A 72,089-nucleotide genomic window follows, 5' to 3' on the forward strand; every position below is an offset into this window, starting at 1 on the left:
AATATTAACCAAACACTTATTTTTTTTTTTAAATTACAAAAATTATTTTATGTTTACAGAATAAAAAACAGAAAACAATGTCAAATTGATCCTTAATTTCGAAAAGACAAAAGATAACCAAAATTATTTAATGATTACCATTTAATACCTACTAAAGCTTCATTCAAACCAATTTTTTGATAGAAAAATCTAATATAAAAAGCTCACTTGATCCGTGCTGAAATCGTCTTTAGAATAGTAACATTATCATTTTAAGAAACTTATTCTCCTTATTATCTCCCTTAACAATTTGGAGTTGCATTTCTAAACCAATAATCTTTCTTTTCTGCTGACAAAAACAAATAAAATAAAATAGTGATTCAGGTCCTTAATAATAGAGATTTTTTAAAAAAAAATTAAAAAATCCTCAATCCATCATCAAAATGGTACGGTGAAATTAAAAAAAAAAAAAAAAAGTGAAATTGTCTTCTTTTGATTGGTTTCGGTGAAAAATAATGAGAATGAGAAATTCCAATTATGACTCGACTGATTTTCGATCATGCTTGAGAAAAATGCAATATTTTTTTAATGATTAAAAATAAAAGGTTAAACTTTTAATAAATAAATAGTAAAAAAAAATTATATATTTGGTAGTACAAGAAAAGGACAAAAAGCCAATAAAATGGATACCCGTGTATAGGTAAAGCGCGTTCGAATTGATTAGTGCAAATATAATCAATGAGTTTCCATTATGGGGAGCAAATTATGCTTTGTTTTTATCTTGATTTCATTCCCACTTAAATATATATATAATATTATTCTAATCCATCCAATACTTTTATCAAATTTTTTTAATGATTAATAAGGTCTAAAAAAAAAATTAATTACTAAAATGTAATTCAATAAGTGTCAACAAAATGACTTTAAACTATCAAAACCTCTAATTCAACCCTAATTACACTTTTATTTTTAATGGGGAAAAATTTATAAGATCAAGAAATTTGGGCAATTACTTCATTATTAAACTTTTTGACTAGTTCAATAAAGGGAATGATGAATTATTATTACACCAAAAATAAAAGATGATTTTCAGTTGAAATAAGAACAATTTACTTTAATGAGATTTTGATTATAGAAGACCATCTCTATCATTCATACATTGCAATAATGTCATCTTGCCATTTTTATTATAGTCTCTTAATTTAAGTTGAATAGTTCAAACTTGGACCGTCCGTTACCAAAAAGACAAGTTTAAAATCAATCAAAATTGAAAATAAATCATTTTAATAATAAAAGGGCCCCTTCTTTTACTTTATTATAATTATTATTAATAATATCATGGTGTAAAGAAGGTTATAAATGAATAGTTACAGTAAGCAAGAGAGGCTTGAGTTGTACGCATGTCTGGCCAATTGTCATCAAATATCATAATAACGACACCAAACTTATAATTCTATGCAACAAATTTGGAGTACATTATGCTATACATCCAATAAAAAAACAACCACACATAGCTTAATTCAACCATATACATATACATATATACATATATATTCATTTAAAATCAAGACAGACAAATTACCCTAAAATGAGGGCCTGCATTTTTCACTTTCCACAATTCAATTTCTCTTTCTATACCATCGCAACTCATTTTTACCCTACACATCTTTACAAATTGAAAAAAAAGAAGAAGGTTACATTAGCAGATATTATATATTAAGCCACCAAAACTAACTCAGTATAATGGAATTAAATTCTTCTTTTGTTTGATTTTACATCTTAAAGTTTTGCAATATCATTCAAATGAAATTATTTTTCCATTGTTTTGATGGAATGATTATTCATTTCAAAATATAAGAGAAAATGTCATACTAATGGATAATTTTAAAAATATATTTTACTATTTTTTATTTTTTTATTTTATTTCATTATATTCTTACTCTTATTCTTATTCTCTTCTTTTCATTACTCCCAAACAACAAATCCTAAGAGTATAAGAGAATAAGAGATCGAGTAAAATGATGGAATTCAAATAAATTGTTTTATTAGTTTTGTGTTATTAATACCAAGAGCATTCTTAATTACGGCTATTGTAAAATACACCTTTTTTTTTCAAAATATAAAGAAATAATCTTATATTTTATAAATATTTTACATTTTGCTATAGTACTCCCTCTACATATTATGATAATTTTTAAAAAATTAATTTCTCTTCCTTTTCTTATTGTCCTTAATTTTTTAATACTTAAAACGAATAAAAAAGAATACAAAATATAATATTTAAATGATATAAAAATAAAATAAATTTAGTGATGTAAAATAGAAAAAGCTACAAGCTTTTAATTTCAGTTATTAGCTAGTAATATATTAGTGTATTTTTTTTTATGATATATTATAAATATATATAGGGTATAGATACAAATATAGTGGAATTTTTTGGAGTTGGGACCTGTTGGATGTATATTGTGAAAATGATTCTTCATTCTTGGAGTTGAAGAAAGAGAGTGGTGCAGTAAGGAACATACTGGTTGGGAATGCAAAAATTTGTACTAAATTGAAATACACACATGCTTGAAAATGGCATGCATGTTCCTGCAAAAACCCACCTTTGTTTTTTTTTCTTTCAAATAAAGAAGAAAACAATATCACAATGTTGCATTTCCCTTTCACTGACACATATATAGTTTTGTATACTCAACACTGAATAATCATCTAGAGAAATACATAATTTTGAAATTAGGCTGGAAATAAGCATATAAATACACACACAAATACATACATATAATTATTATTATTCATTCAAATTTTTATAATTTGTTGTATTCACATAATTATAGGAGGGTGGCACCCATTTTTTCTTCTTTTTTCATCCCTTTATAATTAGTTTATTATTATAAATTGACATAAATATTCTCAAATAAATTTAAGCGATAATTCATATTTCTTAATACAGTTCTCTCTAACACGTTAGGTATTAAAAAAAAAAAGTTATATCAATTTAGAAAACCAAATTATAAACAATAGAGTTAATGGAATAACAAAATATGGATGTGGAAGATTGTGATTCTAGTAATGATTTTAAATATTTAACGAAATATACATTTAAAACTAATTAAAAATAGATATTTATTAATTATATTGTTATAAGGTTAAATTTAAATTCAATTTTAATGATATTTTTATATTGATATAAGGTCAAATTTAAATGATATAAAATATAATTATTATAATAATATATAATACAAGACTAAATATTTAACAATTAATTATATTAATATAAATTTAAATGTTATAAAATATTATTATGATTATAATATATAATTCTAATTTTTTACTAATTATATTGATATGAATTCAAATATTATTATTATAATAATATTTAATACAAGAGTTATATTTAATACTTATATTAATATAAATTTATATTATAAAATATAGTTATAATTATAATATATAATACATAGTCTTATTTATTATTTATGTTTAAAAATGTTATCATATTATATATATTTTAAAATCATAAATAATTTTTTGGTTTAATTTTTCATTTAATATGTTTATGTCATTCTTTTATATATAATATTGTTCATTTATTTTAAATTTATATGATAATGATATAAATTAAATAAAAATAATTAATAAATTCTATCAATAAAACTAAGTAAACGTGCATTGCAACTTACTTGTATCTAGTATATATATAAATGAGAGTACCAAGGAGATGATGTGACACTCTAAAAACTCTTCAAACTACTCTATCTATTTTCTCCTTCAATCTAAGTTTTTATTCATTTTATAGATTATAATAATAATAAATATAATTTTTTATATTTAAATGAGATATTTATAAGATATTATTATTTAGATATAAATAAATTTATCTTTGTAAATCTATATATATCCACAACATTCTCTATCAATCTCATATTTTCCTTTACTTTATTTTCTTTTTCTTTTCTACTTCTCTTTTTCTCTCTAAATTCTTTCAATTTCAATTTTCAAAGAATTCCAATTCATATCTCCAAATTTGATTGATTTACATGTTAATGATAACATAATCCTCTTGAGTATTTATTCAATTATTAATAGTTGTTAATCTTTAAAGTTTGGGTATTTATTCAATTATTAATGTTTGTTAATCTTTAAAGTTTTTATTTTAAATTATTGATCTTGATATTCTAACATAATCATCTTATTTTTCTATTATGTTTTAGATGTTATTGGTGTTTATGTTGTGTGAATGATATTGAGATTGTTGGAGGTGGTTGGGAAAAAGAGACATCAAAGTTTTAACAAATTAGTAAGTATAAGTTAATCAATAAATCTTCAAATAGATTCTGTAGCATCATTAATCGAAAGATTTTCCACCATCTCCAATGGTGTGGAAGCTATTGCGAGTTCCAATATATTTATATTTTATTTAATTACTATTATTTAAAATGAATAAAAAATAGAAAAAATAATAAAATTGATATAACCATCTTATTTTTTATCTGCTTATTTGTGGTTCATTAATTTACTATTATTATTATTTTAAATTTAAATAAAATATTATTATTTTATTTATAATAATATGTTCATATCTATTTTTGTAGACTTTTTTTTTTTAAAATTGAAGATATTTTATAAAAAAATATATTTTTGTATATGAATATAAATTTAAATTTAAATAATTATTTTTTAAATTAATTAAATATTATTCTTGATGGATATTATTAAATATATTATTATTATTATTAATATTATTATATGTGAAGTTTTGGTACAATTTGAATTGAATCTTATAATTATGATACAAAAACCTATAATCTCTCTCAATATTTCTTCCTTTTTTTCAAAGGAGATACGAGTAAATAGAATGGAAAAAATATAAATTTACCATCTCATCAAAATATGCTGCTACATAGAAATTTATTGTAATATCTTTTAGTAGCAATACTGTTTAATAACTTATTACACCTGTCAACTTCTAAAATTAACAAGTATGAATAATGCCACTGATCAATAACATATTTGCACATTTAGGAAGTTACCATACAAGGTAAACAATAATCATGTCCAGAAATCCAATTCATCAAATCTAAATGAAGTAAATTGTCTCTATGCATAAAATAACTTAATAATAGAAAGCAAAAAACCCTTAAAACTTGGCTTTATAGAATTAAGCTACTCAAGTTTCATTTGTTCTTAAGCTCAAATAATCAACAAATCAAAACCTGAGACACTGCCATTGCCTTGACAATAATGTAATAAGCCAATCGAAGCAATTTTATTTGGCAAAAACATTAATAATACCTATAAAGTTCTTCGTCAGATATATTTCAAATGACAATATTAAAATTGGAAAATGTCACACATTTTTTTTTAAATAAAAGGAGAATTCAAGTCAAAATCTCTAATCTATTTATAATTTTTCTATATTTTTTATTTTATTTTATTTATGATTATTAAATAATTAAAAAATAAAATATCTAAAATCATCAATAACGGCAATGCCTCTTCCGTAACTTTTTTTCTTCATATTTATTAATATACTAATTTTCTAATAATTATTATAATAAATCAACCATATATAAATTCACATTTATCTTGAAGATTTTCCAATTCATGATAATCTTTTTTATTGTTTTATATTTTAAATTCAAAATTTAAAATATTTTAATTTATTTATAAATAACTAATTTTTTTATTAATTATAATAATAAATAATCATATATAATTGACATTTGTTGAGGCGGTTTTTCGCCAACGGTAGATTAAGAAATCTAATAGGGATATTAGTGCTAAATTGTAAACCGTAACGAAATAATAAGAACCCTCTTGTACACACACAACTTTTACATGGTTCAGTAGTTAAAATCAACCTAGTCCACGAGACAATACAATTGCTTTTCACTCAATTTCTGCAGAGTTTTAGTAATACAAACAGGCAGTCCCCTTCACTGTCCATTATCCCTAATATTTATAGGGGAATTTCCTAGACAGGTTTGGGTAACCACATGAATAAATAAAGTATACATTTATTACAGATTATTCCAATTTACATTGGGATATGATTTGATAACAAAATAAAATATACTTCTGCAATCTCGGATAATAAATAATAGATATGCAATATAGCCTAGGCATTAATGAGCGTATAATGAGCCTCCGAATCTCTTGGGATTCTTCAGTATGCGTTTTGACCTGGTTTCCACGAGCTGGTGTTTAAAGACAATCTGAACCTTAGTTCGTATTAAACTCAGCGCCCAAATGTGGGTCTGGCCACAACAAGTCTCGAATTGGATTGAGTCTTGAGCTGCTCACATCATTGTTAACCAAATATCTTACTTGGCTATTTTTTCACATATTCATCTGCCAACTGTACCTGAGCTGCGTAATTGAACTCGTGCTAATTTTAGGGTACAACGACATTTATTTCAAAATTTTCCATATGTATTTATCTTTTTATTGTTTTGACATTTCAAATTTAAAATAAAAATATTTTTATTTATATTTAAATAAAATATTTAGAAATAACTATTTTTTAATAATTATAATAATAAATGAATCATATATAAATTGACATTTATATTCAAGATTTATTGTTTTGATATTTTAAATTCAAAACAATGGTTAGATAACAATTAAAAATATCAACATGTATACATGTGATATTAATTTGATTAAGACCATTATTAATTAAATTAGTAAAAATAATTATTTAAAAAAATGAATCATTGTGCAAAAGGTCATGATTTATAAATTTTTTATCCTAAAAATATAAAAATCTTAAAAAATTTATATAATAAACAAAAAAATAACGCAAATCGTATAAAATAATACTAATATTAAATAAAATCACACGTACAACAAGTAGTTTGAATTTTATTTTTGGGACTTTATTTATTCAAAATTTATCGAAAACTTGTAGGGGGCTCGCTATATAATGAACATTATCATGAAAAAAAATTACGGTCAAGACGCCCTTACGTATCCATATAAGGAGTATGTTGTACGAATAGGGTGAAAAAGAATCTCTTACACACAATCTCCCAAAAAATATTTAAAAACATATATTTTTAACCATTACAAAAAAATTGAGCGAAATACGAGTATGTTTTTTAGTTAAATAATAATGTAGAAGGTTGAGAAAATAAAATTTTTAAAATTTTTTTAATGGATAATTTTATACTTATTAAAAATTTAAGAAGAGTGCGAAAATAAATTTTATAAAATTTAAATTTTATGAGGGTTTAATTGAGTGCAAATAGAAGCATCATTAGAGGAGAGTAATACTTTTTGACAATATTTTTAACCACAATTTTTTTTGTCCTAATAAATAGAGATAAGTTTCCGAACATTTTAATATATCTCCTAGCATGACTCAAATATAAATATCTCTTAGCATTAATGTCACAATTTAATATTTGCCTAAAAAGACATAATAACTATAGTTTTCTCCAAATATTGTTATACTTGCTCACTTCTAGTAAAGGCAGTTCAAAATTGGAAGATAATAAATGAGTTCTCTTTTTTATTTGACTATATGTATGTATATACATATAATTAAATTTGAATATTATTTGACCTTATTTTAATTTGTATATACATGGCCTTGACATTTTTTAATTAATTTTGCGACTATTCTTTTTTCAAAGCAAAATATTTGTATTCTAACACAAGTAACCCATGAACCAAAGTTTTCAAAAGTCACCAAACAGTATCTACTTTCCTCCAAACACCTATGTATTTATGTTTAAACTACAATTAATTTTGTTAATTGTCATTTTTCCCCTTTTTCTTTTTGGTGCTTTAGTTCAGATTATGAAAAGCCAAAGCTCAAGTCAAGATTAGTGAACCAACATCATATTGTCATGTAGCTAAGTGATTCATCACTGATTTTTTTTTTTTTTGTATTTATAAACTTCATTTCTTTCTCATCTTTTTCTTTTCTTTTCTTTTTTTGTGTTAGAACTTTAATGAAGCAAGGCAATTGATGTCACTTTATTGAACTTCTTTTGATGATGTCTAAAGAAATTATTGAATTTCTTTCTTTGAGACTCATCATTGTCTCTTATTAAAGCTTTAGGGAACATGGGGTTGCTATTAGCTTTTTGGAAACTGAAATACTTTAAAAAGAGAAATTAATTCACTTTCAGTAAACTTAAGGGAAAAAGTGGCATATTTCAGAATTTTATAGTTTGGTGAGATATACTTTAAGAAATATGCAACAAGTTCTAGGCCCTACTATCATAATTTCAAAGGACAATATTTTGTTCATGGTTATCTATGATGAAGATGAAGATGAAGATGAAGATGAAGATGAAGCCTTATCTCAATTAATTGTTATTATTCATATAATATATTATTTTGTACTTCAAATTTAGCTTATTCCCTAGAAACCTACCAAAGTGTCCCAACTTTTTTTTCTTTTTTTTTTCATTAGCCAAACGGTTTGTTACAAGTTCATATACAACCAAGCTCATTTAATTATATTTAGACATTTATTCTTGTAACAGACATAGAATAATAAGAAGATGTTATAACATTTTTGAAAAATTAATTTGTACAAATATTTGTATGGATATATATATATATATATATATAGGGAGCGACTACAACGTATCTATTTTTTTTGCAACACCGGTGCATCATTTTTCTATTTTGGCACCTGAATAGTTATAATCCAATTTTTTTATATGATAGTATACATTATAGCTATCTAAAACATCCTACAAATTTTCAAGAAATTATGAATAAATTATGGTACCGAAATAGGGTCTAAACTGTCTGTTGCACACGTGTCTATTTTTCTGTGTACGCGTGTAAAATTTGACAGTTTGAGCTCTGTTTTCGGCTTGGTAAACTATTCAGAATGTCTTGAAAATTTGCAGAATATTCTAAATACCTATAATGTATACTGTCATATAAAAAAATTTGGGATTATATCTATCCAGATGCCGAAATAGAAAAAGGATGCACCGGTGTTGCAAAAAAAAAAAGATGCGTTGTAGTATTCTATATATATATATATATATATATATATATTAAATACCTTATCCGTAAACACAACATTTTTTTTTATTGATGTTAAGTATAGTGTCGGATAGATTTTTTTTAAAGAAAAAAAAAAAACCTTTAAACATAAATCTTTTAGCAAAACACATCAAATAAAAGAAGAACAAAGCCCTAGTTTGATTACATGGGTCCCAACAATATTGCCATTCTAATCATTTTTATGAATAATTATGGTAAACTAAATAGGAGCCAATGTTATACCAATTTAAAACATAAAATACAAAATATAATGGATAGAATCCCCATTTTTCCCTTTGATGATCTCAATGTTTATTCAAGAGGCACATAAGGTCAAGAGGCACATAAGGTCCTTTGAAACTACAAAAAAAAAGTGTTATTAAGATCATCAATGGTGACGTATTTTCTATTATACATTTTGTTACCAAATATAAAAAGTGCCCTCACACTCACATGAGTCTCACTTTAACATGTATACAGTATATGTATGTGAAGTCACATTGGACTTGTCAAAATAATGGACAATGTTCATGGAAAGTCTCTACTCAAACATTTAATTTGAGGAATATCATTATTTATTTATCTATGATAGAAAGAAGTAATTTCAAGTTGATGGAGGAATAAAGACTTTATTTTCAGTTTCCTCTGCCAATTTCCATGCCATATGATAAAAAAAATATAAAGAAGAGAGGGGTGAAGAGTGGGGTATGAAACTAAAGTAGATGAGTGTCATTTTCCAATTTAAGTATTACAGTTGAAAGAGGTTTATGAAGTGGACCTCTCTTTATTTGTGCTTATATTTCATGGTAGATGAGAGGTCAAATCCTTGTGAACCCTACAATAATGGTACCACTAATACATACTTATTCATTTTACTCATTTTATTGTTATAATGCAGATATATAATTGCGATTTGGATAATCTATCTGTGATTGTTGTTGTGTTGTGACTATGTTTTTCCCGGTTAGATTTTTGTAAGCAATTGTTTAATTATTTTTGGAGTAGTAAAGGAACACCAAACAAAACTATTTATAACAATGATGTGTCTATGATTTTTATCCACAATTTGAAATAGCTTTTGTATGATTTTTTAGTGTCCTATTTTTCGTGAGACTAATTGTCTATACGAGTCATCAAGAATGTTTCAATATTGTGATTATTGGGCAATGTAATATTATTATTGACCTTGTAGGTATGGGCAAGGATGATATTTATTGACCATTAATGGATTTGATGTGCTAAAATATTTTGTAATATATATTTATTCCAAAGTATACATATTGGTTATGGAGAAGTTTGTTAAGATAACAAACTAAAATATCTCCTACAAATAAAAATAAGGCAATAAATCCACAGGTGAAATGAGGACAAAATAAAATTTAGAGCATTTTCTTTGCCTATAGGGCATTGTACATCTGTGACAAATGTATCAACTTTTCACCAAATCTTCATATGAAAATACAATTCTAAATTTTAGAAGTAACAATAAACATGAATAAAAGTGTTTATAGTGACTAATTCATGACTTCAAGGTAGTTTTCTAAATTGTACAAGGTCAGGTGAACATTAAATGAGAAACTATAAGAGGTTTAAGCTTATTTTAAAGTAAAGGTACATTATGGCATGTTTACATTTGTGTGGTAATGATTCTGATTCATATGTTTACTAAACTATGGAAAGAGAGAAGTTGGTTGGGTAAAAGAATGGGAATGCTTCTCCCCCAAACACCCAAGCAATCTCATTATCCTCAATGCTATCTCTTTCTTTTTATTTTATTTTTTAAAAGTTAAAACTCAAAAGATAATTTTGTCCTTCAAAAATCAATCTCACTAGAATACTACTTTAATTTTTTTTTCATCAAAATGGATAATTTAATCAATTTCAGCATTTCAATTTCATTTCCTGATTATGTAAACAAGATAATATGATTTTGTTTCCCTATCTAGTCAGTTTTAGTAAACAACATAATACAAATAATGAATTTAAATTTTTCTATATTTTATTTCCATTCATTTTATTCCGATTCTAATTATAGTTTAGTAACGTACCATACATGTAACATCCCAAATTCGCTAATAAGACTTAGTGCCTCTATTACTGTGCCAAGAGGGCATAATTAGATTTTTATGTGTTAATTGTGATTATACATGTGCGATTATGTGAATTATATAAGTTATATCATGATATGACAACTTATGCATGTTTAGGTATATTAAATGTGCTTATAGGCCCGATTCTGTTAAAAATGACATTTTCGTAATTTTTGACTCATTGAGGGTATATTTGTATATATATGCTTTTTGAGTGAGACCACAGTATTATGCGGATATATTTGAAGTGTGTGACCCGAGGCGATCCTAGTGAGTAGTTTAGCGGAAAAGTCACAACATGGTCAAATACCTGGCTCGGGGTGAGCCTAGGGGTATTCTAGTAATTTGATGAGTTACCGAGGATATTAGGGTATGAATTATAATTGGGAGGAAAATATTAGTGTTTAGAAGATTAGTGAGATTAATTGGGAATTTTAAGTGAAATTTGAGGATTAGCGAGTATCGGGATAAAATACGATTTTTTCCATGAAGGCATTAAGGAGCTAATATTTTGTGAAGGGGAGTTTTAGTTTTTTCCAAGCCCTAGGATAAGTTTAGTCAGCTGGGGAGAAGCTCTCAGAAACATCAAACACTTAGCCTCTTTCTCTCTCTCTCTCTCTCTCTCTCTCTCTCTCTCTCTCGTTATCTCTTTTCTCTCTTGAGCTAAGGTTGGGTTCTTTGAATTTTTAGAGAAGAATTCCTGGATTTGAGGGCTTGGAAGTGATCATAGAATTGGGAATTGAGGAGGTACAGCTAAAGGGTAGTCTGTCCAGCTAAGGTAATGATTTTCTTCCTCTAAACTTACTGAATTTTCATTTGTTTTTTATGTTATTGAGCTTTGAGGCTCAAAGTGATGATTTTGGAGTTTAAAAAGGGATTTGGTTGAGGTTGTGGAGTTATTGTGATGTTGAGGTATGTTAAACTAGTTTTGGGATTCAATTTTGGCCTTGGTTCACATTTGGGAACTGATTTTAGGAGTTTTGGTTAGAAGGAAATAGCTGGAAAACGTAGGAAAAATCTGGGTTCGCGGGGTCGTGTCACAGCGCTGTTCTTGGAGCTCTGCGGCCCGCATGAACTTCGGGGCTAGGGCGGTTCTCTGAATCGCCTTAGCGCCGCAGTGCTTGGTGGGTTGCCCCACGACGCATGTCTCATGAAATGAGGGCATAGGCTCTTTGACTTGAAGAGGGTTGCGACGCTTGTGATGGGCACCGCGACTCAAATGGATAATTTAGGCCAAATGAGGTTTTTAAGCTTGGGAACTCAAACCTAAAGGCTCAGGAAGGGTTCTACTACCCGGTTTGGTAGAATTCAAAGATCCCATAGGCTAGGAAATTCACCCTGAAGCTGTTAATTAATCTAGTGCTTGATGGTTGTCCATTATTTTGTTGTGACTAGGTTATACCGTTAGGGCTCGAAAGTAGGGATCGCGCTTGAAGTCGCCATATGCTATCTGCTCGGGACTCAAGGTAAGAAAACTACACCTTGGTTGTAATTGGGGCTCGGACCCTTATTAATGAATATGAATGTACTTGTGATTATCTGGTTAGGCATGCTTGTATATGCTGCATCTGATTGTGTGTTATTAAATCTATATGTTTGATTATATCTAATCTGAAAGCTCGACCTAATAGAGTCGGGGCTGGCAACAAGCGTGTGAAACGCAACTCAGCCTAAGAGTGCCAGGGTCGGCAATAAGATCTGAAAGCTCGGCCTAAGAGAGTCGGGCCTGAATGCTACCTAGTAATTAGAAGTGCAGTCTACACTTGTCTAACTTATTGGATGTTTAAATTGGACTATGTGTTGATTGAGTGAGATTATTTATTTATTTATTTTTGGTAAATCAGCAGTGAATTTCATTACTCCAATAACCTATTACAAGCAAACAGTACCCTCCAAAGAGGGACTGAAAACAAACTTCTTAGATCTATACATTGATTACACTATATTTATAATACAGTATACCATTCTAAGTCCTTTGCAGAAACTTTTTTTGGCCAGACACTTTGAATTCTATTCTTACTAGCTACTTTAATCTTCTGTACAATGCTTTTTGGATTGTCAAGGGAGGAAAGCCAAATTCTTTCGTTTCCGGCTCTCCATAAGTGATACATCAGTGCAGCAATAATAGCTGAAATAGCCATTTTCCCGAACTTTGTTGTCTTCATTCTTCCAATCAACCGCAAAATACTAGGCAGCTGACAAGAAGAAATCCCCCAGTGCATCTAGCTCTTAATCTGTTGAAGACAATCGTTAGTAAATGGACATTCAAAAAATAAGTGAGCAATTGTTTCATCTTCCACTGTACAAAACTGACATCTAGCATCAGGGAGGACATTAAACCGATACAACCTTTCTTTAGTTTTCAACCTGTCTTGGATAGCAAGCCATAGTACGAAGCTATGCTTTGGGGTATTCAATCTCCCCCAAACTTCCTTACTCCAATTGACCTGATCTTGTATAGGACATAAAAACTTGTATCCCTTTGCAATCTTATACCTTTCTTGAGTGAATAGAGCTAAGTCCACAAGTGTCTTCACTTTGTCTTTGATTGCTACAATCTTCCTCCAATACCAGCTACCATGTAACGGGGCATTGTAACCCCACCAATCTTCTTCTTTTATGTACACACTGTGCACCCATTTAACCCACAAATTATCTTCTTTAGCCGCTATAGCCCAAACATACTTAAACATGGATGCTTTGTTCCATTCAGAGATGTTCTTGAAGCCTATACCTCCTGCTGCTTTAGGCTTACATATGCTGTCCCAAGAAATTTGCCCTGCTCCAGTCATCATTTGTTGGCCTTTCCACAAGAAGGCTCTACAAATGGCATCAATTTCTTTTAGCAACTTCTTAGGCAGCAACATGATTTGGCTCCAATATGAGTGTATTGTGAGTAGAACAGAATTAATCAAAATTGCCCGACTTGCAAATGAAATATTCCTTGTACTCCAGGACCTGATCCTATTGGTCATTTTATCCACCAACAAGCTACACTCCTTAGCAGATATTCGCTTAGCATAGATTGGAATACCTAAATAGTTGAACGGGACATCATATTTTCTAAAGTCCGAAGCATCCAGAAGGCGTTGTACCTCATTATTATTCATCCCACTGCAATATATTGCAGACTTGAAAGCATTAGGCTGCAATCCTGATGTTTGCGAAAACAACTTGAGGCCCTGTAGTAAATAATAAATGCTCTTGTAGTCACCGTTGCAAAACAGTAAAACATCATCTGCGAAAATAAGATGATTCAGCTTCAGCTCTTTGCATCTGTCATGAAAAAGAAAATCAGATTTCTGGCCAACTCTTTTCATAATTCTAGTGAGGTACTCCATTCCCAGTACAAAAATAAGAGGTGACATCGGGTCCCCTTGTCGCAACCCTCTTTTGGCTTCAAAATAACCATGCAGCGAACCATTGATCATGAGTGAAAACCGTGGTGTTCTAATACAGGTCATGACCAGCTGAATAAAGTGCTCAGGAAATTGGAAACCGTACAACATTTCTTCTATAAAGCTCCATTCAATAGTATCATAAACCTTTTGTAAATCTAGCTTTATCATACAACTGGCTTTTGTTGATTTCCTCCCATAATGACGAACTAAGTCTTGGAAAATCATTATATTGTGTGCTATGAAACGACCTTGAACAAAGCCGCCTTGATTTTGAGCCACAAGACTAGGGAGGACAGTTTTGAGTCTCGAGCATATCAATTTCGTAGCTGCTTTTTAAATAACATTGCAGCAGGCTATCAGTCTATAATCCTTCACTGTATTAGGGCACTTGGTTTTGGGGACAAGTGTTAGCACAGTGGTATTTATCTCTTTAAGGAGCTGCCCTGACTGTAAGAAGGAAATAATAGCTTCAGCAACTTCATCTCCAATTAAATCCCAGTTTTCTTGGAAGAAGAAACTCCCATAACCATCTGGACCTGGTGCTTTAAGTCCAGGTATTTCAAAGAACACTTTCTTAACCTCTTCTTTTGTATAATCTGTCAAGAGCATGCCTGATTGCAGTTTTGTAACTTTAGGGCCTTGATTCACAATTCCAGCCAGCACAGGGTTTCTTTGCAGCATCTTACTACCCAGAAGTTCCTGGTAGTAGTTTAAAAAGGCTTCAATGACCTGTATGGGCTCATCTACCCGATTACCTTCTGAGATAACAATAGATAAGACTCTATTGTGCCTTCTTCTCTCACGGATGCTAATGTGAAATAGTGTTGAATTCTCATCACCATCTCTAGCCCAATTCAATTTAGCTTTCTGCTGCAAGAAAGAAATATAATCTTTGTGTACCTGAGCATACCTATTTCTAGCTTCTAACTCCATTACATGTATGTCAGGATTTAAAGGGTCAAGTTGTAGCTTATCTTGACACTCAGCTAGATGATCTCTAGCTTGAATTTCTGCACTATGTATATCAGAGTAGCCTTGAGCATTAATCTCCTTGAATACTGCCTTTAGATTCTTCAGCTTAGTAATTACTCGATACATCTTTGTCCCTGTTACTTGCTGCTACCAAATCAAATTAACCTTTTCAAAATATTTTGGATGTGTAGACCACATCTTAAAGTATTTGAAAGGCTTCCTGCCACAAGGGACGTTAGAATAATCCCTCATTAAAAAATACAGCTTCTGCATCAAGGAACAGACTCAACCAAGTTTGGTTTGCAAGCACACGGTCTATCTTAGAATAGATCCTATCTTCTCCATGTTGTTTATTACACCAAGTATAAAAGTTTCCACTATATTTGACATCTTTAAGTTGACAATTTGCAACACATTCAATGAAATCAGTGGAGGACTTGTACCTGACTCTATTGCCAATTCGCTCCTCTTTTGCTAATATGTCATTGAAGTCTCCCATTACGATCCAAGGACCCATAACAGAGAGATCCTGAAGCTCCTTCCAAAGCCTTTTCCTCCCCTCCTCATCATCAAAAGCATAGACATAAGTAACAAAAAAGGAATTCTTATTGTCAACAGTTGCAACTCCAAGATGAATCAACTGACTAGAACACTTGATAATATTGACATTAAAGCTAGAAGGATTCCAGCTTACAACAATTCGCCCTCCTGAATGCCACGCATTATTGGAGGTAAAACACCACCCAGTAAACATATTAAGATATAAGGCTCCTAGTTTCTGAGCCTTAACTCTTGTCTCGAGAAGACCAACCAAACCAACCCTATGAGAAGCAATAAATTGCTTGACTAACTGCTGTTTTTGTTGGTTGTTGATCCCTCAGACATTCCAGCTAATAATTTTATCCATTGGGAAGAGGAGGTGCTCCCCCTCCTCCTGTATTCCCACTTTGAATTCCAACTTCCAGCAGCTTTTGACTCTGTTGTTCCTTATTTTCAGCTTGCACCAGATCACTACCATTAGGTTCTGTTAGAACCTGAAAGGTATTAGCTACAGAGGTGTTAACTGGGGGGTCTTTGGCTTTAGATTTCCACACCTTCGTTTCTGGTTTGAAACCATCAGGATCAGATATAGGTTTTGTATTCAAAGAAGAAGTTGTATCCTTACTCGTTTCTGGAATTGGCTCTCCCGAACCAGCTGTCTTCTCTGTATCCTTGACAACCCATTCTGGCTTCCTTCCCTCTTTTCGTCGACAAGTACTAGTAGCATGGCCCATCCCCTTACAATGGTCACAAATTATTGGCTTCCCCTCATACGTGACAGCCACTGAAGTGTTAAAACCATGCTCATCCTCAAACCATATAAGACCTGGAAAATCTTGCTTCAAAGAAACTTCAATGAGAACTCAGGGATAACTTAACTTGTCCCTTATTTTGGTAATGGAGTCAACCATCAAAGGCTTTCCCACTTGGCTAATGATTTTGAATAATGACTTTTCTCCCCAGTATTTCAATTCAAGATCATCCAATTGTACCCAAATTGGAACCGATTGAATGTCCTCCTTCTTGAAATTGACATTAGGGTCCCAAGCCTTCATAATGACTGGCCTCTTGTTAAAGAAAATATAGCCCCCCGAAAGCACTTGATCCCTGTCCTCAAAAGAATCAAAACGAATCAGAAAAATACCATAAGACAACATTCCGACTTTGTCGATCTTGTCCTTCCATACACGACGAGCAAAACCATCTAGAATTGACAAAGGTGGATTTGCTCCCAGAACATAGCACACTATAGAGGATTTCCAGTAGGCCACTTCATCTTCAATATCTTCCATTGTGATCTTAATTTTCTGTTTCGTAGCAGAATCGACAAATTTGCTATCTAGATTTTGAATTATATTGCCAGATCGCAAGATAGGAGGTGTAACACTCTTACCTTGAGAAATCACAGATGCAGTTTGCCGGTGAGCTTCTATGAATTGCTTAGCTTCCATGAACTGAGCAAATTCCATTCGAAGTTCTTCTCTCTGTTGATGCTCCTTCATAACTGCTCTAGGTGATGACCCCTCTGTACCATTCACAGGTTGCAAATTACGTTCGACATGCTCAGCTTCAGTTTCCTCATCTGAGAAATTTATTGGTTCAATTCCAAGGACTTCATCCATGGATTTTGTCTTCCTTACATCAGAACTAGAATCAGGCCCTCGTTTTTTCTTTTTCTTAAGAGAAGATTTGGGTTTGCTCTGCGTTTTCGCCATGGCACCAGCTCAGAGAGCTGAGAGAAAGCTAGAGAGAGAAAAATCCTAATTAAAAAAAAAATCTATTATGTTTTCTTATTGAGCCTTGGCTCACAGGTGCTTTAAATCTATTGATTTAAGTTTTCTTGTTGAGCCTTGGCTCACAGGTGCTTTGTGATGCAAGTGAGGGCATTGGTAAGCTAGACTAGTCATGAGTTGGAAAGCTTCAGGGGCGATGTGTACATATGCAGCTTACTCGACTGCCACGACCGGGATTGCTTGGGAGGAACTAGGGTTGAACATTGTTTTGCCGCTTAGGATAGCTAGTGTGTATTTTATTTGTCTTTTATCAGTCTGTAACTACTTTTTGGGATCCCGTGTATAAACTAAACACTTTTAGTGAAAAATGATTACTTTGTTGACCAAAATTTTTAATACCTAACCCTGGTTTAGTTTTAATCACACATTTAAATCCAAATAACTCGCTTAACGAGTTAAACATCATTTTAAACACAAAGTGTAACGTTGTAACTAGAACATTACAATACATTTATATGAAAAAATAAAAGTTCGACACGATTAGTAATTATTTATAAATTGATAAGAAAAAATTAATAAGTGTGTTTATATTGACAACATGTGGCATAAACATGATTAATCATTATAACTATGATAAATATTTATTTGAAAAAATAATCAAATACAATTTATGTATGTTCTGGTTAATAAATGTTTAAAGTAAACGAAAAATTATTAATATAATGTATCTCTAATATAAAACTATAAATTGTTGAAAATAAAAGGATACATATATAATTTCTTTTGAAAAAAATTGATTAGTACAGGAAATAATGAAGAGTACGTCAAGTATAAAACTAGTCAGATTAGAATACAAATTAAGGTAGTATGTCTCTTATACTTACGTTTAATTTCTGCTATCGATCTTATTTGCTCATGGGAAATGCCTCTTTTATTGTGAAAATGATGCTCTAATTTCATAATTGATTTTTTTTTACTTTTCAAAAGGTAATTTTCGCAAGTCTTTGGCTCATTAACGGACATGTGTCAGTATTTTTGTCGTACCTTCATTTAGACACCTTCGAATTGCATAGAATTTTATATTTAGAAGCTTAATAAAGAGGGCAACAATTTTTGTGGTTGCAACCTTCGAGGATTCGTAGTTTTCATCTTCTAAAAAATGATCGAATTCAGTATATCAATATCGAATTTTTCCTGAAAGGGTACCGCTTTGGAAATTAGGCATGTACTAATTTTGACGTGATTTCTTCTATATGCTTTCCACACATTTTTAAATTATAAATTCATGTCATTAGCATATCCTTACACACAACAGGTTATTTCCTTTGATCAACTTGTTCACATGTTGTAGTACACAATTTTGAACCTGAATGTGTTCACTTTTTTTCACTAACTTAATCCTTGGTTTGACAGTATTAATATAATAACTTGTATGGTGAAAATAAGAGTCATGCATTCAACACAATTAAATTTCGTGCGAAGAAGTTTTGGTTTCTAATACTTAGTATATCCTTAGCAATTTCACAAAGTTAGTCATCAAGATGAGGTTGTAAGATTTGATAGAAGGATGGTATGTTATAATGTAAGATAAGTTCTTTAGAGAATTTGAGAAGGAAAGGCTACATAATAAGAATGGGGGCTTTGTTAAGACATATGTGGTTCCATATCAAATCTAATTGGCAATAAGTGGAGTAACTCATGATCTTATATGTAGGTTAATATCTTCACATCTATTTGATGTGAGACACTCTAATATATCCCCTCAAGATGGTGTCTCTTTTCGATGATCGATATTGAACCAGATTTCTCGCTGCTTTTTTTTTTTGGGGCTCAATGTTGTTTTGGATTGGGTGCTCATGAGAGCTATTGCACTATGATACCATGGCATTGTGCTCCATCAAAATTCCTTCTTGGCTCTTCACACTTTCTATGATGCTGATTGGGTAGGAAATAAATATAATTTTACTTCTACTAGGGCATATGTCCTATTTTTTTGGAGCTTAAAAAAGCAACATACTATAGCACGTTCCTCTACACAAGGCGAGTATCGTTCAGTTGTAGCTACTGCCATTGCAATTTGGTGGATATGCTCTCTTCTTATTAAACTTTGTATTTTTGTTCCTCAACAACCTGTGATTTGCTATGAAAATATTGGTACCACACACTTGTACACAAATTCCGTTTTCCATTCTCGCATGAAATATATTGCTTTAGATTATCATTTTATTCGCGAACAAGTTCAACACGGAATGCTTTGAGTGTCTCATATCTCCTCTGTTGATCAATTAGTCGATCAATGCTCTTACAAAACCATTTCCGTGCCAATAGTTTCAATCTCTAAAGATCAAGATTGGACTTTCTTCTTGACAGTCCATCTTGCGAGGGCATGATAAATATAATAAAAATATTAAATGATATAAAATGTCCCTAGATATAATTATAATTTTATTTGTAATTTAATATCTTTAGATATTATAATTATCTTTAGGTATTTCTAATTTAAATAGTTCTTCTTATTATAGTAGAATTGGAATTTCTCTTTTTTTTGTAACCTATATATGTCAATATTTAATGTGAAAGCAATGCCATAATTATCTAATTTAGAATATCATAGATTTCTAGGCTGCGACTTCCCATATATTTAAGAAGTTGAAGTGATGATTTTAATATATATAAATATCTTTATATATTATAAATGTGAACATAAATTATTGTTTTCCATTAGATTTAATGTTTTTGTTATTTTCTAATACCATCAGTTTTAAAGTTATCTAAATAAGGTAAAACAAGTCATAATAATATCTCATCACATATTTTAAAATTTTATATTAAAGTATTTAAGTTACTCTATCAATTATGCTTAAACTATAATTGAAGAATATTAATGTGCTTAAATTTCTTTTTTTCATTCATTTATTAATTATTTATTTTGTCATTTAGCGTACTTTGTTTATCCAAATATATATGTAATAGTGAAATAAAACATATTTTTACATATTTTCTTATTTTTCCGTTTAGTTTTTTTTTAATGAGAAATTAGTTATTTTAATTGCTCTACCCATTAATTAAATAATATAGATTTATATAAAACTTTTTGTTCACTTTAAAATTTTTAAAATTAAATAATTAAAATTTGATCAAATAAACTTTTTAAAGTCGTAGTTTTGATTTAGAATTTTTTAATATTTTATTATATTGAAATTCATAGATATTTTTTCTAAAAGAAAATTAGAAAAAAATACTTAATTTTAAAACTTGCTCATATCTTTATATATACAAAGTGTGTATTTAATGAATTCTTGGTTTAACCGTTTTTTATTTTTTATAAAAAAAAATAAAAATGATCATATTATTTATTTTTGGGTAAATAGTGTAATAAGTACCTAATGTTTAAATTTTATTGCGATTAAGTACCCAATAATTTTTTTGGTGGAAAAAGTATCCAAAGTCGACTTCTATTAGCATCCGTTGGTACCCACTCTAAAAGATCCATTAATTGTGTCACCTACTCATTCGGCTAACTAATAAATTTTTTAAAAAATTAATTAAATTTAAAATGATAAAAATAATTAAAAATATAAAATTATATAAATTAATTCTAATAATAAAAATTAAAAAACTAATTTAAACTTAAAAATCTAATTAAAATCTAAGTTAGAAAAAAAATCTAAATTAGAATTTTGAAACTTAAACTAAACATAATTAAAACAAAATCAACATTTAAAAAAAACGAAAAAACGAAAAAAGGAAGAAACGTTCTTCTTCTTCTTCCTTCGGTTGCAGCTCTTCCCCTCCGGCAACTAGCTCTGACGACGACGATCCAACAAATCAGAGTTAGGCATATAAAAAATGGGTGAGTTTTTTAGTCTGGGTTTGCTCTTATGGGTTTAGGTAAAAAACGAAAAAAAGGAAGAAATGAAAAAAAAAGAGGAAGAAACGTTCTTCTTCTTCTTCCTTCGGTTGCAGCTCTTCCCCTCCGGCAACTAGCTCTGACGACGACGATCCAACAAATCAGAGTTAGGCATATAAAAAATGGGTGAGTTTTTTAGTCTGGGTTTGCTCTTATGGGTTTAGGTCTAAGATTGAATTTGTGAATTTGTGCTTATTCTCTTCTGTTTATCTAGGTTTGAAACAGAAGCATGGGTGACTAGCTAGAGGTCAGGACCTGGTTTGTGGGTGGTTGACGGCGGCAGGGTTGGGATCTGGGTTCAGAATTACTTCGTGGGTAGTTGACGAAGGCAAGTATAATGCCCCAAAATCCCTAATGAGGTTTAATGGTTGGATTTGTAGGCCGAGAGGAGCATAATTGATTTATTATGCCATTAAACTATTATATGCATGTTTATGTGAATTATATTATTATATGATAAATGCATTCATGTGGGTCCACATTTCATTATAGGGGTATTTTGGTAATTTGGCCCATTGAGGGCGTAATTGTATATTTGTATGCATGTTGGTGAATTGATGAGGCCACATTATAATGTGGATTTGTTCGAGCCATTCGGCATGAGACGATATTTGAAATACAAGTTATCTGTTTGGTCATAATCAGGTTGAGTTCGAGGCTCGGGGTGTGATAGTCGGAATCTCGTGATCCGTAAGGGGAAAGACCGGGTAAGCTGTGCAATCCCACACCGCCTGGGGAAGGTCAAGTGTAATGATTCTAAGACTGTGTAGGTATGGGACTACACAGTTGAAGAGAGCTTAAATGGATTGATGGGTACTACCTATATCAACAAGATGCATCTTATTTTCGGTAGCCCATCACTTGAGAACTCCAAAGTTAAGCGTGCTTGACCTGGGGTAATCTAGGGATGGGTGACCTCTTGGGAAGTTTCCTAGGAAGCATGTGAGTGAGGACAAAGCACGCTGAAAAGACTCGTGTTGGTTTGTAGGGCCAGTCGTCAATCCAGAAAGCAACCATAGTGACGTGGGGCGTCACAAATGATATCAAAGCCTTGACCTAGCCGGAAGTGTGGTCGACAGGGACGTCGGGCCCGTAAGGGGGGGGGGGTGATTGTGACAGTCAGAATCCCGTGATTCGTAAGGCGAAAGACCAGGTAAGCTGTGCAATCCCACACCGCCTGGGGAAGGTTAAGTGTAATGATTCTAAGACTGTGTAGGTATGGGACTACACAGTTGAAGAGAGCTTAAATGGATTGATGGGTACTACCTATATCAACAAGATGCATCTTCTTTTCGGTAGTCCATCACTTGAGAACTCCAAAGTTAAGCGTGCTTGACCTGGGGTAATCTAGGGATGGGTGACCTCCTGGGAAGTTTCCTAGGAAGCACGTGAGTGAGGACAAAGCACGCTGAAAAGACTCGTGTTGGTTTGTAGGGCCAGTTGTCATTCCAGAAAGCAGCCATAGTGACGTGGGGCGTCACACGGGGTGAGTCTCGGGGTAATTTGGTGATTAGATCATTACCGGGAATTAAATGGTAATGCGTTATGATTTAATTAGTATTTGAGAATAATGAGAACTGGAGAGCGTTAATTATAATTAACGAGATAGGTGGGAAATGACAGTTTTTCCCTTGGGGGCTATTAAGAGGTGAGTTAGGATGGTTGTAGAAAAACTGAACCAAAACAAAGCCTTATTCTACCTCCTTCACGATCATCATTTCCCTTATCTTTTCCTTTGAAATCTTGAAACAAGTTTGGGGATTCAAACTTGAAGATTGAAAGCTTGAGGTCTTAGGCTAGTGTTCAGCCATTGAAGAGGATTCGATTCAAGTTTAAGGTAAGGTTTTAGTTCAAGTTTATGGTTCCTTGCTCTGTTTTTGTGTTGGTTTTGAGATTGGAGTTTTGATCATAGAAATGGGAATTTGATGAGGTTTTGATTGGTTTAAGGCTTAGGTTTTGTTGGTTATATGGTGGATAAGTTGTGGTGATAGTTGGTATCTTTTCTTTGTGATATTGGGAGTGTTTTAATGGGCTTTTGAAATGAGTTCGGAGGGGAAACACAGGGGTTTTTGGCTGAGTTTCAGGTGGGGCCGCATCTCTATTCTAGAGCGCCGTGGCCCAAGCTTGTTGAAGATGAAGGGTGCCTTGGATGGGCCATTAGGCCGCGACATGGTGGAGGAGGGCCACGACGTGTGTTGGGGGATTGGAGTGTGTCAGCTTTTGTTTGAGGAGGCGAGTCGCAGCATGGTGGTGTAGGGTCGCGGCCCTTAGTGGCATTTTTGGACATAATGATGTTTTTGGCGTGGGGATTTAAACCTTAGGCCTCGGGATCATTCCTTCTACCCGGTTTAGTAGGATTCGATGTCCTAGAGGCTAGGTCTTGGTCCGGGAACCTCTATAATTCATTTTATTGATGGAATCCCATAATTGGTTATGACCAGGTTACCGTCAAAGAACTAAAAGGCTGATCATTCTCAAGGGTTGTTCTTTTACTAATTCTCACTCGAACCAGAGGTAAGAAAACTGTACCACATATGTGACATGCATGGTTATTCATGAGGCATGTTGAGTACTTAAATGTGGACATTGATTGCATATCAAATGCTTAGCAAATTTTGCTTACTTGTGAATGGCACTGACTCACTAGTCAGAATCAACAATGGTGACACAACTGACTGTGAAGTTGTGGCTTACTAGTCAAGTTCGACAGTAGTACTGAGCACTGGTTGTATGTTATTGGCTTATGAGTCAAGAGTGGCATAAGCGTAATGAGCGCAGAGCCGAAAAGATTAGATCTAATCGACATCAGCCTTGAATGACTCATCATGATCATTAATGCCGAACCGACCCCAAGTTCGATGAAAACTAAAAGCGCTTGTCTAGTTTCATGACTAGTCACTCAGAGCCAGGGCCAGAAGGCCCAGGTGACTGCATCATCACATGGCTAAGGGTACGAAACCCGCACTAGTGACTCCATGGTCACTCATTTGGTTTACATTAGAGACTCGCACATCAGTCACTCATCTGGTTTAAGCTAGTGACTCGGTCACTCATTTGGGAAGGGTGCGGAACCCACATTAGTAACTTACACATCTGTTACTCATCTGTTTAGGGATATAAGTCCTGTATGATTATCATGATCATCATTTGATAGTATATACAAGAAATAATGAGTTTTCTTGCTGAGCCTTATCTAACGAGTGCTATGTAGTGTAGGTAAAGGGAATGAAAAACTCACCCAGCCTTGAGTGGAGAGCTTAGACGGCAATGTGTACATATGCGGCTGCTTGACCACCACGACCAATGAGTTTCTCGAAGGAACCAGGGGTTAACCCTATTTTTGCCACTTAGGTCGGCGGGTTGTAATTTTACATTGTAATGACCATTTTGGATTGTAAATAACTTGTAAACGCTTTTATGGGCCCATGAACAGTTTTATGTTTTAAATAAAATATATCCTTTCCTTTTTGATTGGTTTTTAACCTTAACCTATAATAACACCTAGATGCACGTTTTTAACTAAAGAACTCGATTAGCGAGTTAAGCACGATTCAAAGTTCACAGTAATAGTCTTGGATTCAAACCTCTACCTTGCTTCCTCCACAGCACTTTCACCAAGGCGATGGTCTTGCTACGCAAGACTTTATTCTTCTGGTCAAGAATCTGAACCGACTTCTCCTTATAAGATAAATCCTAATCCAGCTCCAAGTTCTCATAACTCAACATGTGTGAAGAATCTGACACATACTTCCGGAGCATAGACACGTGAAACACATCATGAACCCCTGATAAAGCTGGAGGCATCTCCACTCTATAAGCTACCTCTCTAACCCGCTGTAGAATCTCAAAGGGACCACTAAACCTAGGGCTCAGCTTGCCCCGAACACCAAACCGGTTCACTCCTCTCAAGGGAGAAACTCTAAGAATCACGTGATCACTGACTTGAAATTCTACCCTCCTGCGTTTCAAGTTCGAGTAACACTCCTGGCGTCTCTGGGAGGCGAGCATTCGAGCTCTAATATTTTCAATTGCCTCATTGGTTCACTGAACCATCTCAGGACCTAAGTACCTTCTCTCACCCGTCTCATCCCAATGGATAGGTGATCTACACTTCCTCCCATATAACATCTCGTACGGAGCCACTCCGATAGTTGCTTGATAACTATTGTTGTATGCAAACTCAATCAATGGGAGATACTTACTCCAAGATCCCCCAAAATCTAGCACACAGGCTCGTAGCATATCCTCTAGTTCCTGAATTGTCCTCTTAGAATGTCCATCCGTCTGATGATGATAAGCGGTACTAAACCGCAACTGCATGCCCATAGCCTTCTGCAGACTCTCCCAAAACTTGGAGGTGAAGGTGGGGTCCCTGTCGGATACAATCGACCTCAGAGCCCCATGAAGTCGAACAATTTCCTTCACATACAATTCAACATACTACTCCATAGTATAAGTCGTCCTAACAGGCAATAAGTGGGCGGACTTGGTATACCTATCCACAATCACCCACACTGAATCATGTTGTCCCACGGTTTTTGGCAAACCAACCACGAAGTCCATGGTGATATCCTCCCACTTCCACTCTGGAATCCCTAGAGGCTGCAATAACCCTGCTGGGCTTTGATGTTCAACCTTTACCTACTGACAAGTTAAGCACTTAGCCACATAGTCTACCACAACCCTCTTCATTCTCGACCACCAATACAAGGTTCTCAAATCCTGTTACATCATCGTCGAACCCGGATGCAAAGAATAGGGAGTGGTATGGGACTTATCTAGTATCTCTCACTGAATATCAGAAACCATCGGAACACAAATCTGACCCTTGTACTTCAGTAATCCCATCTCTGAAATAGAGAGGTCCTTAACCGCTCCGGCTAAGACGCTCTCTCTTTGTTCTACCAACTAGGGATCCTCCCCCTGTGCCTCCCTGATCCTTACAAGGAGTGTAGACTGAAGAGTGATGTTGGATAACTTACCAACCACCAACTCTATACCTGTTCGGGTCATCTCCTAAGCTAACTTATCAGATATCTGCCTTGAACTGGACAATTTTCCTGGGCCCTTTCGACTCAATGAATCAGCCACTACATTAGCCTTCCCAAGATGGTATAGGATATCACAATCATAACCCCTTACCAATTCCAGCCACCGCCTCTAGTGCATATTCAGATCCTTCTGAGTAAAGAAGTACTTCAAGCTCTTATGGTCGGTGTATATTTTACACTTCTCACCATACAGATAATGTCTCCAAATCTTAAGTGAAAATACCACCGCTGCCAACTCCAGATCATGCGTGGGATATCTCTGCTCATACTCTTTTAACTGTCTTGGTGCATAAGCTATCACCTTTCTGGCTTGCATCAGCACACACCCTAAACCCTGTCTGGAAACATCACAGTAAACCACAAGCTTTTCATTGTCTGACGGCAGACTCAATATTGGAGCGGTGATCAGTCGTCGCTTCAATTCCTTGAAGATGTTCTCACACCTGTCTGTCCACACATACTTAGTCTTCTTTCTTTTCAATTCAGTCAATGGTGTGGCTATCTTGGAGAACCCCTCAACGAACCACCGATAATACCCTGCCAGACCCAGGAAGCTCCTAACTTCCGGTACATTGCTTGGTATAGGCCAATCCCTCATTGCCTCAATCTTACTTGGGTCAACCAGAATCCCCTCCTTATTGACAATATGGCCCAGAAATGTGACTTGCGGTAGCCAAAACTCGCACTTGCTGAATTTAGCATATAACCTATGCTCTCTCAATCGTTGCAACACCAGGCGTAAATGTTGCTCATGCTCTGTCTCTGACTGAGAGTACACCAATATGTCATCAATGAACACAATCACAAATTTGTCCAGATAGTCCTTGAAGAACCTATTCATCATATCCATAAAAGGCTGCTGGGGCGTTGGTTAATCCAAAGGACATAACCAGGAATTCATAGTGTCCATATCTCGTGCAGAAGGCGGTCTTTGGTATGTCATCCTCTTTAATCCTTAACCGATGGTAACCTGATTGGAGATCAATCTTAGAGAACACTGTCTTCCATTGTAACCGGTCAAACAAGTCGTCGATCCTAGGTAATGGGTACTTGTTCTTAATGGTCAACTTGTTCAGCTCCCTGTAGTCAATACACATCCTTAGAGATCCATCCTTCTTCTTGACGAACAACACTGGAGCACCCCATGACGAGAAATTCAATCTGATAAACCTCAATTCCAATAATTCCTGCAACTGAATCTTCAGTTCCTTCAACTCTACCGGAGCCATTCTATAAGGTGTCCTAGATACTGGCTCCACCCTTGGCGCCAATTCGATAACAAACTCCATCTCCCGTTGTGGTGGAAACCCTAGCAAGTCTGCTGGAAATAAATCTGAAAACTCACATACCAACCTGGTTTCACTTGGTCTAGCTGACAGAACCTTAGAGGTATCCATAATGTTCGCTAGGAATCCTATGCGACCTTCCTGCATCAGGTCTCTAGCCTTCATTGTTGAAATCATGGGTACCCGCGGTCCACTAATTGTCCCCACAAATACAAAGGGTACCTCCTCTTCTGGTTCAAAATTCACCATCCGGCGCTTGCAGTCGATCGTTGCCCCATACTTCGATAACCAATCCATCCCTAGAATCATATCGAAGTCATCCATTGCCAACTCGATCAGATCCACAGACAACTCTCTACCATCTATCTCTACTGGAAATGCTCTAATCCATCTCCTAGAGACTACCAGTTCCCCAGTTGGCAACAAAGTCTAAAATCCCCTAGCATACAAATCACTAGGTCTACACAACTGATATATCACTCTAGTAGACACAAATGAATGAGTAGCTCCCGAATCAATCAATGCAGTAAAAGAAGAACCATCACTAGAAATCTGACTTGTCACAACCGAAGGGCTAGCCTCAGCCTCAGTCTTAGTCAAGGTAAATACTCTAGCAGGAGTGAGACTGTCGCTCTGCTTCAGCTCCTCTTTCCTGGCTTGTGGGTAGTCCTTCTTCAAATGGTTGAAACTCCCACAAATAAAGTAGGACCTGATCCTGCACTCTCCCTCATGTCGTCGTCTGCACTGAGGACATACTGGGAAACTCCTCCAGTTGGCACCCCCGCCCTGACGGCCACTAAAAGCACCCCGTGACCTCCTATCCAAACTAGGAGGAACAAAAGAATCTAGGGCCTTTCTCTTCTACTCACTAGGGTCGCTACCCCGACTAGATCCGGTAAAAGGAGGCACCGCCCTCCTGGCATCATGCCTAGCAACGCTCTCTCTCCAAATCTGATCCTCGGCCCCCTCAGCTGTAAGGGCCTTGTCCACTACCTGAGCATACGTAGTAGTTTTTGGATCAAAAGTAATCTTCACATTACAGACGATCAAAATATTCAACCCCTGCACAAACCTATCCCTTCTTGCCACATCAGTTGGCACCAAATCCGTTGCGAACTTCGCCAACCGGTCAAATCTCAAGGCGTACTTAGTAACTGTCATCCGGTTCTGAGTCAGGTTGGTAAACTCATCAACCTTCGCAGCTCGGACTGCGACACTGTAATATTTCTTGTTAAAGATGTTGCTGAACTCTTCCCAGGTCATAACTGCAACATTTCTTCTTTGTGTCACTACATCCCACTAGATGCGGGCGTCCTCTCTGAACATGTAGCTGGCATAGGCTACCCTCTCGTTTCTTTCCACCCTCATGAAATCCAAGATGGAGGAAATCACATTCATCCATTGCTTTGCCCGCAGTGGGTTTGGTCCACCCTCGAAGGTGGGAGGATGCTGCTTCCTGAACCTTTCATACAATGGTTCCCACCTATTCTCCATAACAGGATAAACTGGCACTGGCGTCACAACCTGCTAAACCTACAACCCAGTTCCCTGGGGAGGGGCCTGTTCCCTCAGCCATCGAAGCTTTTCTTCTGTTCGGTGCAATCTGGCTTTCATATTGACAAACATCTGTTGCCAATTCTGTGGGGCAGGTGGAGGGTTCTGACCCTGGTTGTCATCCTCGGCCTTACTGCCGCGGAGTCTGGCTGATTGACGAGGCATCTCAACAATATGCCTGTAATCAACGACGACGCTCATCAGGCATGATAACAACATCCAAAACCACCTCCCAATTCACACCAACCAACCATAAACAACAGTCCACATAACACAAATAAAATACAACACTCAAGGGGCCATGCCTTAGCATCATGCATATGTTAACACATTCATCATGCTCTATATAAAGTAAACAGGCAAATAGGGTACTCAAGCACATAATCAAGCATATAATTCAATCTTTACCAATCAACCCTGAGTCAAGCTTGTCATTGACAACGAGCGTACATGTTCGGTCAATCTCCAGGAACCATAACACTTGGCTCGCTCTAATACCAAGCTGTAACACCCTACTTCCTTAGAGCCGTTACAAAGTGAGTTTAAAATGTGCAATTAACTCTCTAAGCAAGGTTTTAGGTTAAAAGTGTAGCTAAACTGTAATAAAAGTCATATAATTTGAAAATGTATTCATTCACTGAAATTATAAAGCGTTATACATTTGGGATCCCAAAATTACTGTTTAGAAATATTTACAACTCAAAATACAATTTAAGTCGACTAAACGACAAAACTTTGATTAACACATAATGTCTCCCAAAAATACCCCTAGCTGTGGCAGCTAGGCAGGCCAAACATGTACACGTCGCTTCACGCTCTCCGTACTCATGGTTGGTCGACCTTTCCCTTGCCCTTACCGGTACCATAGAGCACCCGTGTGCCGAAGCACAACAAGAAAAATCAACACAAATAATCAACATAAACATATCCAGCAACCAACATATAACAAAGCCGCCAACAGGCTAAGCATATAATGGCCATGTCGTCCCAGGTGCTTTACCAGGCCGTGGGTTCGCGGTCTATACAGTGAGGATGACTCATGCATCCAAGAGGGGTCTCACCCTGGCGACTTGTACTCCGTGTGCTTAACACCGCTCTCGGCCCCTTGCCGTACTCGGCCTTGCACTCCTCGTGCTTAACGCCGTTCCCGGCCCTTTGCCGTACCCGGCCTTGCTGTTCTTGACCTTCATCGTTTCTGGCCTTCGACGTTCATTCACTGATAAGCATACACAACATAATATCAATAACTACTTAAACACATACCAAACATAAACAACAGGGCTACGCCTTGCAATTTAAAACACATAGGGTCGTGCCCTGCAATACAAACTATAGGGCCACGCCCTGCTCTACGGGTACAACAATTTTCTTACCTGTGTCCCGAGCTTCTTGAGCACCGAAATCCCGAGCACAATCCTCTAACTTGAGCCTCGCTGAGAACCTAGTCACAATACACAAATAGCACTCTCGTTACTAACCAATGCATAATTGTACCCCGGAACCGATCACATGCTCTCGGGACCTCCCGTTTCCCTACACAAGGTAGCAGAAGCGTCCCCCTGAGCCCCCTGAGCCAAAACCCTAAAAACACAAAATCCTTCGTCCTAAAAATGTCCTAGCGCCGCGGCACAGCCTTATAGGGGCCGCAGCGCCTAGCAGGGCTCCCTTGTCTTGATTCAACCCAGCGCCGCGGCACGGAAGAACAGGGCTGCAACGTTCATACGTGAACCCAGAAAACTGGGTTTTTCCCAACATTTTCCTCGAGCCAAAACTCATCCAAATCACCCCCAAGGTACACCCAAGTCCCAATTCCACCTAAAACTTCAAATAAATGGTATAACAACTCAAAAATACCAGCAACAAACTTAAACACTCAACCAAACTCAAAAATCACCAAGTAGTTTAAAACTTCACAAAACTTAAACCACCCTTCACAAAACTTAAACCACACCAGAATATCTACTTCAGAAATGCATGGAATTCTTACCTCAAGTAGGAATTCGACCTTGAGATGCTTTCAAATCCAGTTCCTAGCTCAAATCCACAAACTCCTAAGCTTAACTTTGCCAAAACTTCACCCCAATAATTCACAAGGCAAAACACAATTCAGTTCTCAAACCACAACACTTCTTGGCTGAGTTCAACAAAATAACAGCTTAAAATCCTTACCTCAAACGTGTAGAACAACCTCTAGCTTCCTTGGCTTGATTCCCCACTTTGATCCTACACATTCAGAGGTCCTTCCTTTGGTTTCTGGTTTTCTCTAAAGCTTCCAAAGAACCCAAATGTAATGCCAAGGTGAGAGCAATGTGTGGGACTTTTCTCAGTCAAAGTCTGTCTATTACTAAAGCCAAATGACACATTTGCCCTCCATTCTAACTTAGACTCTAACTAACCTCAAGGGCATCCTAGACTTTTCCTTATCCTCTTGCAAGAATGCTACATTCCCACTTAATTTCTCACCTATAACAACTATCCTCAAGAGTTACTTATAGTTACCCAAGTTACCAAAGTGCCATTAACTACTAATTATTTCCGCTTGTGACAATCTAGCTAAACTGCTTCCTAGGACTGTCTCGGATCGTGCATTACAGATATATCACCACTCACACGTGGTGTCAACCACAATATACATAAATATTGCATTTATGCCCTCAACGACTAAAATTACAAATATGCCCCTAGCAACCAAACAGGGCCCGCATGCATATTTAATTCACCTAAACATGTATTTCTAATCACATACTCTTCAAATTCACATATAAACATAATAAATCAATTATTTCCCTCCAGGCACGCTAATCAAGGCCCTAAGCCTTATTAGCAAATTTGGGACGCTACAATCATTGTCAGACTGCTGTGGTGATTGTTGTGGTGGCTGTTGTGGTGGAATTTCGCCCAAGATTGGAAAGTTCGCCATCATGGATTGGATCATATTAATATCCAAGTTAATAGTTTGAAATTGTGGGACAAAAATGTTTGGGTTGGAATAAATTGTTGCATTTTGAGAAATTTGTTGTTCTGGGTCATGATGGTTTGACTGAAGCGTTGAACCATTGACTGGAAAGCCTTAGCTGGTACCATTGTAGGGCCGATTGTGGCCGACATAAATGGTGATGCCTTTGATTGGGAGGAGGACCTGGTGGCCCTGGTGGCAAGAGAACTAGTGCCCTTCACCTTGCATCTAACACCTTGGTTGTGGCCACAACGTTGACTAAGTACCTTCGTGACAACTTATTTCTCATCGATATAGACACTTCCTGCTGAAGATGAGGACTGGGATTGTGTTTACGTCTGAATTTCTTACTGCAAGGCCTCCTACAATTTAGAAACAATAAAATTACTATATAATATAACACTTAATAAACATATATACAAAACTTAGAAAGTTACTTACATATGCATCCTTAGCATTTTTTTTCACCCATCCACGTGTTGAATGATTGTGCATATCATGGAATGTGGTAATCAAGCTGGGCAGTTCCTTAGTTTCAAGATTCATCTTTGGAAAACATAATATGACAAAATACTAGTTAAATACTGAAATCATTAATTAGATAACTGAAAATACTTAAAACTATATACATATTATCACTCACCTTCTTAAATCGAGCAGAAGCGTAAGAGGTCGATCCATGAAGACTTGGATACTTCTGTTTTGCTCTATTGGCAACATTTACCTTTGAGCATGCCATGTACTGTTCAGAATTGAAAAAATCAACACACTTTTGCCAACTATCATTGTCCGTCCCCTTCAATGGATTTTTCGTGGCTGTTTCGATATCATCATATCCGCCATGTTCATCAAAATATTTTGTTCTTTCGACCTTTTCTATCTTTGTAGCGGTCCTTAAACTCTCACTCAGTGTCAGTGTCTATCAATATCCACTCGGGGAGATGTCTAGGTTGAATGAAATAATCCTTAAAAAAAATTGTCAGAATTTTCAAATTATAAAAAACATTACATGTGAATATCTTTATAAATTTACCTCAATTTTAGACATTATTCTTTTCTTGTGCTCTTCTGGAACACTCTGTCATGAGTCATAACATAACGACACATGGTAACCAATAAGTCTCGTGAACAATGACCCACAAGTACTAGCTGCTTTGTAGGTTCCCTTCTTCAGATCGAATTCCAGAGTCAACAAGCCTTTATTTTCTTGCAAACAAGTTCCTCTAAATTTTTGGATCGTGACTGGCCTTTTTTTCTCGAGGGAGGTGCTGCATATTTTAAGTGAACAATAAAATTAGATTGAATAAAATAATAGCAATTTCTCATTTATTGATAAAACATAGACTAATTATATTTCCTATCTCACAGGAAGTAGGTACCCACAAAGGATCTAGAGGAGGATCACCCGCCCCATCATCGCCATGAGAGTGAGGAACAACAATAGTCATATATTTTTAGTTTATATAGTTATTACATTAAAATTAGTCATAAAATAATTGTAATGAAATTTAGGCATCCACATTAAAGTTAAATATTGATCGGAAAGTATTGAAATGAAAACATCCACATTAAAGTCAAATATTGATTGGAAATTACTGAAATAAAGTTACAATAATAATATTAAGAAGAAAGTATTATTCCTCATCAACGTTGATTTCAATATCATCTTCTCTAATTTTGTCATCTTCATCATCATTAATGAAATCATCATCCACATCCGGAATAGATCAAGACGTTTCACCAATTATGTTGGTGTGGCCGAGTCGATTTAAATCCATTACCTTAAACTCTCCCAATTCGACAGTGAGTACAAAATTTGATGAAGTCCTAACTCTCCAAATCTCCTAATTCTCCAAATGCGGTGTCTCTGGTTTGAACTCCTTTATTCCACCATATTTTTAGTTCGTCTACCATTGACCTCAAAAAAATATCCATGTCATTCCCAAGTGATTTCTGACTGGGAATCAACAAGGTTAGCATGAATGGGGGTTTTTTCGTGCATAACCAAGGAGGCATATTGTATGTGCAGAATATTACTGGCCACATATTGTAAGACAAACTCACGTTACCAAATGGATTAAAACCATCAGCAAGAAAACCCAATCGAACGTTCCAGGGTTCTTTGGCAAAATCTAAATATCTGGTATCAAATTGTTTCCAAGCTCCCCCATCAACACGATGGTGCATCACACCATCTTCTTTCGATCGTCCCGTATTATGCCAAGTCATATCCTTTGTTGTATGCATTGAACCATAAAGATGCTTCAGCCTAGGAGTTAAAGGAAAATACCGCAACACTTTATGGGCGACTTATTTCCCCTTTGTGTCTTTATCAATCCTTCTGCTCCCACCACAAATAGGACAACTCTGTTTTTGGGAATACTCATTCCAAAACAAACAACAATCTTACTTGCAAGCATGAATTGATTGATAACCTAACTCTAACTTCCTCATTTTTTTAGATTTATAGTATGAAGCCGGAATCTTATTTTCCTTCTAAAATCAGATTTCAAAATCTTCAAAAGTTCACCAAATGAACTATTTGTCCATTTATTCATTACCTTTATATGCAACATTTTTTTCCAAGAATTTCAAGAAATCATGTACAATCAGGGTATAACTCAGCTTTGACTTGTTGAAACAAGTCATCAAATTAATTCTTCGCACTATTGCCACCACCATATGAAATTCCTTCATTTACGCCTATTTTGTTAGTGTCTTGTTCACCAATAATATCATTGATGATGTCAATCATCTCAATTGTCATTAGAGCCCCGTCATCTACTGCTAGAGGAATATCAACTTCACCATGGTAAGTCCACTTTACATATCGCTGCAAATACTCATATCTGTGTATGTGAGCCTCCACCACATCCAGTTTCTGACTCAGCATATTCACATTATTCTTGGCTATTTGTATAAATGCTTGAAGACCATTCCAAAACTCATCAGAGTTACACTATCTATTGGTTATCCAACTCTTATCAATCGTCAAGACTTCTTTAAGTAAAAAATAATTATCATAGTGTCATAATAATAAAAACTATATTTATTTGGTAATAATTTTTTATCACCAAAACACTAATTTTTAAAGTAAATTATGATATCTTATTGAATTTTATGAATAAATTATAAAACTATATGAATATATATTATGCAAATTTATGAATATATTATAAAATTTTATTATATAAATAAATATTTAATTATAAATTTATTAATTCACCATTAATGATTATTATTAATTTATATAAAGTTATTATATTAATTTATACTTTTATTTTAATAAAATTTTATACTTGTAAAATTATTATTTTAATTTCCAGTTAATTTTAAGAGTAAAGTTAACTTAGTTGACTATATAGATATTTTATTATTTTATAATTTTTTTATTAATTGCTTTAAAATCTACTGAAATTTCAGCAGCACAATGATCGTAATCTAACCTATCCAAAAAATGCAAATCTGCATAAAATGTACAAAACCAGTCCCAGAACATACATATAATTGAATGAAAATATTTAAATCTCATATACACAACATAAATCATATTATAAATATTTAATTAGATTTATCTAACCTTGCATACAATTCATATTAAATTCTAATATTCACATTCACATTATATACAGATAAACATATTCACATTTATATATATATACATATACAACCCCAAAAAATTACACCATCTAATATCAACACATTTTTTTATAACATAATATTTAATTAAATTAAATTAAATTAACATAAATAAATATATTTACAATCTATCCCTTAAAATACACAAATATAGTTAAATTAACAAATATACAAATCTGAAATGAAAACAAAATTCAACACAACCTAAAATAACAAATTACACAATTAAAAAAATTAATTTAACCATTAATCAATCACAAAAAAAAAACATTGAAAAAAATTAGAAATAGTACCCAAGGCTCGGGTTGGGGCATTATCCAAGGGCAAAGGGTCGAATCCACTACAACAAATTGTAACAAAAACCAAAACAAAACAAAACAAAAAAAAATCAAAAATCCATTTCTACAAAATACAAAATACACACATATATTAAGAAAAAAATACATGTGAAAGGATATATTACAAAGAAAAATAGTTTATATTACCAAAACTTGGAAGAAATGGGAAAAAAATCGGACTAGGACACCCTTGGAATGACACCTGCGGCGGTTCCCTTAGTTTTTTCTGTCTCTGGTTTTTGAGAAACTTTCAGAAGAATGAAGAAGAAGGGACAGGCTAGGGTTATATCGACAGGTTCTATAGCAATGAAATGTCGTCTCTATATACTATAAGCAAGTCATCGCTGGACAGTGCACACATCGTTTCACTCAAAGTTTTGGGATCCTATAGTGGCGACATGTCGTCTGTGGTTTTTGAGAAACTTTCAGAAGAATGAAGAAGAAGGGTTGGGATGGAGTTATATCGACTGGTTCTATAGCGACGAAATGTCGTCTCTATATACTATAAGCAAGTCATCGCTGTACAGCGCACACACCATTTCTCTCAAAGTTTTGGGATCCTATAGTGAGACATGTCGTCGCTATAGATGACGAAAATCTGACAGCTAATTTACAGCATTCTACTTTCTCTCCATTTTTTTTGGTGTCTATTGCGACGACATGTTTTCAAGTTTTTTTGGAGGGATTTTCATTTGTCCGCCTTATGTTCCCTCTGTTTTACCTCCATTTTTTCCCCGGTACTCTACTACAATGACATGTCATCGCTGTAGAGTCAATTTTTTTTGGAGGAATTTTCATTTTCTCGCCTTATGTTCCCTCTATTTTCCTGGCACCCTACTGCAAAGAGTATCAGGAAATTTGAGGGACTAGCCATCTGTTCGTTGATCACTACAGCGATGACATGTTGTCGCTGTAGCTCTATATTTTCAATAAATTGAAAAAAAAATAATTCGGGGAATTCGCCTATATTCAGCGACATATTTTGTGTCTTCGCAATAGAAGTCATAACTGTAGAGTGCTTTTCTTGTAGTTTCTCTAGGTGATTAACAGTTGAGGTTAAGTAGCTTTATGCCCACGCTTGTTGGTATATATTCGAAGATTTGCCTCCATTCTCCTCACTTTTGCATTTCAAAACTTTTCATCTTCAGAGCTCAAGAAATCCTCGTTTCTCCAAGAACTTGTTCTTTAAAACAAGGGATTTCTTGTTGTCGATTCTGGAAGGTTGGAGGGAACCTTGGTAATTGTGGGTAAACTAGACTCAGTATTTCCACGTTTGCACCAGACTCAACACTTACCACCGTTACATATTGAGTAAGGCTTCTTCACCGATTTATGCTTTTGTATTGTGGGTTTCTGGTTTTGTGTTTAGGCTATTAGGTTAGCTTTATGATTAGAGGTCATTTTATCTATTTTTAGCTTTATTCTGGGAAATTCCCATATTCCGGTTGTGTTCTTGAGCTTCTAGTGGTGTCTCTGGGGGCCATTACGGGGCTCTGGGGACATTCCTTGTTTAAAAATAATCCTCCATTTTCTTGCCCCTGAGCAGTTGTCTTAGGGTATTCTTATGTTTTGGTCAATTTTCATTGGGTCAAAATGCAAGCTGCTTGGTTTTATTTTCGATGTTTGAGGAGCTTCACGAGCTACATAGCCACGTTTTTTACGTGTTTGATAGAGAATTAACCGCGATGGCCCGAGAAGGTGGATAACAGATGGAGGAGGCACGTGCGCTGGTTGTGAGAGAAGTTGCTCTAGTGACAGAGAAGCAGGTATCCAGCATCTGATTTATGTCAGAGGAGGACGCTAACAAAGCTACGGTACCCCACCCCACACAATGGTACGAGGCCTCAAGATTTGAGGCGAAGCAAATCCCAAGCAAGTAAAAGCATCGTGATGCTTTGTCCAACATCATCAACCATTACGTGATTGGGGTCGACCATCTCGTCTATCTATGTTAGGAGACAGAGAAATTGCACCGTAGCGTCTACGGTCTCAGGGCCTGGAGCCAGTCACACCTCTAGGCGAGAGGAACATGACCTTTTGCATCAATACTTCATTGAGTTTTTGAAGTTTGTGGGGATTGCTCCGTTCCAACTATCCCCAAATGGCTACAGGGTCCACGTGGGCATGTATGTCCTATACCGGAGGGAGAATTGGCCTGAACCTGCTCTGGCAGAGATCTAATATCTCTATAGCTTTCGGGCTTGCCCAAAGAAGAAGGGGTCTGATCTCGACGATTTTTATACCCTGATGAAGTACGCCAATGGTACGTACAAGGGTCCTCACTTCAATGAGAATCATACACGTGACTATAAGGATCACTTCTTCTTCACTAATGACTTCCCGCTCCGGACCAACCCAACTCTTATCCTAGAATTCTCTAGGGTTGGTAAGTTCGTTATAACCATTTGAGTTTTTACTCTCCAAGGTTGGTAAATTCTTTGTTACTTAGAAAATTTCCTTTTGTTAGCTCCCTTTCATCATACCCTCCTCTGTATACAGGCATTCCAAGATCGCTTGGAGGCGATGAACAAACTTCTGGACGTAGAGCTGGAGCTAAGTTAGCTGGAGATGGAGGATAATGTAGTTGTTGCGGGGCTTCTCAAGAGAGGGAAATGATTAGAAACTTAGACCTGACCAAATTCAGGAACTCCACCAAGTCCCAAGCAGTAGCTACATCCCACATCAACTATATCGATGGACTAGCCTGCAACTACTATAATCAGCGATTAATGGAGGAGGGTTTGGAGAACGCTTACACAGCACGAGCAACTCAGGAGGCACGGCTAGACCAGGAGCTCGAGGAGAAGCTTCACGCATGCATCGAATCTTCCTCCCAAGACCAAGGTAAATCCCCTATAGTAATTTATAATGTTAAGTCTGTGGGAAAAGGGGTAAGTCCTGAGCACGTTTGGGCTTCTCCATCACTCCTTAAGTGCGGACTCACCTTAGATCATCGCTAGACTCAGAAGTAGTACCATGACTACCAGGAATTGATTGATCCTTATCTCTGCCACCTAAAGAGACGGTTGCCTCCTCGGAGATTTTTGCCTTTGGATGATGTGACATCCTTCCTCGCGCAGTGGCTTTACTAGTACGAGACTAACAACACTCATGAGATGGGGAGGCTCATAAGGAAGTTTGTGCACTCGATGCTTCACTCGGGGGCATCGTCTAGTGGTGGGGCTTCTCGAGAACCTCACGTGCTCTCGACATTACTGCTATTTTTATTTTAATAACCGGTTCTCCCTTATCTTTGTAAGTGCTAACACTTATTGTTTCTCCCTATAGGTCACATGGATTTGGCGGACATTTCCTGTGCAACTAGGTTAGTTAGTGAGGGACCCAACGAATATGTGGCTGGAGGGTACCAATGACCTCGAGAGGGGGTGGAACCTTTTCCTCCCCTGAAGAGGCAGCAGACCTCATCGACTCATGGTGAGGTGTCTTGGGTGGAGGACACACCAGTCCTTGAAGTGTCCTCATCACCTTCTCCTGCTGATACTGCACAAAGAGTCTCTGGGACTGTTAAAATCTGTGAATCTATTGGAGTCCTCAAGCTGGTGGAGAGCCCAGTCGCCGAAAACACCCCCCACCTCGTGGTGTACTCGGAGAAATATGATGGGGCGCTCCTTGAGCGTTTCCAGCCGATGCTTGAGCACTTCAAGGCTTGCATGGAGGGGGTAACAAGGCCTTGCATGAGACAGATGATGCCCTCTGTCAGCTTAAACCTCCCAGGGAGAGGCTTGTGGAGCCTCCAATAGGCCTGGCTCAATTGGAGAGCCTCTTCACCGAGAAGCTTGGTGATGTCGTTGCTCCGCTGGCGGTGGAGCTTCTCCAAGGGGTCAGCTCGACCATGTGTGAGTTGACTACTTGTAGCTTCGCCCAGTTGGGAGATGACAATGAGGCCTCTCTCGTCTCCGCATGCTGGTACACCACTGTAAGGGTAAGCTCTTTCTCAATAGTCTGTCTTTGTTGTGTTGTGATTACTTATATAAACTGACTTGATTTTTATTTCCTTTCAATCGACTTTGGTGGCCCAACAGCTCGGACATATCATGACAGAGAAGTCCTACGAGCTCCGACAGTCCCAGGAGCTCCGAGAGTCCTACAATATGGCTCCGAGGTCGAGCATTTCAAATCAGGACCCCACATTTACTTCCAAGTTTTAGGGTAGCCTGCAAAAGGCGATGGGTACATAGTTGAAGTTTAGTACAACTTATCATCCTCAGACACTGTTATATTATTTTATAATATAATATAATGTAATATTATATTATTTTATTTTATAATATAATGTTTTAGATTAAATAAATGTGACAAAGAGTGTCACATATTGTAACAAATAATAGAGAGTTACAATATTTAGATATATGTGAAATATCCAAATATATAACATATTTGGTGTTACAAATTCAGTACAAATTTGTAACTTCCAAATATTGCTCATTATTGTGCAGATTTGTTGTTACACAATATTTAGATGAATTTCTTAAAGCCATATGTCAAATGGCTGTTAGAGATATGATTTTAACCCCAATAATATGTTTTGGGGGTTACAAAATCAATTGGGAGGGTGTTGGAAATGTTTGAAAAAACAACACATTTTTGTGTGCTGAAATTGGTCAGTGGCCATGGCCACAGGATGTTGGAGGCCGTGGCCTGGGGAATAGAGGCTAGTGGCCGCAGCCACAGGTGAAAAACTGACCAAGTTTTTTCAGTTTTTCCAACATTTTTGAATGGCTCCAAAAACCCAAATAACTCTCAAATCTCATTTTTTATTCCATAAACATCTAATTAATCTTTGGTAACAACCATGGGGGTTGGTGGAATTTGAAATCCAAAGGGTGTCTCTAAACTCTATAAATAGGAGCCTATCGCTCACTTGTAAGACACAACTTTTCTATCCATTAGAGCACTTGACTAGATTACACCTAGAGGCTTGATTATTCTAGAAAGCTTTTCTAAAATCTATGAGAGATCCCTTAGTGCTTGAGTTAGGAAGAAATAAGCTTTTGGACAAAGGTTTCAAACCTTGTTTAAGTTGGTGATCCCCAACACTCTTCACTTTGGTTGTGTGAGTGAGAGTTTCTTGGTTTTTGTTCTTGTTCTTATTTTTCTTCTCATTATTCTTATTCTATTTACTTGTATCTTTGTTTAGAGTTGTAATCTTTTATTTCTTTTGTTTCAAACAATTTTACTTTATTTGTATCCTTTTGCTTAAAGTTGCATTTCTCTATCCTTTTCTTCTAATTCTTCTATTGTTTATTTGTATTTTCCGTCATAGAGTTGTAACACTTTTAATCAATAATTATTTATTTGTAATATTTTGTCTAGAGTTATATTTTTCTTACCAATTTCCATTGAGGAAAATTACATTTTCCTAACAGACAGATGGTCAGTCTGAGAGGACAATTCAGATATTGGAGGACATGCTGAGAGCATGTGTTCTGGACTTTGAAGGGTCTTGGAGTAAGTATTTGCCTCTGATAGATTTTTCCTACAAAAACAACTATCAGTCGACCATTGGAGTGGCTCCTTATGAGATGATATATAGTAGGTAGTGTAGGTCGCCCATTCACTGGGATGAGATGGGTGAACAGAGATACTTAGAACCTAAAGTAGTTCAGAGGACCAATGAGCCTATCGAAAAAATTAGAGCTCAGATGCTCACATCACATAGTAGACATAAAAGTTATGTGGATCCGAAGCGCAGGAAGGAGGAGTTCCAGGTGGGAGACTATGTCTTCCTTAGAGTTTCACCACTAAAATGGGTGAAAATATTTGGGAAGAAGGGCATGTTGAGCCCTAGATTTGTAGGACCTTATGAGATCCTGGAGAGGATTGGTTAAGTGGCCTATAGATTGGCCTTACCTCCTGCATTGTTGGTCGTGCATAATGTTTTTCATATTTCGATGTTGTGGAAGTATGTATCTGATGAGGCTCATGTACTGAGTTATGAAGATCTGGAGTTGTAGGCAGACTTATCCTATGAGGAGTAGCAAGTCCAGATTTAAACAAGAAGGACAAGGTCATGAGGAATAAAACCATACCTTTGGTTAAGATATTATGGAGGAACAATAAGGTCGAGGAGGTGACCTGGGAATTGGAGTCAGATATGCGGGATCAATATCCCACATTGTTCAGGTAAAATTTCGAGGACGAAATTTCTGTAAGGAGGGGATAATTGTAACACCTCAATTTCCCTAATATGGCTTAGTGCCTTGATTAGGGGCCCGAGAGGCAATATTTGAGTTAATTATATGCTTATGTGTTATGAGCATGTTATTATGTGAATTATGTGAATTGTATTATGATATGATTATGCTTGCATGTTTAAGTGTATTAAATATGCATGTGGGCTCGTTTCTTATTAGAATGACATTTTCGTAATTTTGACCCGCTGAGGGTATAACTGTAAATATGTGTGATTTATACTTTTGACTACATTATTATGTGGATATATTTAAGTTACCCGGCACGAGGCGATCCTAGTGAGGAAGTTAGCAGAAAAGTCACAACGGGGTAAAATACCTGGCTCAGGGTGAGCTTAGGGGTATTTTGGTAATTTGGTAAATTACCGGTAATTAGTGAGTAGCAGAAATTGATTGATGAATATTTGGTTTGATAGACTTATTTGAGATTAGCGGGAATTATGCCAAATGACAATTTTGCCCTTGGGGGTAACCTTTGAGGTTAAATGGGGCAAGGGGCATTGTGGACATTTGATCGCATGGGATAGCATTAGGCTAGCAGCTGGGAACTTAGGCTCATACACGTTTTAGACATTGCTTTTGATATTTGGGAGCAGTTTTGGAAGAGCACACAAGGTACTCCAAAGTTAGGCCAAGTATTGGATTTTTGGTGAAAATTGAAGGGAATTCTTGTGAGATAGCAACTTGGATTGTGGTTAGAGGTTGCTAGGGTCATCTTCATCCCCATGGAATTTGAAATTTAGAGGTAAGACCCCTGCTTTTGGTGTTCTTGAATTTCTTTTGATTTTGAGATTTTTAAGGGTGTTTGTGATGAGTTGAGTATTGGGTTTTGTTGCCTAGGCCTAGTGTTGCGTTTTTGTGGTTAAATCCTGCTAGAAACTTCTGGTTGGGTCGAAATTGGAGTCTGATTTGCTGGAAATCGTAGGTTTGGAGAATTGGGGTAGAACACTTGTGTTCTGGGCAGATTTTGGGTTTCTGGTGACCTAGTGCGACCACGCTAGGTTGTAGCCCGACCGCGCTAGTGTCCCAAAAAGAGCGAAACTGAACTTTGATTTGGGACTCCAGTTCAAGGGCGTGACCGTGTCAGGGACTGACGCGACCTCAGCAATGCCTTGGAAACCCTAAACTTTCTGGGGGCGTGACTGGGCCAAGGGCCTTGAAATGCTAATTTGCTAAATTTTAAGGGTTAGGCCCAGGGGCTCGGGGATCTGATTTGGGAGCCTGCTTGGGGGCTCGGGGGACATTTTTAGTGTCCCGTTAACTGGGAACAATGGTTTTGAGAGTTAGAGTCCAGTTTAGAACTCGCGTTCAGGGGTTAATTCTTGATAAACATATATTTGTGTTGTGACTAGGGTTTTCGCAAGGCTCGTGTCAGGGATAACACTCGGGTCGTTTTGTAATTTGCACGTGGTTCAAGGTAAGAAAACTGCACCTGATCCGTGAGATACGTGATTAGGGCTTGGCCTAGTTGTTAAGTGTAAATACGATTATGGCTTGGCTTAGTTGTTAAATGTAAACATGATTAGGGCTTGGGCCCTTGTTAATGAGCGTGATTATAATCATGCCTGTGGATATTTGAGTAAGTATTTTGGAATGTGTTGCATTTGTTTATATGATGATTTGTAGAGTCCCATAATATTTACGTAGCTAGCTAGATAGTAGTAGTAGGAAGTTAGTAGTATGTTAGTTACCGTGGATTTTGGTTCAAACCGGGACTTAGTTGGAAACTCATAGCAACAATTGTGAATTTTATAAGTTTAACCTATAGTTTAAGAATATTAATTATAACCTAAGGTTTGATTAATATTGCTGGTCATAGATATATATTTATTATAACCTATGGTTTAGATAGAGCTAATAAGAGCGTGATACTTGTCATAATTATGATTATTAAGGAATTAAGTATTTTTGATGGATAGTTTTAATAAAAGAAAGATCTAGAAACTCTAGAACCTTTCAACAGCTGTTAGGATCGTATTACGACTCAGTCAATGCTGTTTATCCAATTCAAATTATGCTGAAAAAGTGCAAATACGTGTTTAATATATCAACGTATGCCGATATATCGCAGCATAGGGGCCGATATATCGCCTACGGGAGATACGGAAAACACGTCGACTTTGCACGAACGATCGAAAAAGCCTCAGGAATACAGGGGGAGGCGATATATCAGCTCCATGTATGTATTTTTGAAAGTTTGATTTTTGAATTTTATAATTACCCTTAACCACTTAGACCCGCCTTTGAACGATTTTGATCGAGTTCTGGGCGTCAGTTGTACGAAAATTCAAATCTTTTTCATTTTATAATCATTTATTTATTCAAATTAAAAGGGGTTAGTTTCACTCCTTGAACTCTATAAATAGGACCTAGTGCTCAGCCATTTTCTTCATTCTTCAAGCATTTGATCAGAGCCTCCAAGGTGCCAGTGTTACTATAGAGAGATACATTTGGGTTTTGGGTTAAAGCTTTATCATTCTAAGCTTTTATAAACACTTGGCAAGTGAGAAATAATGTGATTTTGGTATTGAGGTGTAGACCAACCCATAATGTCATTCAAGGTATTCCTATTCCTAAGTTCAGTTCTATATGGTTCTTTAGTTTTCTTTATTCATATCCTAACTCTTGTTTATAATTCTTGATTAGGTATTTAAGTTCTTAAAACTTAAGGTTCTTCTTGGTAAGTTTCTTCTTGAAGGTTTAGTATTCTTTTTCATCTCTTTTCTTTAGATTCTCACCATTTTACTGTTGGTTTATAGGAGTGTTCTAATCCCGTTTTTGTTCCCAAATATCCTGGCTTTTGGTAAGGAAAATGGGATATATTTTATGTGCTTATATATTATGATATGTTTATGTTATGATATGTTTATGTTATGATATGTTTATGCTGTGGTATGTATATGTATGATATGTTTTTAGTCGCTTGGGCATATGACTTGCTTAGATAGCAAGCCCCAATATTATTTATCATCATTTCATGGGTTAGAGTTATGATTTACCCTACCTCGACTAGTAGAGGACCTAGATGGGTTATCATATACTACCATGTGATCTACCTACCTCGATTAGTAGACAGAGGACCTAGATGGTTTATCACATGCCATGTTAATGAGTTAAAGGCCATCAATATTGTAGTCCTATATGATATATGTTATTTTTTATAGTCATATGTTTTCTAGTATATGTTTATGATATAGTTTTATGCTTATATGTGTTAGTAGATTTTCCTTGCTGAGCATTAGGCTCACTCCTTTATTTTTAGTGTGATGGGAACATAGATATGGGAGGCAGAATTCTTGGCAGCTTGGCTTGTGTGTTAAGGATGAATATATTCAATAGACTGTGTGTTGATTGAGGACGACGTTATTTATTTCATGTCTTTAAAATTATGTTTTGATGTAATTCCGCAGTTAGTTTTTAAGGTTATGTTTTATGTTTTATAAACAATGGGTACCCATGCCATATTACATATTACATTTTAAATTTATAATTTTATGTTATTGATACAATATTTATTTTGGAGTTTTAATAAAGTTATGATTATTTCTTATGTATGTTTTCTCAAAAATAGTAGCTATGTATAGTAGTTTTAATGGTCCAAGGTCTTAGAAATAGTTAGGTCATTACATGATTGCACTATATGTATGATTATTCTAGATTGGAAGCTCAGCTTATAAGTCGTGGTTGCCACTATGCGTGTAAAACGTAGACTGTTATGGCTAGGCTACCCTGGGAGTGTATTACGTACTTGTCTGGCTTGAATGCCACTTGAATAAATAGAAGTGCGACACACACTTGTGTGACCCTGTGGTCGCATACTTGTACAACGTGTCTGGTTGGTTTCAGTTATTACTGTTAAGCATGTTGTTATATTCTGTTGAATATATGAATCTGTTTAAATACGTTTTCTTGCTGAGCCTTGGATCATGGGTGCTATGTTGTGCAAGTAAGGGTACGGAGAAGCTTGGCTAGCCATGAGTTGGAGAACGTTAGAGGCAGTGTGTACATGCAGTCTGCCCGACTGCCACGGCCGAGATATCGCAGGGGAACTATGGTTGGACCCTGTTTTTTTGCTTAGGATGACTTATTTTCTATTCCTTAAGTTGTAAACAATTTTTAAACTTTTATTTTGGGATCCCATGTAAAGACTAATTTTTTTGATGGAGATGTTTATTCCCTTGACCAAGATTTTAATACCTGAACCATTAGTTACTTAATCACATGCTTTAGTCTAAATGACTCATTTATCGAGTCCAACACTAATTTTAACACATGTCATAACGGTCCTTGATTAGTATGGCATTACATATTGCTTCTCAGAAACTCTCACAAGCTTTGCGATACTAGGTTTACTCTAAGGTACCCCGTACAGGCTGCTCTTATTAAGTTCCTTAGGTCTTTCTTCTCGGTAACTCTCACAAGCTTCGTGACACTAGGTTTACTTTAAGGTGCCCCGTATATGCTCCTCTTATTGATTTCCCTAGGTCTTGCTTCTCAATAACTCTCGCAAGCTTATCGATACTAGGTTTACTCTAAGGTGCCTCGTATAGGCACCTTTTATTGAGTTCCCTAGGTCTTGCTACACGAACAATTATTCTCGTAGGGTGACTAGCCTATGCCCCTCATGTGATTAGAGACTGATCTTCGTTCGCTTGTCCAAGTCTACGAGTAAGTACATCCCCAGGTAGTAAAATAAAATCTAATTAAAAATACAAGAAGATTTTCTTTATTTCATTTATCATGTTTTGTATACACGATTTTCATTAAGCATCTGAAGGCTACATATGAGTTGTAAAATTATAAAATACATAAATTGCTTGCATTACCGGTAATACCGGCGAAGGTGCTCGACACTCTAGGCATGAGGAATAAACTCTCCGTTTAGTTAGGAAAACGTGTATGTCCCAAGACATATGGTGCTCTCGACTTGGCATGGACCTTCCAAATTATGGCCCAATACTCCAGCACTTGGATCTCGGCCAGGAAAACTCTTCGCAACACCAAGTCCCAGACCTCAAACTTCTTGTCCTTCACTTTAGAATAGAAATACTTGGCCACCTTTTGTTGGAAGGATGCTACTCGGAGTTGTGAAGCTTCTCGGAGCTCTTCAAGAAGGTTCATTGATTCTTGATGTAAAGTGTGATTAGCGGTCAAGTCATATGTCGTTCGTCAGTGTGTGGAGATGGCATCCTCAACTAGGAGCATGGCTTCATATCCATAGGCCATGGAAAATCGCGAATGGGCTGGTGGAGGTCCTAGTAGTGGTACGATAACTCCATAGTACTCTAGGCATCTCCTCGACTAATCGCCTTTCGCCTGTTCCAGCCTTTTCTTTAAAGTGGCCTTAAGCATTTTGTTGACCACTTCCACTTGTCAGTTTTCCTGAGGATGGGCTATGGAGGAGAAACTCTTGATGAGTCCATCCTATTCACAAAAGTCAGTGAACAAATCACTGTCGAATTGTAGGCCAGTGTCAGAGATTATCTTCCTCGGGAACCCATAGTGGAAAATGATGTTCTTGATGACGAAGTCTAGCATCTTCTTGGAGGTGATTGTAGCGAGGGGTTTGGCCTCAACTGTAATGCCCCGAATTCTCCGATGTGGTTTAATGGCGGGATTAGTAGGCCGGGAGGGCCATAATTGTTTAATTATGCCATTAAATGAGTATATGCATGTTTATGTGAATTATATTATAATATGATGTTAAATGCATGCATGTGGGTCCACATTTTAATTACAAGGGCGTGATGATAATTTGGCCCGTTGAGGGCATAATTGTATATTTGTTTGCATGTCGGTGATATGTTGTTGAGACCACATTATAATGTAGGTTTGTTCGAGCCATTCAGAATGAGACGACCATGGTGTATTAATTAGCGGTCTAGTCATAACAGGTTTAAGTTCGGGGCTCGGGATGAGTCTCGGGGTGATTTTAATGATTAGAGCGTTACCGGGAATTAAAGGGTAACGGGATATAAATTATTGATGTTTGAGATTATGGAGAATAACAGGAATTGGAGAGCGTTAATTATGATTAACGAGATAGGTTGGAAATGACGATTTTGCCCTTGGGAGCCTTTAGAAACCCTTAATTGACCTAGGGGCATAATTGTATTTTTACCCCTAGGATAGATATAAACTGTTTTAGGCTGTAGAATTCAAGAGAAAACAGAGCAAGTTATTGGAGCTTACCCGTACCTTCCTTCTCCTTCATCTCCTTTGTGGTTTTTGTGATCTTGTTGAGGATTCTAGCTTGAGAAGTAGACCTTGGGAGTTTGGGAGAGTGCTCCACCATTGAAGAGCATCACAACATGAGTTTGAGGTAAGTTTCCAGCTGTTAGTTTTCTGGTATGCTCTGTTTTGGCTTTAGTTTTCAGCTTGTGATTTCTTTGTGGATAGTTGGAATTGATGGAGGTTTTGCTTGGGGTTTAACTTGGGTTTCTGGTCCAGTTTGTGATTGTCTTCATTGATGATATTCTGGTATATTCTCAGACTGAGTCAGAGCATGAGCAGCATTTGAGGTTGGTTCTACAGAGACTGAGGGAACACAGATTGTTTGCTAAATTCAAGAAGTGTGAGTTCTAGTTGTCTCAGGTATCCTTTCTTGGACATATTGTCAGTAAGGAGGGGATTAAGGTAGATCGAGCAAAGATTGAAGTGGTCAGAGATTGGCCAAGGAAAAATAATGCTTCTGAGGTTAGAAGTTTCCTTGGATTGGCAGGTTATTATAGGCGTTTCGTGGAAGGGTTCTCAAAGATAGCTAGTGCTTTGACTGAGCTGACACGCAAGAGTCAGAGATTTGTGTGGTCAGATAAATGTGAGAACAACTTCTAGGAAATGAAGTAGAGATTGATTACAGCTCCGATTCTGAGTCTTCCGACAGATCAGGAGAAGTTTATGATTTATTGCGATGCTTCTCATCAGGGTTTGGGCTGTGTTCTGATGCAATCAGAGAAGGTAATTGCTTATGCTTCTCATCAGTTGAAGGAGTATGAAAAGAGATATTCTACACATGATTTAGAGTTGGCGGCTGTGGTTTTTGCTTTAAAGATATGGAGGCCTTATCTCTATGGAGAGAACTGTGAGATCTATATAGACCACAAGAGCCTAAAGTACTTCTTCACCCAGAAAGACTTGAATATGAGGCAAAGGCGTTGGCTGGAGTTAGTAAAATATTATGATTGTGCAATTCTGTATCATCCAGGAAAAGTTAACGTGGTAGCTGATACTTTAAGCCGAAAGGGTCCGGGACAGATTCATGGTATGAGGCTGATAGCCAGGGAGTTAGCAGATGATATGACCAGAGCTGGTATAGAGTTGCTGGTGGGCCAGTTGGCTAATATTACGCTACAGTCTACGCTTTTGGAGAGAATCAAGGAAGGTCAGCGGAATGATCCACAGCTGATCAAGATCAGAGAGGATGCTCTGGCTGGAGCGTCCAGAGACTATACAGTGTCTGAGATAGGCTTGCTAAGATACAATGGGCGGATATGCGTTCTGCTGGACACTGCTTTGAGGCGAGAGATTCTGGATGAATCTCATACTACACCTTACTCTTTGCATCTAGGCACCACGAAGATGTATCAGGATGTGAGATCGCTGTATTGGTGGCCAGGGATGAAGAAGGATGTAGTGGAATATGTGGCTAAGTGCTTGACTTGTCAACAGGTCAAGGTTGAGCATCAAAGGCCGGTAGGGTTATTGCAGCCTCTGGATATCCCAGAGTGGAAATGGGAAGACATCACAATGGATTTTGTGGTGGGCTTACCCAGGATTGTTGGTCAGCATGATTCTATTTGGGTGATGGTGGATCGCTACACCAAGTCAGCTCACTTCTTGCCAGTGAGGACTACTTATACAGTTGACCAGTATGCAAATCTCTATGTAAGAGAGAACGTGCGTCTCCATGGAGCGCCTAGGTCGATCGTGTCAGATCGGGACCCCACTTTTACTTCCAAGTTTTGGGGGAGTTTGCAGAAGGCCATGGGGACACAGCTGAAGTTCAGTACATCTTATCATCCTCAGACAGATAGGCAATCTGAGAGGACGATCCAGATTCTAGAAGACATGCTGAGAGCATGTGTGCTGGACTTTGGTGGATCTTGGAGTAAGCATCTGCCTTTGATAGAGTTCTCCTACAATAATAGTTATCAGTCTACCATTGGAGTTGCACCTTATGAGATGCTGTATGGTAGGAAGTGAAGATCTCCCATTCATTGGGATGAGACAGGTGAAAGGAGATACTTAGGTCCTGAGGTAGTTCAGAGGAACAGTGAAGCTATTGAGAAGATTAGAGCTCGGATGCTCGCTTCTCAGAGTAGACAGAAGAGCTATGCAGATCCCAAGGGCAGGAACGTGGAGTTCCAGGTAGAAGACTATGTTTTCCTTAGAGTCTCGCCATGGAAAGGGGTGAGAAGGTTTGGGAAGAAAGGAAAGCTGAGTCCTAGATTTGTAGGTCCATTTGAGATCCTGGAGAGGATTGGTTAGGTGGCTTACAGATTGGCTTTGCCTCCGGCGTTGACGGCCGTGCATAATGTATTTCATGCTCAGCTCTTCAGAGGTATGTATCTGATGTGAGCCATATTTTGAGTTATGAAGATCTGGAGCTTGAGCCAGATCTCTCCTTTGAGGAGCAGCCAGTTCAGATACTCGACAGAAAAGACAAGGTCCTAAAGAATAAGACGATACCTTTGGATAAGGTATTGTGGAGGAACAACAAGGTCGAAGAAGCGACCTGGGAGTTGGAGTCAGATATGCAGAGTCAGTATCCCGAGCTGTTCATATAAATATTGAGGACGAAATTTCTGTAAGGAGGGGATAGTTATAATGCCTCGAATTCTCCGATGTGGTTTAATGGCGGGATTAGTAGGCCGGGAGGGCCATAATTATTTAATTATGCCATTAAATGAGTATATGCATGTTTATGTGAATTATATTATAATATGATGTTAAATGCATGCATGTGGGTCCACATTTTAATTACAGGGGTGTGATGATAATTTGGCCCGTTGAGGGCATAATTTTATATTTGTATGCGTGTCGGTGATATGTTGATGAGACCACATTATAATGTGGGTTTGTTCGAGCCATTCGGAATGAGAGGACCATGGTATATTAATTAGTGGTCTAGTCATAACAGGTTTAAGTTCGGGGCTCAGGATGAGTCTCGGGGTGATTTTAATGATTAGAGCGTTACCGGGAATTAAAGGGTAATGGGATATAAATTATTGATGTTTGAGATTATGGAGAATAACAGGAATTGGAGAGCGTTAATTATGATTAATGAGATAGGTTGGAAAGGACGATTTCGCCCTTGGGAGCCTTTAGAAACCCTTAATTGACCTAGGGGTATAATGGTGTTTTTACCCCTAGGATAGATATAAACTGTTTTAGGCTGTAGAATTGAAGAGAAAATAGAGCAAGTTATTGGAGCTTACCCGTACCTTCCTTCTCCTTCATCTCCTTTGTTGTTTTTGTGATCTTGTTGAGGATTCTAGCTTGGGAAGTAGACCTTGGGAGTTTGGGAGAGTGCTCCACCATTGAATAGCATCACAACCTGAGTTTGAGGTAAGTTTTCAGCTGTTAGTTTTCTGGTATGCTCTGTTTTGGCTTTAGTTTTCAGCTTGTGATTTCTTTGTGGATAGTTGGAATTGATGGAGGTTTTAGTTGGGGTTTAACTTGGGTTTTGATAAGGGTGTGTTATAGATCAAGTTTAGGGGTTGTATTGGATGTTTGAGTGGTGTTTGAGCTTGGTTAGAAAGGTTGGTTCCATGGAAAATCGCAAGGGAGGAAAAACCAGGGTATTGGCTGAACTGGGGGTTGGGCCGCGGCATGGCCAAGGAGGACCGTGGCTCTTGAGAGGTGCTGAAGGAGGCCGCCTCTGTTTGAGGGGCGGGCCGCGGCATGGCCAAGGAGGGCCGCGACCCTTTGTGGCATTTGGCCAGAATTTGGTTTTTGTCTTGGGGATTCAAGCCTTAGTCCTTGAGATCGATCCTACTACCCGGTTTAGTAGTATTTGATTTCTCAGAGGCTAGGTTTTGGTTTGGGAACCCTTCGTTATTCATTTTATTGATGGAATCTCATAATTGGTTATGACCAGGTATCCGCTAAGAGTCAAAAAGACAAGTCGTTCTTACATTAATTCTCGCTCGAACCAGAGGTAAGAAGACTACACCCCATAAGTGACATGCATGATTATTCTTGAGGCATGTTGATTGTGTAAATGTGGACATGGATTGGTTATTGAATGCTTAGCAAATCTTGCTCACTTGTGCATGGTATTGACTAATTAGTCAGATTTGGCAAAGGTGTCAGTATCAACTGTGAAGCTGTGACTCATTAGTCAGGACGGCCTTAGCGTGTTCAACGCAAGCCAATATAGATTAGATCTAATCGACAGCTGCATTGGATGACTCAAAGAACATTAATTCCAGACCGACCTCAGGTTTGATGAATATTATAAGCGCTTGTGTGACTTACCCATCAGTCACTCATCTGTTAAGTTAGAGACTTACCCATCAGTCTCTCATCTGTTTAAGGCTAGTGGCTTACCCAGCAGCCACTCTTTTGGTTAAGTTAGTGACTTGTTTGTCAGTCCCTCAGTATGGTTTTCTAGAACCTCAAGTGATATTCACTCATCTGTTTAAGAGCTATAAGCTCTGTGTGATTATAATGATAATCATTTGATAATATTTATATGCAATACTCTGTTTTCTTGCTGGGCTTTGGCTCATGGGTGCTATGTGGTGCAGGTAAAGGGAAAGAAAAGCTCACCTAGCCTTGAGTGGAGAGCTTAGGTGGTGATGTGTACATATGCGGCCGCTTGACCACCACGGCCAAAGAGTTCTCAGAGGAACTAGGGGGTTTAACCTAATTTTTGCCGCTTAGGTCGGCTGGTTTGTAAATTTGAAATAGTAGTGACCATTTTGTGTTACAAACAACTTGTAAATGTTTTGATGAGCTCATGAACAGTTTATATATTTAATAAAATATATCCTTTCTTTTTTATTGATTTTCCACCTTAGCCTGTTAATAACACTTAGAACACATTTTTAACCAAAGAACTCGGGTAGCGGGTCAAATTTCTGGTTCACCGTAACTGTTCTGGGGTAACTAGGGCGTTACATCAACCCACCTCGTGAAGTAGTCGATGACCACAAGCATGTACTTTACTCCTCTCTTTCCTGTGGGCAAGGAACCTATTAGGTCAATGTCCTAGACTCCAAAGGGCCAGGGACGTATCACTCATTTGGAGGAGCTCGGGGGATGTTAGCGTATCGCTGACATTTGTTGCATTTCTTGACATAATCCATCTAATCACCATTCATCACAAAATCCCTCATGCAGTTCTCGAAGGATTAGGTTGGCTTCCCGCTTGGAGACACATTAGAGCAGTGGCAGGGAATATCCTTGCCTGTATAACTTGCTGTCCATGATCACATACTGAGGAGCTTGATAAAGTAGCTTCCAAGAGAATTTCTTATCCTACGATAGTGATGCGTGCCGTATATCGTATCAAATTTACTAAAGATTTTATTTTTTGTATAACTAGTTACTTAATATAATGGTAAATACAGGTCAAACTCATGAGGACTATTGATCAATTTATTATTCAAAACTGTAGTGATCCAAATTTTATTTTATTTTATTAATTATCATTGTTATTTTAATTGTTTAATTATTAGAAAATATTTGAATTATTTGTTTTGTTTGAATTAGGATTTTATTTGATTTATTTGGAATAATTGTGTAATGTTTGCATAAATTTTAGTGTTACATTTTATTAGGTGTGAAAAATTATGTGATTAGAATAAGATGCATTTTTTATTATTTTACGTGTGTGTCAAATTATGTAGAGATGTATGTATGGGATTTGTTTTATTTATTTAATTTAAATTAAGAAAATAAAGATGGAAATAAAATAAGAAAGTATGAACCTAGACCTAATATGGGTCTTGAGCATTTTCCTTTTTATTAAGAAAAGAAAAAAAATATAAAAGAAAATATTTGTTGTCATCTTTTGGGATAAAATGACTAGGCTTACCATTTTAGTTATGTTCACATTGTAGATAAGGTTTAGGTGAGGTTTAATGACAGGAAATGATGGGATTTAGCTTATTTTGTGGGATAGAATTTTAGTTTTCGCACTTGAGTTCTTTTCTTAGGGTTAGGTCACTAGGGGTTATAAATAGAAGAGAATGTGAGCCTTGGAGACCCATTTGGGTGGCTGCCTAGACTTGGAGAGAAATAGAGGGAGTAGGGCACAAAAAAGAGAAAGAAAGAGAGAAGAGGAAAGAGTTTCAAGGATCTCTAGACATGTGTTCTTATTTTTTATTTTGTTTTTTGGTTCTTGATCCTTTAAGATTAGATATCTCTTTCTCAATTATAAGAGGTTTGTGTCTCTTTTCTTTGGTGGTATTTCAAAATCCAGGTTCCTGGGGATTGATTTGCTTTGTGTTCTTGAATACCACCAAGAGGTAATGGAAATTTTGTTGTTATTTTTCTTTTCTTGATTGGTTGATTTTCATAGAAAAGCATGCTAGAATTGTGGTTTGATTAATTGGTTTTGAATGAAGGGTATGTTTTGGTTTGATACTCTTTGTTCTTAAAATAATTGAGTCAATTATTTGTTTTGGAAAAGAAAATGTGAGTTTTGATAAAATATATGTTGATATTGATATTGTTAAGCATTGGTGGTTTTGAAATGGCAATAAAGGTATGTGATCTATAGGGAGCATGTAATAGTTTTATTTGGTTTTATCTCTTGTTTTTGTGCTATGATTTTATGTGGATTAATGCAATATTTTTCATTTGGATTCATAGGGTGTTTTGCCAAGGGGTATGAAATGGGTTCTAGTTGTTTATTCTATTCTTATTGATTTTTTCTTGATATTTGAATAAAGAAGCATGATGTGGTTTTGTGGTAAACTTGGTTGTTAAGTCCTATATGTATTTCAGCCTAAGCTATATTGCATGGTGTGATATTTTTCTAAATGTGTAAATGAGATTAAGTATTATTAGGGACTTGCAAAAGATGTTAGAAAGCATGTTAGACCTATCCATGTATTGTTGGTATATTATTAAAGTTTTATTGGCCATTTTATAATTCTATGTTACTTGCTGAATTTTATTGTCAATATATTTATTTAGCAAGCATGAGTAAACTAAGAGTGATTTTGATGCCATGATTTCATGATATATGCTAAAGATGAAAAATATTAGTTTCACATATTTTGTTCTTTCATTTCATTAAGAAGATCTATGATTTTATGTGAATTTGTAAGCTTAAAAGATAAAAGCAAATAAATGAATGACTGCTTAATTTTATTTTTAAGTTTATGAGATTAGCAAGCATGTGATCTAAGGGTGATTTTTTTGCCATGATGGTATTGTATTTATAACTATGAATTTTAAGAAAATTTTGAATAATTGTGAATGCCATGATTTTATGTGATTCGGTATTCTAGAAAGAGAATTAAAAATAATTAAAATTTTATTTTTTGTAATTTAGAAAAGTTTTATTTCTTATTTTGTCGTTGGATTTGAAAGCATGCTAGAAATTGATTAGTTATTTTTGTAATATTATTTATAAAATAAATTATGAATATTAAACAAGTTTGTATATATGTTTGGATTAAAGTTTGGTATCCTTTGCCTATTGTTCTTTTAGGCCAATATTAGTTTGTGAATTTTGGTTTTGATTTTTGGGATTAAGTCTTGATGCATGATTTTAAATGGTTTTAAGATGTCAAAATGGTAGAGAGCATGCTAGGAAAATTAATGGGTAATTAATTGAGTGTTAATAATGCTTGCTGAATTTTTCCAAAGTTGTTAAGAAATAAGTGTATGATATCATAAAGTTTGGCATAGTTTTCATGAATGGTCCCACCTATGCATGTTACATGCAAAATGTAATTTTACGTGTAATTATATGCTAATTGAGTATGTCTAAGGTCCTTGCTTGAAGACCTTTATGGTTTATATGTGCATCGACATTGTTTTTCATGATGATATGTGTGACATGCAAGCATGATTTTGTGTATGAGTTATGCTAAAATCTAGAAAGTGGTGCAACTTGTTATGAGATAGATGTTACGTGTGCATGGCCCGTGCACACGTGGGATATGTTTAGACGTGTTCATGTGTGTTTTACATGATATTAAGACAAGTGTTTTGACTATTATTCTAGGCTCGCTGTGAAGTGTTCCCGCTCTTATTTTGCTTGGACCTGAGGTAAGGAAGTTTGCTAGATTTTTGTTTTGTTTCTAACTGAACTCTAGTTATGATGATATGTATGGAATTGTTTGTGTTTGCTCAACCTAGTGATGCAACATTATAAAAGGCAGACGTGCCTCAGATTTTGGCCAAAAGGGTGCCATGGAAGTGACTAAAAGGGAGTCACATGTGATCATTGGACAATAGGGAAGCCATGATCTTATGTTGTATGCTTATGATTATGTGCTTATGGTCTTACGTTGAATGTTTATGCTCATGTTGCAAATGATATTATGGTTATGATTACGATATTATGATGTACAATTATGCTTTTGTTGCAAATGGTATCATGTTTATGATTATACTTGGCTTGATAGCGATTGATGTAAGAAAAGTATGTTAAGAATGTATAAAAAAATGTCTCTTATGCTCGTATGTCTTGTTTATACTTCTTTACTGGATTTTTAGCTGACTCCCTTACTTTCCTCCCTTGCAGGTAGACACTAGATAGACTTGTTTGGCACACATGGTGAGCTGAGTCAGTTTTCCATAAGTATGTATGTATGATGCGGGGAGCTAATGAACGAAAAAAGATTCGAAACGCCATAGTGCCTCAGAGTATTTTGTTATGTTAATTTAACAGTGGGATGTACTTATTTCTTTTTAAGACTACATCAAATTCTCTTTTGTTTTGAATATTGGATCCAAACTCTGCATCTATTTTAAATAAAGATCCACTGTATTTTCACACAGATTATAATCTACGAAATTATTTATAAAAATTAGTATGTTAATAGAGATAGACAATTAGGGGCGTTATAAAAACGGAAACAAGAATTAAAAAGGGGATTGTGTTTTTGAAATTTAATAACATAAACTAAAATAATAATCAAAGAACAATTGTTAATAAAGATTTGAAAGAAGAGTTAATAATTATTCTTCACTTTCAACATTCAATCAATCAACAATGACAAACATTATTCCATATTCCCAATTAGACTTTTAACCCCGCAAATAACACTTAAGCAATCAATTATCACAATTTCCCTATTATAATTAATTAAAGCTAAGCGCTCATTAGTTAATCATTTTTATCAAGCAATAAACCCATTAAGCATACGATCTATTTAACTCAGGAAAAGCATTAAATTCAGTGGAAACAGGTTAATCTAGGCAACAAATTCATTAAGCATGCTATTAATTTAACATAGGTTTTATTCTCCATCACAATTAAAATACCCGTCACAATACTGAATTGTAATTTATCACTCTACTTAGAATCCTAGACTATTAGGCGAATAAACATCCTAGGATGACAATAGAACAATGCAATACCCTAATTAGCGGCCGTCTAAACAAGATATTACAAGATTCATAGCATTCAATTAGAAGAATAGAAACAATTTAATACAAGGAAATAGAAGGAATAAGATTCATCATTGCATTCAAGATTTCATGTCTAGGGTTTTCAAATAACCCTTAACTTAAAATAAAACTACTCCATAATCACAAACATGATCATGAATTAAAAATAAAGTTTAAGAGAAGAAGAAAAACTAGATTGAATGTTGAAAATAACGATGTCTCTTCTCCTCTGCTGCTCTAATCTCCAAAATTCGTAATCCAAAGTTATTCTAAAGTTAACCCTAAACCATTTTATAGCCCCCTTGAAAATACATTTAAAAATTAAAATTAAAGCGGAAAAATTAATCGCATGCCGCAAATATTGATGTTCCTCGCCGTAGCCATAAAACACATTTTTTTTTTCTAGAAAATCGAGTGTAGGTCGCAGCCTGGGGTATTGCTCTTCGCAGCCGTTACCCACTGTCCCCGAGGCCGCGCCCATAAGGCTATTTTTTTGTTCCTTAATTTTTCTTCAATTTCTTCAACTTTAGCCTCGAACATCAAGTTTAGGGACTTCTAACATATTTCAAACTCTTTCTAAACTTCATTTTCTTGAGTCTTATCGTCTCCCATCAATATCTAGCCATAAAATACACAAAATTCATTGATGAACTCTCATAAACTGTTTTGTGGCCTAAAAATCAAAGACTTGTGAAACAAAGCTAGAATCACATAAAAAAGCTAGAAATCAACAATATCTAAGTGAGAAAGACTACAAATATACACCCTAAGATGCCCTTATCAAGTAGTTCTTCGGAGACAAGGTACTTTGTTATTGGCTCCATCCAACCGTCCAGGGGCTAGTTTCACTTCCTGGAGAGCTACGATGCTTGGAGAAGCCAAGTAGTCAACTGGGACCACATTGAGCATCTCCCCATCCTTGGTGGTATCTAGCATGGCTAGAGCATCAGCGTTGGAGTATTGTTCACGTGGAACTTGTTGGATGGTAAATCTCTTAAACTTGTGTCACATTTATTGGGTCTTGACCAAATAAGTAGCCATCTTGGTTCCTCGAGCTTGGTACTCTTCGAGGATTTGGTTCATAACCAGCTAAGAATCATTGTATATTTCAAGTCCCTCAGCTTTAAGTTCCAAAGAAACTCGCAATCCGGCTTTAAGGGCCCCATACTCAGCTTTGTTGTTCGAGGCATCGAAACTGAGTCTCAGGGCACTGTGAACTCTAAGTCCCTCAGGGGAAACCAAGATTAATCCTGTTCTAGCCCTGTTCTCATTGAAGGACCCGTCCACATATAACTTTCATACGAGCCCAATAGGTTGGGCCTCCTTGAGCCTTTCATGCATTCCAGCACATTCCACGATGAAGTTTTCCAGTGCTTGTCCCTTTATGGTAGTCCTCGTGTGGTAAGTAACATCAAACGAACTAAGTTTGACTCCCCATTTAAGGAGTCTCACACAAGACTTTGGATTTTGGAGGACTTGCCTAAAAACTAGTTGGTCAACACTTTGATGGGATGTGCCTGGAAGTAGGGCTCGAGTTTTCGAGAAGCTATCATCAAGAAAAAAGTTAGCTTCTCCATGAGTGGATATCTAAACTCTACTCCGAGGAGTCTCTTACTCACATAGTATACGGGATGTTAAGAGTGACTCTCCTTGTGTACTAGGGCTAAATTGATGGCGTTCTAGAGGAGTAGAGGTTCTCCGTCTATGGGCTTTGATAAAATCGGAGGATTCACCATGTACGCCTTGAGCTGATGGAAAGCTTGCTCAAATTCCTCTATCCATTCAAATCTTTGACCTCCTCGAATGGTGTTGAAGAAAGGGGTTCACTAGTCAGTAGCCTTTGATACAAAGTGGTTGTGAGCTGCTATTCGACCAGTTAGACTTTGTACATCTTTGTGCTTCCTAGGGGATGACATCTCGATCAAGGCTATGATCTTCTTTTTATTTTCTTCTATTCCTAAGGCACTTACAATAAATCTGAGGAACTTCCCGGACACTACCCCAAATGTGCACTTTTGGTGATTCAATTTCATTTTGAACTTGCGGAGGACCGAGAATGCTTCTACCAAATCTCTTACATGATCTGGGGCCATCTTGGACTTCACTAGCATGTCATCCACATACACCTCCATGTTTTGACCAAGCTGGTTCTTGAACATTTTGTTCACTAACCTTTGGTAAGTGGTCCTTGCATTATGAAAACCAAAAGACATCAGTTTATAGCAATAGACACCTTTATCTATTCGAAAGCTGGTATGTAGATCTAGTTGTTCCCTGAATAGGCATCCATGGAGCCAATATGCAAGCCACCCCCACACTTTGAAGTACCCTATGTTGGGTTTTCTTCCTTTCCATAACTCATATGGAGATATAAATACCATGTGAACCTTCTCAAGAAAATAATCACTAATTTCACTTTTAGTTGTCTAAATAATCTCAAAGTCACTTAAACAATTTTTGTGCGTTTTCTAAGAGTCTCTTTGAGATTCTTTTGAAAACATCATTTTGACATCCATTGATTTTCTCATCAAAATCAATTTGAGGATGTCAATTTTAAACACTTAAATCAAAGAAAATAAACCCTCAATGATTTATTTAAACACTTTGATTTCTAATGCTTTAGTTTAACATTATCTCCTCATTGAGATTAATTTAAAACATATCACCATCTTTAACAAGAATGAATAAAATTGTCTTCAACCTTATTCACTATTGGTATAAAGATTCAAAATTGCTTCTCCAATTTTGTAATGTTACCTCATTGAGATGTTGAATATTTGAGAATTGTTGTCACTAAATAATTCTCAAATGTTTTCTCTTTTGACCACACTTTTAGACTCCAAGCCTATAGGTCAATATGTCATCCCAAAATTTTGGATCCCCTTAATCCATTTTCTTGCAATAGCAAGACACGTATCAAAAGATGTGACCCCCTTAGGTTCATCTTTTCTTATCTCATAAGTTGAGATGATCAACACTTAAATGAGAAATTTTAATTTCTCAAATAATTCTATTTATTTAACAAATAAATGGTAACTCATCACATTGCAATAATAGAGGATAAAACATATTTATATTATTATCACCTTAACAATCATATTATATGGCACACCATAATAGTCATGATAATTCTCATGTATATATCAAAATACTTTTATATATTAACATAATTATGTCTCAAAGAAATTTCACATAATTTGTCAACATATATCTATCATATTAGCATGCATTTTGAATCTCATAATTATATTGTAAGTATATCACAAATATCATACAATAATTCACATATCCACATATTGATATTTACTATTGATTCATAAAAGCAATATATAGACATGTCAAAAACTACCTAATTATCATGCTTTATAAATTCTCAAAACATAATTTTCATGTCAAATGTATGTACTACTATCTCACATATAGCATACACATAAGATTAACAATCCCTACATTATGTAGAGCTCGTCAAAAGTTCACTTCTAAGAATTACACATTAACTTTCACAAATAGATTTGTCAACTATGTTACAATGTATCTCATATTGTATTAACATGTTAACATCTACACAATTATTCATATATCAACATTTCAAAACATGCTAATACATGAAATAAATTTCATCACTATTATATAAAATACTGTATACAATTACACTTACCCTTTTCTTACCACCTAGTTCAATCGGATCCATCAAACCTATCCAACCTCACTAGGTCTTGATTCATGATCTTAATAGTCTCACCTTCCATTGAAACAAACAAAGGGATAAGCTTTTGAATGTTAGGAAAATTTAATTTGTCTCAATGGAAATTGGCAAGAAAAATACAACTCTTGACAAAATATTACAAATAAATATTGATTGATTAAATGAAGTTACAACTCTATGCACAATTACAAGTAAATATAGAGAAAGAAGTAAAAGAAGATAGAATATAGAAAATACAACTCTTTAACAAAAAGATACAAATAAACTTGAGATAGTAAAATGAAAGATGTAGATGAGATTACAACTCTAAAACAAAAAATGTAAATAAAAGAGAAAAGAAGAATAATACGAGAAATGAAAAGCAAAAGAATAAGAAGAAGAACAATTAACAAAGAACTCTCACTCACACAACCAAAGTGAAGAGTGTTGGGGATCACCAACTTATACAAGGTTTGAAACCTTTGTCGAAGAGTTTATTTCCCCCTAACTCAAGCACTACAGGATCTCTCACAGATTTTGGAAATGCTTTCTGGAATAATCAAGCCTCTAGGTGTTTTCTAGCCAAGTGCTCTAGTGGATAGAAAAGTTGTCTTTCAAGTGAGCAATAGGCTCCTATTTATAGAGTTTTGAGACACCCTTTGAATTTCAAATTCCACCAACCCCCATGGCCATTACCAATGATTAATTGGATGTTTATGGAATTAAAATAGAGATTTCGGAGTTACTTGGCTGTTGGAAACGTTCAAAATTGGATAAAATCGAAGTTTGGAAAATGCTGTCAGCCGCTCAGGCCGCGGCCAGAAAAACAATGGCCACGACCCACGATGTTTTTCTGCCTCTTGGGTCGCGGCCTGAAAAACACTGGTCGTGGCCCAAGACGTTTTTTTTAGTAACCAATTTTCCAAATTTGCCATAACATTCCAAATTCATTCCCACTTGATTTTGTAACTTCCATACACATTATGGGAGTTAAACTCACATCTCTAACATCCATTTCACATATGGCTTTAAGAAATTCATCCTAATATTGTGTAACAAATAATCTACACAATAATGGATAATATTTGGAAGTTACAAATTTGTGATTGAATTTGTAACACAAAATATGTTACATATTTGGATATTTCACATATATCTAAATAATGTAACTCTCTATTATATGTTACAATATGTGACACTCTTTGTCACATTTATTTAATCTAAAACATTATATTATAAAATAATATAATATTACATTATATTATAAAATAATATAACAGTCCACCCCCACGAAAGTGCAATACTTGAAGGCCTGTTGAGGCACCTCTCAAAGTGTCATTGGCAGCTTGATTTGTCCCATAGGAATCAATCCTTCACCCAAGAAATCGTATAGTGTTGAGGTGGACGGGGAGATATCGCTTGTTGTCAGCCTGATCTTCTCGAAAGATAGCCAGAACAGGATTTTCACCGAACTTCCGTTTCTATTAGGATCCATGCCACCATTTTGTCAGAGATTTGACTCTTGATTACTGATGGATCGTGGTGGGGGAAATGCACTCTCCGAGCATCATCTTTGAAAAAATTAATTATTTGGTCCATCATCTGGAGCATCTATTAAGGGCTCGTACATACTTGTTCTACGAGGTCATCGATGTGCCCCCCAGGTGGGGTCCTCCTTAAATGGTCCCCACTCGTCCGTTGACCGGAGGAGGTCTTTGGGCCATGGGCTTCGGGGCAACTGACACTTGGCCTTGAACTTGTGGAGGCGCCACATGTAGGGTTGGGGGTTGAGCTCCCGCACAAGCTTGCAATGGGCGTGCTCTGTGTTGGTATTAAATAAGAAAGATAAGAATATGCATCAGAATAGGATCTTTTAAAAATTTATTTATACAACCCAAGATCATACATATATAGATATATTAAATAACATATAAAAGGAATAGAGATTACCTCTCGTAGCCTATCAAGTGTCCTTGAATCTTTTCGTATAAATCAACGGTCTTCATATCCTTTTCTGAAAGCTCACACCTTAGCTGTAACTTTCTCATAATCCAGGACTGTTACATTGTGTAATTAAAATAATGCTTAACTCGCTAAACGAGTCATCCAAAAGCTGACCTAAGTAGAAAAATCAAGGCCCAAAATTTAGACTAAAACGTGTAATTGAAACTATTAGGTACTAAATTTTTTTGTCAAAGTCAAACATTCCATTAAAAGAGTTTGAGTTCGATACATGAGATCCCAACAAAGTTTAAAACTATCACAGATTCAAAATTAATACAAAGCCGAAATAAGCGGAAAAATCAAGGTCCAACCCTAGTTCAAACCAATACCCTCAGCTGTGGCAGTCGAGCAGGCTGCATATGTACACCCTGCCTTTGAAGCTCTCCAACTCATGCCTCATCCAAATTTTCTTTCCCTTTACCTGCACTATTTAGCACCTGTGAGCCGAGGCTTAGCAAGAAAGCATAGTCATGCTCATAAATAGTAAATCATCATATCACAGAATCATAATTAGCATGCCTAGCAGTAATAACCCTACTCATGCATGCATCCAATCCAGATATGTGACTATAGAGCCACACTAGAGCCCATTGCCCTATTCTCCATATAAGTGACTATAGAGCCCCACCAGGCCCATTGCACTGTTCCCTATATAACCAGCATTAGGGCTGGCCAAGCGTACTTGGCGCTTTATATTTGAGGTGACCATATGGTCGTTCAAGCGTATGTCATGTTTCTGGGTTAGCTTAACCACATCGGCCTACGTTCAACACGCTATTTCCGCCCTTTCCTCATAAGTTGAGCCTTTAATCCTTCGACTTATAAGCCGAGTCTTTTTAACCCTTGACTTATAAGCCACGCCTTTCTATCAGATATAACATATTGCCCTTGAATCATAAGCCGAGCTTTTAAATCAGACATAACAGATAAGCAGTCATTACTTAACACAGGTATGAACAACACACTCAAAAATGTTTAATAAAACACACTAAGCATGGTTATAACCATGTTCAATAATCGGGCCAAGCCTTAATCACAGATCTGGTGCAGTTTTCTTACCTCAAGTCTTTAATGAGACAAGTATAGTGACCCCGAGCGTGGTCCTTTCCTTCCGAGCATGACTATATACCTTAGTCACAACCAAAACAAGATACAACTATCAAGAAATGAATCTATAAAGGCTTATGGGCCGAGCCCTAGCCTTTGGGACCTTGAATTCTACTACACCTGATAGTAAAACCATTCCCGAGCCCTTAGGTTTGGGTTCCCACAACCCAAAACCTGATTTCTGACTTTTCTCCAGTTTGAGCTGCGACACCCCCCACTAAGGGTCGTGGCCCTCAACAAGTCAAAGAGCCTCGAGCCTAAAACCACAGGGCACTCGCCGAAGCGCAACCCACCTAGCGCCGCGGCGTTAAGGCAGTTTGAGGCATCTCCTTGCCTTGCTGGGTTCATGTGGGTCACGATGCACCAAGAACAGCGCCACGACTCGGCCTCACGAACCCAGAATTTCAGCGATTCTAGAAATTGTAATCCTCGCTAAAATCGTCCCAATACATGATTTTAACTAATTTTGACCATGGAAGTGGTTTCAAAAACTAAAAAACATAAAAACTAAACTTCAAATTTCAACAAAACACTACCAAAACTCAAAATTCAGAAAAAAGAGACTTAGGACTCAAAACTCCAAAATCAGAGTTCAAAAACTTGAATTTTACCTCTGTTAAACGATTTCCCCAGCTGGTTCCTAAGCTTTACAACTTCCAAACTTTCCCCAAAATCTCCTAAATCCCTTAGCACGTTTGCTCCCATGCTTTGGAATCAAAATTCTCTTCAAAATACAAAGATAACTAGAGAGAGGAGAGAGAGAAAGAGTGTGTGTGTGTGTGTTTTTCCGAGTTGATAAACTTAGCTGGGTTTACTTAAGTCAATGGTCCAAATGACCAAAATACCCCCAAGGCAACCCTTTCCTCTCAACGCCCTTCAAAGGAGAAAACGTCATTTGACTCTCTAATCCCGTTTTATACTCAACATTCCCAAATAATCCCACCAAACCCTATCACTACTTTTTCCAAAATACGACTCATACTCCAATGTGTCTAGGTAACTCACCGAATTACCGAAATACCCATTGGCTCACCGCGAGCCGGGTATAAATCCCCGTTGTGACTAAACCGCTATCTTGCTCAAAAGGACCGACTCTTGCCGAATATCTCAAATATATCCACATAATAATGCGGTCTCAATCATATAATATCATATAATCACAATTAGACGCTCAACATGTAAAAATAATAAATATGTCCCTTTAAATAAAAGCGGGCCTTCTATGCACATTTAATACACTTAAACATGCAATATCATCAATATAATAATATAACCCATGCAATTCATATAATCACATAAATATTCAATTAATTCACATATAAACACATAATATTTCAATAATTCCCTCCTAGCCTCCTAATCAAGGCACTAAACCTTATTAGGAATTTTGGGATGTAACATTAGCCTTCCAACCCAATCCTTAAACATACAAGGACATGTGTGGGCACGTAGGATTCAAAGATTGATTTAGACTCTCTAGATGTACTCAACACATGAGATCAAGAAATGTTTGAGAAAAGAAGGGCTATAGAAATTTCTAGAATTTCAAGTTTGGGAAATTCTATCGTTTCTTTCTTGAGAGAGTTTGACAATCAAAAACAACTTATTAAACTTTTTTTGAAAGTATAGCTTCTTTCCAGGTTTATAAAGATAATTAACTAATTTAATTAATCTTTCTTTTATTTAAAATAAAATTGACCAGTTACATTATTTTAATTATTTAATTTAAATCATATTTAAAAGAATAATGAAATATAATTAAATAAACAAATTAATTTGAAACTCAAAATTCAAATCTCAGGGATAAAAAATATCCCTAGGTGGCGCCACTTAGTGGCTCTCCCTGATTTTCTCATTTGTTTATTTAATTAATATTTAAGATAATATATTTATCCCAAAATAAATATCAGTTAAATCAAAATTAACTTGATCTTAAAATATCAGTTTTAAATAAAATAAATATTTTATAATAAGATAATTATTAATCTCTATCTATATTAATCAAAACATGATTAATATTTATTTTAACATATAGTTTTTCAAAATAAAAACTATACATTTAAAAAAATAATTAATTAACAATTAATGAATTGCCCATAATTATTTCCTTGCCCTGGAAAATTTATTCCTTTGCAATTAAGTCATTTTCTCTACAAATCTTCCATATGACATCCTTACCTTTAACAGTGTAGGATAGATGTGAATTGGGGACCATGGACCTATAATATGAATCTTCAATAAACCAGATTATAAATTAAACTCTTTCATCTAATAATCTTATTTATTAATTCTATGATTACTCCACTATAAATATGGAATTGCACTCTAAGTATTTATAGAATTATATTTACAGAGTTTTCTTTGTATTCCATTGATATAATCAATAAATGTAGTTTAGTCCTCCATTTATTGGTTCGTTAATTAGAGCTAGTCAAAATTACCATTTTACCCTTCTAATTACCTCTTGTTCCTTACGTACCATTAATTCACTAACAAATAATTAATATATAATCAAATTATAGATTTGAGCTCCATAACTATTCAACTCCAGAATTAACCCTTAAGGGAACCAATATTCGATCCGTTAGGAAATTATGGATTCCTTTGTAAATCATGTTCCCAGCCATTCATGATATTGAATCTCCAAAACAAAAGTCACTGACATCATTACACTAAGAAACCTTAACGAGTGAAACAAAAAATCCAATAAGCATAAACAGAAGTTCATGACTACTCAAGAGTTAGACTGAACTACAAATGATCATCTCTTATGATAAGAATTAAATCTTTGTGGCAAACGATAAGTTTATAAAGATAGTTAATTCATATCGGTCCTGTCATATATAATCTCTATAATATATAGTACCTTTATCATGATGTCTATCCACATCAGTAATCTGAATCTAGACTATTTGCTTCTCGTATGCTTAGTAAACCATACTAGTAACCATTCATTAAAGATTCCTTACTTTAATATGTTACTGGGTATTTCATTCATTGTATATGATCTTAATTCTCTCGTACTAATACAAGATCATATCCTCATAAATGAATATGAAATTTTCTTGATATTCATATAAATTATTCAAATAATAATTATAATATTCAACTATAATAAAATTATACTTTTATTTCAATCAATAAAATGTCTTTACATGCTTTTAGGGCATAAATTCTAACACTCTGACCCTAACATACTGATGAAGTTGCCCCAATTTGATAAGATTATATATCTCATCACAAAGTTGTCTGCATTCGATTGGATGATAACCAACATCATAGTGGAGCTTGCAAAATTTTCTTGTATCTCTTCTTTCCTTTTCTCGCCAGATGGGTTGTGGCCTCTGGTAGTGAACTTGCTGCTCCGTGGTTGTGAAAATATTCTCCCAAGTATGAACCAGATTGGTATACTCTGAGTATTGAGGAGTGTAATTCTCCTCGGGAACACCAGTTCTTTGCGGCTTTTTTCTCCATTTTCCTTTACCCCGCGTTTACTCCCACTCAGGCCTTCGCTAAGCGCAGCTAACTAGGCGGGAGCTGCTTCCTAACCAACAGGCATGGCGCTGTAGCCGACTTGAGGAACAACAGGATTGTATTGCGAGGCACTCATCGCACTCGTCTGCATGATAACTTCATTTTAGCGTCATTTTAGAATGTGTTTTTGTGGTAATCTTGAGTCTTTATGTGTGTTTTGTGCAAGGTTATGCTTTTGTTTGTCTTTGTCGTAGGTTGGTGTGGTGAATCATGAGAAAAATGTAAAAAGAAGAGAAAATGGTGGAAAAATGATGCTCTTGGCAGTTGTTGGACTCAAAATGATTTTAAGGACGATCAAAAGTCAGTTTTCGATGAAGAGACGAGTTGAAAGACCTAATTTGAGAAAAAATGGAATTAGAGTCGCGACTTGAGCTTATAAGTCACGACTCTAAGCAAGTCAAAAACACATGGATGCTGGAGGCAATTAGTGTTGCAACATGAGCTTATAAGTCGCAGCGCAAGGCAAAGTCTGAGGCTAAGCAAGGGGCAATTCTGGACATGGGCCGCGACTTGAGATGTCTGAGTCGTGGCACCTGAAGACTTATACAAAATCAAAATTGCTTCAAAAATTGGCACAGGCTGCGACCTAGAGAAAGCCAAGTCACGACCCGCATATGAAAAATGAATCTTTTGTAATGTTTTTTACTATAAATTCATACTTAGGGTTTAATTAGGTCAGTTTTTAATTACGTTTTTTAGAGAGTAATTTTGATTCTTAGACTAGTGTTCTGCATTTTTTATATTTTTCTTTCTTCTTTAAGTTTTTGAATTTTATGTTTCTGAATTATTATTTTGTTGATTTAGTCTTGTCTGATATGAACTAAACATTTCTATCTAGGGTTTAATGTATTCACTTGGATTTCTATCTAATTTAATTATGATGTTCTATTGATTTTTCTTCTCTATTCTAATCTATATAATGTGTGCTTAATGCTAGTAAATACTTGATGAATATTTGCTTGATTTATGATTTTGATTCAAAATTCGAAAGATGAGAATTGAATATGCTATCATTATATAGACATAGGTTACATATTGGACGAAAATATGTGTATGACTGTAGCGTACCAATTTTATTTATTTATCCAAATTTTGTGCTTTATTTTATTTAATTGTTAAGTGTTGTGAATTATTTTATTTATTTGTTTAAATTAATTGTTAGAATTGTTTGGTAGAATTTTATGAATTTAATTGTTAAATGTTTATTTATTTATTTATTTTTAATATGTGAATAATTGAGTTTTGGTAGAATGCACCAAGGTGCATGGTAGGTAGTGATACACCCTAGTTATTGAGTGTGTGCGTGTGCATGGTTGCATGGTGCACTTGTGTAGAATTCTCTACACACTTTATATTTTCCTTTTATTAGATTTATTTAGTTTATATAATTAAAAAAATAAAATAAAAATAAGAGGATGAAATGAGAGTGGCGTGTAGCATGGTGGGAAAGGAGAGATTTATTTACCATTTTTATTTGGGTGATTTTAGATAAAATAGGAAAATATGTTGTCATCTTTATTTCCTACCAATTAAGATAAAATTAAATAAAAATTAAAATAAAAGGAAAATAGCAAGAAGGGGAAACTTACCCATTATGTTCATTAGGTTGTTTTGACTAGGTTAGAATAAAGAGGGAATGAAAAAGGGAAGAGAGCATTTTGCTCATTGGATCCCATGACTAGAGAGAGAGAGAGAGTGGACGTGAGTAGAGAGAGAAGGAGAAAGAAAGGAGGAGGAAGAAGAAGGTCTTGGAAAGTCTAGGTATGGTTTCTTGTATTATTGATCTTTGTTAATTTTCTAAGTCTATGGTTTCTTCCCTCCACAATCCTAAGTTTTCTTTATGTTCTTCTTTTCTTGTTATGGGTTTTGAAAAACCTTAGGGTACTCAAGAGTGATTGCCATTTTTGTTTGGTTCTATCAAGGAGGTAGTTAATCCCTAAACCTTATGCTTAATTTTTGTTGTTTTAATGAAAGGATTTTGAAGTTTTGATGCCCATTTGAATTTATGCCATGTGTTGATTTGAGATAATTGAATACAATGATTGTTGATATTTCTATGCTTGTGTATATGTAGGTTTCGGCCTAGTCTTAATCTAGGGTTCATGATGTTTTGTTTGTATATTGATAAGTATATTTATGAGATTGAATGTTGGATATGGTGATTTTTATTATTTCATGTTCATGATTAATGAAGGGTTTTGGCTTAACCATGTATAAGGATCTTTCTTGTATGTTTGGTATTTCAATTTTGTTAGATCCATGTTCTAGGATCCTATGTAAATATTGGCATGGTAATTGAATACAAACTCTTGTGATCTTAGAAGCATGCCTATGATTTAATTTCCTATGTGATGGTAGGGATTTTCTTAGAATAATAATATGATAATAGTTACATGCTAGGGTTTGTGATTTATTTGTATAGATTTAAACATGTATGATTAAGGTGTAAATTTTGTGAAGCATGATGTAAAAGATGGATTCTTGATGAATATGCTTGCTGATTTCGTGTTTAAATGATGAGAAATATGATTAAATTAATGATTTTGCATGCATAAATAATGTTGCAAATGCTATGATGTTTTTAAGAAATTAAAGGGAATTTTTAATATACATTAAAATTGTGTTTTTACTAAAAATAATACCTACATATTTTTTTTATATTTTTATGAAGAAAATATAAGTTTTAATTTAAAGTTTATGCTTTTTGAGTATTTAATATGTTTAAATGAAATGAATTTTGTGTGTATGTTGAAATAAAATTGATACCCTAAACTATGTAAATATTAAAACTGGTATATTTAATTGTAACCATGAGTGTTCATTTTAATAGATATGGTTTTTATTTATTTCAATTAAGAAAAATATTGAGATTAATTCACTTGTGATTTTTAAATAAATTAAATGGTGGCTGAAAGTTTAGTTTAATAATTTAAAAATAATTATTTGATCATCACTTATGAATTTATTCTACTTAAAATTTAGTCTTAAAATAATATAAAAATTATATATTTTTCTCACATCAAGTTTGTAATTTTATTAATTTAGATAAAATTGTTATTTTCTAAGGAAACATGCTAGTTATAAGTGTTTTAAATCATTTCTAGCCTTTATTATTTCTATGTAATTTAAAAATAATAAATGGAGTTATTATATCTTTAAATGGCTAAACAAATTATTTTTATGAAATAAAAATAATGTTTTAAAGAGGGTTTAATCAACTTAGTGATTTTAAAAGAAATAAATAATGGTAAGAAAGTATGTGCTAAATCCTTATTTTGAAAATGATAGAAATAAGCACGTAGGAATTATCATTTTTAACGTAACTTTTTAACAACGTTCCCATGTATGCATGTCGCATGCAAATGCACTTTTTCATTAAAAAAAATGTGTCTAATATTCAACCATATGGTTTTTATTTAAAAACCATGCATGTAACATAGGTATAATTTGCATTATTCTTTTGGTGATTTTATGTGTAATTATGTCTATTTGAAAATTATG

General features: G+C 35.4%; 1 protein-coding gene and 1 long non-coding RNA gene across 2 annotated transcripts; one reads left to right on the forward strand and one right to left on the reverse strand.

Annotated features, from left to right (window-relative positions):
* Positions 1-13,309: 13,309 nt before the first annotated feature.
* On the reverse strand, positions 13,310-14,713 carry LOC133815286 (uncharacterized). The gene has a single exon (XM_062248142.1). The coding sequence runs from the start codon at positions 14,711-14,713 to the stop codon at positions 13,310-13,312; it is 1,404 nt and encodes a 467-aa protein (XP_062104126.1).
* A 40,170-nt stretch (positions 14,714-54,883) lies between these two features.
* Positions 54,884-57,645, forward strand: LOC133819093 (uncharacterized). Its single transcript, XR_009886268.1, has 3 exons — positions 54,884-55,155; positions 56,868-56,911; positions 57,390-57,645. It is a non-coding gene; the product is annotated as an uncharacterized LOC133819093 (long non-coding RNA).
* The last annotated feature ends 14,444 nt before the right edge of the window (positions 57,646-72,089 follow it).

The sequence above is a fragment of the Humulus lupulus genome, chromosome 2, assembly GCF_963169125.1.
Source record: "Humulus lupulus chromosome 2, drHumLupu1.1, whole genome shotgun sequence".
In the NCBI taxonomy this organism is placed as follows: domain Eukaryota; kingdom Viridiplantae; phylum Streptophyta; class Magnoliopsida; order Rosales; family Cannabaceae; genus Humulus; species Humulus lupulus.

What these genes read in the sequence shown, in the direction of transcription:
- LOC133815286 (XM_062248142.1), bottom strand. Translation starts at nt 14,713, where the DNA reads ATGATTTTCCAAGACTTAGTTCGTCATTATGGGAGGAAATCAACAAAA.